Source organism: Alligator mississippiensis, chromosome 2 (assembly GCF_030867095.1).
Source record: "Alligator mississippiensis isolate rAllMis1 chromosome 2, rAllMis1, whole genome shotgun sequence".
NCBI lineage: Eukaryota > Metazoa > Chordata > Crocodylia > Alligatoridae > Alligator > Alligator mississippiensis.
The window spans coordinates 21902461-21974549 of NC_081825.1; the positions used below are offsets into that span (position 1 = coordinate 21902461).

General features: G+C 43.3%; 1 protein-coding gene and 1 long non-coding RNA gene across 3 annotated transcripts; one reads left to right on the forward strand and one right to left on the reverse strand.

Annotated features, from left to right (window-relative positions):
* Window positions 1-590: 590 nt before the first annotated feature.
* On the reverse strand, window positions 591-18859 carry LRPAP1 (LDL receptor related protein associated protein 1). The gene is made up of 9 exons (XM_019479152.2): window positions 18678-18859; window positions 11863-12007; window positions 10473-10597; window positions 8677-8797; window positions 6638-6796; window positions 6322-6441; window positions 5009-5091; window positions 2423-2599; window positions 591-1357 (listed from the first exon to the last, which is right to left on the reverse strand). Exons 1-9 carry the CDS (start codon window positions 18822-18824, stop codon window positions 1292-1294), a joined length of 1143 nt encoding a protein of 380 aa, XP_019334697.1. The 5' UTR covers window positions 18825-18859; the 3' UTR covers window positions 591-1291.
* An 8813-nt stretch (window positions 18860-27672) lies between these two features.
* On the forward strand, window positions 27673-38212 carry LOC109281062 (uncharacterized). 2 transcript variants are annotated; one of them, XR_002087589.2, is made up of 3 exons: window positions 27673-27742; window positions 27834-28033; window positions 37777-38212. It is a non-coding gene; the product is annotated as an uncharacterized LOC109281062 (long non-coding RNA). The 2 variants fall into 2 exon arrangements; XR_002087588.2 differs by having other exon boundaries at window positions 27673-28033.
* The last annotated feature ends 33877 nt before the right edge of the window (window positions 38213-72089 follow it).

Below are 72089 nucleotides of genomic sequence, written 5' to 3' on the forward strand. Positions count from 1 at the left end.
CTTGCATTACATGATCTCTAATGATTTCTTCCAGTCTCTCCTCAGAGCCCCTCAGATGGTACTGAATGACTACTTACTCAGTATTTCCATCATCATCCCAAGCATCTCTCTGTGCCTACCTCGTTGCACACAATTCAAATCCTGCACTGAAAACAGAGTTAACAATTGCCCAAGAAATCAAGTCCAAGCCCTGAAGTGTTCAAGTGCTGAACTTCTCAACAAAATGGCAGCAAGTGTTTACAGTTCTTGAAGCAGTTTTAGCTGGAAAAACAATCAAGCTGTGTCAGCACTAGGATAGAAAATGCCACCAGAAATGGTTTCAGTTTAGCAAGTTCAAAATCAGGGTCTCAATAGGGTCCCTTATAGGAGTCACTGGGTAATACACATTTAGATACCTTGCTACTGAAAATCTCTTGAACTTTCAAAATTAAAAACACATTCTTGTATGCAAAAGCAACCAGTGCCATAAACATTATGAACAGCATGCTCAACACCAATGCCAGCATCTAGCACAGAGAAGAACGATGCAGCAGGAGAGCTGGAATTATTTTTAGGCAAAAGGAGAGGAGGGAAAAACAACACTCAGAAAGGTTGTTTGGTTTTGTTTAATGATTAAGTGTAACGAAAGGTAACAAAGGTGAATGTGAGGATTGTACAAATTCTCAGTAGTTTCTGAAGGGTGTTAGTTTGGAACTATGTGGGGAGAAGCGACCACAAAACCTGTTCTTTAACTTCCTCAATATATGATTATCTGCAACAAATACCTGATTTAATGCCCACTGAATTTTAGTGGGCAGGGGGTTGGTCTGTAAACACAGATTTTTCTAGCTCCACCTTTAGTCTGTGCAGCATGAGAGACAAACTCATGTTTTAAACCCAGGACTAGTTCACTGATTTGTTGTGGTTTTCATTGATTGGGATGGACTTACTGATACAAAAATAGTTTCCCTGATAGAAAAAATACCCAACATCTTATACATGTGAACAACTGCTTATTTCAAAAACCGACATTGGATTTAGATACAATATTTACATGATCATCAAAGATGCACAAACTAAATATGTATTTCTAACTGGGTGGTTTCATTTGACTAATCACAAAGATACCAGATCAATGACCAAAATGACTGAAGAAAGGTTCCCTACAAAGACCAACCCTGGTGAATCCTTACTCTTTATCTGCTTCTGTGGATATTTCAGAAGGTCATCTTGATAAGTCCTTTCCATGAAGAACGATGTACTGGAAGTTAGTACACTATGTGGAATGTATTATATAACGTGGAAGGGATACTCAAAGTTCATTGTGTTGCAGACCTCTAGAAATTCTACCAGATAAATCTTGTAGGTGCTTCTTTACCTTAGGGAGTAAATATATATATGTATTTTATTCAATGCAGAAGAAATGTCAAAAGACTGATGCTGCATATTCTATTTTGCCATCAGTGCTCAAAAGCTATAAAATCTTACTCCTCACACTACACATTTTTTCTAATGACTTCTTAATATAAACATATGTAAGCAACCAAGGAGCTGCTGAGCACCTGACTAACTAGGCTGGAATGTCAGGCTCCTTTCTGTGCTCTGTGTTTGGCTTACTGAATTATTGCTATTTTGAAATGTTATATGCAAAATGGAAATGCTCCAACAGAAATGGGAAGGGCTGTCCCAACTCAGAATAGTTTGGGGGTGATTAGAGCACACTCCATGAAGGTGGAGGATATGGGTTTGAATCACTTCATTTAGAGGAGGGAACTGAACATGAAGTCTGGGGAGTACTTTCACTCCAGGCTCAGAGTAAAAGATGTCAGTACTGACACTAGCATTATGGCCATCACTTTAAAAGAAAGCAGCAACCGGCCCTGTGGTTTGTAACGAGCCCAAACCAGTAGATTTGCTCTGAAAATGCCTACTAGATAAGGCCCCTCAAAGGTGATAGGTAGAGGGGCACCTAGTTTATTAACCTGATTAGGCTTAGGCATGTACCTGAAATAGGCTATTTCAACCTGTAACGACTTAGGCAGTTCTGGACATACATAAAGGCAGCACTTTAGATGCCTAAGGCACTTTGATGTCAAAATGTGAGGTGTCTTTGGGATTTGGTCATCTTCAGGGTTAGGCAGTAGCTGAGCAGGGCTTTTCAGGACTTAGGTGCCTAAATTCCACCCAAGTCCCTTCCCTATGTGCTTCTGTTAAAAAGGGACAATACCATCTCCACTTCCCACCAACTCAGCATGTACTTTCTATTGGACTGGGGCCATCTCTCACCAGTGCCATCAGTTTGCTACATACTGGAACATAAATAATAAATATGAATTAATAAATTAACACCAGAGATGATACCTGATAGGAAATCCAAATTCCTTCTATGCCAAAGTTAAACCTACAATGGAGATGGATAAACACACAGCTTATTTATACAGACCTTGTATCCCAATTCTTTAGTCTTTTCTTCTAGCATGGTATATTTCTCTCTGTTTCTGTTCAGATGATCTTTATCTCCCGTTCCCTCTATGTGCTTTAGTTTCTGATGGGAAATCTCTAGCTGTTTCTGGTAGTGCTGATGTTTTTCAATTTTTGCTTCAAAGTGTTTCAGCTCCTCCTAGAAAAATGAATACAGAGTTCAGTTAAATGGCATTTTCTTTCCAAGATATTCTTTTCTCCCCTCTGAAGCACACTCCTAATGCTACTTTAATGAACCGGACACTGAAAATCTTTCCAGTTGTCTGCCTCTTAAGAACGCTGCGGCAATGGAGCAGCACAACCACCTAGGAAGTCAGCTTTGGAGGAAGGCACCCAAACATCGATCTACTGCACAAACTTCAAAAGGAAGCTATTACTGCCTGTAAGGCACTATGGCAGGACAGCAGTGAGCGAGTGCTGTTGAGAAGCCTATAACCAAATACAACAAATTGGGTGCAATTTTTCAAACTCAAGCTCTTAACTCCTAGAATTAGCTTTTCTTTGTGATCAGATAGGTCATGATTTGCCTTCTTGACTTGCTCTAACTGTGATGGACGTAGACTAGAACTGAGCAATTAAAGAAAAATCAAAACCCTGAAACAAAGCAAAACAAAACAAAAAGGAATACAAAAGCACCGTCTTAAATTTAAAATACCCCTAAAGAACGTGGCCCATGTGACAGCACTGTTCAGGGTCATCCCTACTGTTGTGCTAATGATAGCAATAATTCTCTGGGATTTAACACATGAAGAACAGGATGGAGACCCAATCATTTCACAGACCACTCAGTATCTGTCACTGGTTTGATTAGGTTTCAAGCTGAAGGAGTTCTCAGAGGTGATGATCAGGAAACAAAGCAATAAAAACATCTGCCATCCTAATGAATCTTATTAAGCTTTGAAAGCAGAGATCTTGCCTCTCTCAATGTTACTATTGCAAAGGGAGATGATTAGCCTGTCAGAACATCCTAGCCTGTTTTATACATTACACACCACACAATATTTTAGCTTTGGGTTTTACTGTATGCCACATGGTATTTTAGCTTTGGGTTGATGAACCATTCAAGCTGCTTTCCTCAGATGATGTGCCAACAGAGCATCTTTCAGACTTTTCATTATGAAACCTATGTAGGGTTTGCATTATAGGCATTAAGAAAGAGAGGCAGTTTTAGCTGCTGAGTATTCAAACACAGCTTAAAAGGAACTTCAGCAAGTCTGATCCTTTAGTTTTCCTTTCCTAATTTAGAAGTCTAAAATATCCCAGGATTCACTGTGCTGCTGACATGCATAGCAAGAGAGCTTTACACAGGTATGTGTTGTTTGCCCAATAGGAGATCTCTGCCTGAATATATTCAGGGGGATATTTAAGGGTCAAAATGATTATTTTTAGATCCTATCAGTGGAAAACTGAAGTTTGCCTTATTCTAGAGAAAGAATGCGAGCCTGATTTGTCTTTCATGCTATTGTATAGACCCAATTCAAGGCCATCACAGCCAACGGTAACCTTTTCACTGATTTCAGAGGGCTTTGGAAGAGATGCTACATTAGAAGCATGCATGCTGAAATCAATGAAGCTGAAACCTGTTTAATTGAGAGGAAATACGTTTCATGCGACAAAGGAAAGGAAGGACAGTCCTGTGAGCTCAAGTGGGACTCTGGAGATCTGAAATCTATCCTGGGCTCTGCCAGACTTCACAGAGGAGAGGTTACCCTCTGTACTGACACTTACATGTGAAGTGGGTCCAATACTTTCATATGTTCCAAGGGGATGCTACCAGAACACAGGTTAAAGTTAATGAGCAGGCTTTTGAAGCAACTATAGATTTTATATAGTTCTCTATAGTTCAGAGCCTGCTCACAAAGTATATATAACATTATGTAGTTCAGAGCCTACTCATGAACTTTAACCTAACCCCATCCTAACACCCTTTCAAGGGGATGAAATATGAACTCTCTCTAGATGTAGATACACAGAATGAGCATGTGAGGGAACACAGCACGTGCAACAGCAAGAGTGCAAGTTCAAAATTTCATTGCTTCAAAAGCCAGTGGTGGCAAACACGATCACCACAGTAATCTCTACATTCAGATTAAGAGGGTCTCTATGCATGTATACTGTTCCTTGGTATGAAATTGGCAAAGCTCACCCCTTGCACAAGGGGAAAATGAAACCCCAGTGGGGAAGTCAATTAGCTGGCATTGCTTGGTTTTGTCATCCTTTAATAAATTCCTGAAGCATTAACTACAATTCGATATTAGAAAGCCAAAAATGGGGGATCTGCTTGCAGTGAGATTCCAGTCTTAAGCATAGTTGAGTATATGAGTAAACTTTACTCATGGGAGTAGTATCACTGAAGACAATGATGCTATTTGATTACTGAAGCCATCACTGTGGCTACGTGTATGTATGCAGGACCAAGACTCACATTTGTCTTGTTTGGGGTGATCACATAACAGCAGCAGAGAAATTATTATATCCAGAGCGTAACAGATGCAGGGAGAAGGTTCTCCCTCCAAGGTATAAGTAAAGCCATTAAACGTTATCTTACCCGAAAGGATTCAAGCTCTTTCTCAGTGAAGTTGGCGGATTTGGCCATGTCCCATAAGTCTATCACTCTGGGTTCTTCAAATTCTAGAGAGACACATACCACAATCCTTTTTATATCTACACAGAAAATAACAGATGCCACTGTATGTGAACACTGTCTCCATGAGAAGCGCACACCTGAAGTAGTATTGCATTACAGGGCTGCCTACGCAAATTCAAATGATCTGGGACAATTTTTTCAGGTTTGCTCTCCTGATAAAAAATCTCAACTGGAAGTGCACGAATAGACATTTGAGCACTGAGTCCCTGAAGACCAGAAAGTTTGGAGTGCTGACATTGTGTGTGCACAGGGGGACCCTGGCTACATCTCAGCATGTTCTGCAGGCACCTTCAGTCTGGGTGAAGACAGATGGCAGCAGTGCAGAAGGTAACTGACTGGCTGATCCAGACTGCTCTGGGTCAGCCTGTGTCTCCCTGTAGCACACCACTGATTCTGAAGGAGGCATATTCTGCTGCCTGCTCTGCTGTAGTAGCAGTCAAGTCCAAGTGACAGGCTGTTTCCTGGGTAGTGGCAACAAAGCACCCTTGGATGCTGGAGGACTGTGTTGTGGCTTCTCTGAGAAGAGAACATACAGATATCTGCTTTCTCAGAAGAAACTATCCTGGGAATGATTTAACTATGGCTGTTCCCAGGTTATTTTTCTCCCAGAGCAGCTATTTTAATTTTGGGAGAAAACTCCTGGACATCTGCACACTTGGGAGTTTTTCTGGGGGGAATGACTCTCCCAGAAGACACTGAATGTCTGTATATGGCCTACATCTACTTTGGTATTGGTATTTTTTATTTAAATATGTAATACTGTACATGCTGGACTTTTAAATGCAGAGACCCAGTCAGCTCTCTTGCCTTCTGTGCCTTTGTGTACAGATGAAATCCTGGTTGAAAGAGGGAAATGTCCCCTCTATGGGATCATTAATCCTGCTCCTTGCATTAGTTCTCTCGTGGGGATCAGTATCTGAGGCTGAGGCAGGGCTGGAATCCACCTGTATTTCATGGTAGCAACTCTGAAGGTTTGAGAGATTTTAGCTGTTTGGATAATGCCAATGCTGGCAGCACGAAACATGGACCAAGTATTTGGGTTTACTAACCATACTGCAGTAAGGGCTACATGCTTTGGTCAGAATCAGAGTCCCACTTCCCTGTCCGTGACTCCATGGTTTGCAAGGACAGCAGTCCCTGGTACCTCTGGCCCTACAGTTTCTACAGGAGACGTAGTGCAGAGAGGTTATAAGCAGCCAAAAGGGAGTCTATACCTAGAGGCTCTGCGCAGCCACGGTCCAGGCAGTTTGGCTCATTCTCAGCTTGCCCTTCTCTTCCCTGGTACAAGCCAGTGGAAAATCGAAGAGAATGGCTACCTATCTTTACTGTGGAACCTGGGTAGAGAGAAGAAATAGAGTATTTGGGCCCTAAGGCTGGCACCTGAATAGAGTTGGCTGGCAGTGTCCCTCATTGTCCCAAAACTGTTTATCATGACCTTGTAGAGTGCTCATTTGACCAGATCCGGCTATATTCTAACTGACTTTCTATAAAATTGACCCTAAATAAATGGGAAAACAGAGTGACCCATACCACTGGTTGTGTCGTACCCCTGGTGGCTGACTTTACGTAAACGCTCAAACCCTTGACTGATGCTCCGTAGTTTGTCTTTGAGTTCTCTGTGCTTGCTGTGCAACAGCTCTTCTTTCACCACATTCTCGTCAGAGGGGTTGATTACGTTTTTGTGGATTTCTATTTCAGAAAGACACATGATAATTAATGATGGGCCAGATCCTGAGAAGTCAGAAACCCCAGCAAACCCCAGCAACTTGAATGCAGGTAATAAGTACTCGGCCCTTCTCAGTGATTAATTGCACAGTAAATAAGCATCAGTACTATACATTAAGAAGTAAGCACTTTTTTCTTTTTAAATTGATGTTATTAATGCCAGTGATTTAGTGCAGAAATACATCATATCTTAAAGCAAAAACTGTAATAAGATCCAGAATAATATTATCCCTTTTTGTAGGAAAATCTCAGCACACCAGCAGTGTTATATTCCAGGGGAACACTTCTATGTCCCTCTTTTGACCTTATGAACAGAACCCTTCTATACCATGCTGCTGGAGTGGCCTGAAAGGGCAGTTAAGAGTAAGGCTCAAGTTAAGGAACCACCTTGGGCTACTCTGACCTGTGTCAGGTGCTGAAGTGACCAAGTAGTGGGACCTGCTCGGCAAGTGCGTTGCTGGGGCACCCCAGTGGCTGAGTGTGTACTCCATCCTCATCCCATGAGCCACTGGGGACCTCAGTTGGCGGCTCCTCCATGGAGCTGTCACCACGGGTGTGTATGTGGCAAGCTTCACGGACATCCTGCCCCTTCTGCAGGCAGAGGGAGACCCTGGCACACATGACCCGAGTGCGCCCGGCTGCAGCCCCTCCACCTCCAGAACCTCCTCTTGAGGTTCTGGTTGAATTTCACCCCCCACCTTTTTGTTTTTGGTCACCCCATCCATGGCCCCACCAAGTCCTGGGACCTCCTGGTCAACCTCCTCCTGGCCCTGGCCAAGTGGGCTCTGTACTTGACCAGGAAGGAGGCTCTGGCCGAGAAGGTGCCCAGAGACTGCAGGGCTGCTTTCCTCTCACTTGTCCAAGCACGTTTCCAGGCAGAACACCAGTGGGAGGTGTACATTGGCTCCTTGGATGCCTTTGAGAGCCAGTGGGCACTGGCTGGGGTGCTCTGCTTGGTGTCCCCCCACGGTGCACTTGTTTTGTCCCTATAACCTCACGAGCATGCCCTGTTTTTTCATTATTAGTCCCACAAAATCAGTTGGTATCTGAGGTTCCTACCTCAGCGGCCCAGAAGTGGCAGCCACATTGTCCTTAGTGGGCTAGGCCCATGGCCTCAGATACCAAATAGGCCTATCCTGTTTTTGCTTTAAATGTCCCAAGGAATTAGCTGTATTATTCATTCATTCCACACTGTAGAGGCCACTAGTTAGTTGGGTGGGCCTTGGGCCCACGGCATTGGGTAACACATATAGACAGGTACTGAAGTGATCTCTAGCAGCCTTAGTGAAAAGTGACACAATGGTGCCACTTTTGCCTCAGCCCCACTTAGCTGGGATGAAGCAGCAGGATGAATTCAGAAATGAGGCAACTTGACCATTCCTGAGGCAACTTGACCCTCTTATTGCTTTAAGACATCTTTTCTTGCCAGCTGAAACCCAAGAACCATATTTTGCCAGGTGAAACCCAAGAACCTGTCAGCCCAGTGTCTGAGAGGATATATATTCTATTCTACTGAATCAGAGTCCCACTTCCAAGGCCTAAGGGTTAGAAGAGTGGCCCAGAACTTGATGTTTGCCACTGTGACCCAGTATCCTCCTTGCTCACTATAATGCTCATGAAAGTCAGCAACAGAGAAACCAACTGTTCAATTAGCTGGGAAGGTTACTGGAAGAAGACACAGAATGATACCCTGCAGGTATCTATGAATGTCAGCAGCTGCAAAGAGTCCTACTATTAATACAGGAATCAGTCTTAAGGATTTTAAAGATCTTTAGAAACAACTGAGGCAACTGGCAGATAGAGGGCTGCAGTGATTTGGAAACATAAGGCAAACATTCAGACACCTTCTGTTCTGCTCACAGTCTCTAGCAAGAGATTATAGTCATGAATCTTTTCTTTGTGATGCTTAAATTCTCGCCACAGCTTATCCAGCTCATCCTCAGAGAACTTCCCAGAGGTCTTAGCCTATGAGAAATACAAATGAGATAGGAGTTAGAAACCTCTTCCATTTTCCAGGCTCAGCGTACAATAAATTCAGTTACCAAAAATATATTTTTAAGTATTTAGGGTAAGTCTCTCTTTAGAATCCCATGAGGCACATCTTTACTTGTATCAGGTAGGATGGGGTCAAACTGTGGCCTCACTGAATTCAAGGGAGCGTTCTAATTGAGTTTAATGGGGCCAGGTTCTCACTTACCAAATAGCTGGAGATACAAGGAAAAAGAATTCTGGTCATGCATATACGGTAGGAAGCTGTCAGGTAGAAGCATAAGAGACACAAACTGTATACTCAAGTTAGGGGTCTATTTATACTTGAAATTTAACCGGACACAAAGATAAGCTTTATTGGAGAACTCTCATTCTATTGGTGGGTAAATACAGCAGTGCGTGTCCTGGACTTGCTCTGCAGCAAACTGCTCACTGTACTAGTTATTAGCAATTAGAGGGATAGGATTGGGAGCTGGAGTGCTGCCCCAGTATTCTGGAGATGGTGCTGCTTGCTGTGATGCTTTCCTTCCCACTGCCTAAAAATGATATTTGCACATACTAACCAGCTAATTGCTGTTAAGAAATGTTTCTAAATGGTTGTTTTTCACTTTTCCCCAAAGAGGGTAAAGTACAGCACTTGTCAGGGACACTGTCAAGCTAAAATATTATATAAACAGGATAAATTTCTCTCTCTATTTTACATCACACTAGGTTGTTAAAATAAAGAATATTAAGAGCAGTCTGCTTTAATTATTTCCCTTTCCCTGCCAACCTGTTTGTTGCTAAATGCTGACATCCTGTTTTAGTTTTGTCAGAACTGGACAGCAAACATTCTGGTTTTCAGCAAAAACTCTGAAATGTTTCACTTGCAAATACTACAAGATGAAGCTGTTGGTTAAAAACCCTAATTGTATGAGACATGCATCATTAGGTCTCCTTTCCTCACTAAGTTACACAGCAGTCTCTCAATTATTCATACAGGGTGAAATCCTGACCCCATTGAAATTAAGGGCAAAAATCCAGTTGACATCAGTTTGACTGATATGCTCCTAACAGATACAACGTCCCATATTCTCAAGGAGGATTGCTGTCAATAAAATACTAAAACCTCTTCCGGGTTGCTCAGCTCCTAGACAGATGAACACACACCCCAGTGAAATTTACTTTAGTTTTGTACACCTCAGTAAATTATGCAAGGCTTAGGAATGGAAAAGATGACCAGCTATCCAGGGCGAGGCTTGTTTTGGGTTATATCTTTTATTGGACCAACTGCATGGTTGGAATAGATTTAAGCTTTCAAATGAAATGCATTCTTCATCAGGTCACAGTTATCCAGAGTAATTCACACTGTAGGTAGCTATTACCATGTCTCACCATTAGGTGGTGGGGAGTAGGTATTAGCCTGCTTGCATTTACTAAACAACTAAACAGACAAAACCTAAATCAATTATACTAGCTGAGATTTACACTGGCATCTTTCAAGGGTAATTCTGTATCAGGGTTTAGGAATTTGTATCATCTGCCTGCTACTTTTCTTAGTCTGATTACAACCACATGATTACAACTGTTTTGTAACCCCAGGCTTCAGCAAACACACACATCTGAATGAAGATTTGCTTCCTATATTGCATAACTAAGAAATTAAACTCACCTTACTCCATAATTTCTCCAGTCTTGGATCATCTAGCACATCACTTTCTGATGTATCTTTGATGTAGTTGGAATCTGCTAGTTGAGCATCCTTCTTTCCATTCATTCCATATTTAGCCATAATTACTATACGGGGAAACAAAAGATCAAGAAATCTTAAACCCAAGAGCTAATCATGCTTATCTTAAAAAAAAAATCTGTATCTTTTCCTGGAACCTCTTTTCTCCTGTATATCTGCTCAGTGTGGAGCCATCTCTCTTAACTGGTATCTGGACCACATGGAAAGGTTAAAGAGCCTGCTACTATCTTGACTCAGGAGTTCAGGCTTTTAGATCAAGAAGTAGTTCTCAACCTTTTCAGCCTCAAGGCACCCCCTTCATACTTTGTTGGAATTTAGCAGCACCCCAGCTGAAAACTACTGAGCTAGAATTAGCTCATGCCAGGTGAGGGTGGAGGAAGCAGGTCCTTACACCACTCTGACCTGCTTTTTTCCACCCTCCGCCCTCTCCCAGCCCCTGGTCTGTATCTGAGGGAGTAGACACTACTCCTTTGGTAACTTGAACATTGACAACTTGAGCCACATATACCTGCCAGCCCTGGGAGTATGAGGGGTAGGGGAACCTGTGGCTCCAGGGCTGCCCAAGTGCTCTTCTGTGTGCCTGCAACGTCAAATTGCCAGGAATATACTATCGTAAGGGGAGCTGCCAGGGGATGGGGAGTGGTCACAGATATGGCCTGTCTATGGGACACTGGGGGGGGGGGGGGTGGAGAAAAAGTGGGGCTGGCACCAAGAGACAGGAGGAGCAATCATTTGCCTCCTGGCACAGGGCCTGGGCATTGTGGCACCCTTAGAAGGATATTGGGGTATGGCAGCTAAGAATCATTGCTGTAGGGACTCATGCATAGATACAGAGATCCCAACTTTGATAGCTCTGTTGATGAATTACCCATTTATAGTAAGGCTTGAAAGCCCCAGTTGTTTTTCCCAGGATAGTTAAAGTGACACACAAAACAAGCTACCTCAAGCCAAGAGCACAGAAGATGTGTGTTAAACGGTGCCACTTTCTTTCATGTCTCTGTTCTCTCATCCTTTGTTCATACATTAGAGTTGCACTATCATCAGAGTAAGGACTTCTGTCCTCAGAAATGCCTGCACCGTACCCATTTCCCTAGTTTCATCCAGTTTGTTAAAAGGGCAATATCAACGTCATTCTGCACACACTGAGATGAGATACACTAATCTCAGTACAAGTTGGCTGTGCTCAGTGCCTATGAAAAAATCAGCCCCCATTTAATGCTTAAATACAGATGCCTGAATGCAAGTGTCTGGACTAAAATTTTAACCTGTTCAACCATGGGCACTCAGGTTGTTAAAGTACATTATTTCTTACCATGTAAGTTGCGTCTAAGTTTGGCTTCTTTTTCTCCATCTTCATCTAGCCCTTCAGCCTTCAGTTTTTTCCAGCCTAGCTCGTCCTTTTCTTGTATTTTTAGATCACTGTGTAGCTCTGCCAGTTTTACAGCAGATAGCTGGAGCTAACAAGAACAGAGAAAAGCTTTGTATCACACGTGCACACACACAGACACTCTCATACACGGGGGCAAAGTTACCTCCAAAGCCAGACTGACATAAAAGACATTTGATAATCAACTGAAAGGCGACAGTGTCAATCAGAAATCAAGGACCCTACTGTGTTAAATGCGATTCAAACCAGACTGTTTACACAAAGTCATTTCAATTAGCCTTTCGTATTTATATCCTAACAGAAGCTCCTCTGCCACTTCATTAACAGCTAAATTGACCAGGTGAGTTATAAAAATATATATTTTAGCCTGTCTTCTTAGGAAGGCTGAATAGGAAGTGTGCTTTTTTACAGCTGTCATTATGGGAGAGACAGAAAAGTGGTGAGGAGATGTATTTAATGGGGTACTGCCATGTTAAATATCCTTTGGCATTACTAATACTGTATAATATAAAATCATCTTTTCACCCCCTTTTTGTGTTCCTTTTCATTTAGACCACTAAAATTAGACATTTTTTTTATTCTAATGTACTAGATTTCACTGCACAGTGCAAACCACAAAGTGCATCTTATTTTAGAACCAAATACTAAAACACAACATGGAAATGTTCCTGTTCTTAATGGAAAATAAAGATGAGATATCAAGGCTGGAACCAATAAGAGATTAAAAATGCAAGGTTTCTAAAGGAATGATGGATCAGTCTGCAGACACTGTGGTATACATTTAAGGAAGGAAGGAAGTACAGAGATGAGTTTTCTGCATGTGACTGAATCAGTATTGCTATCATGAGAACAACAATTTTCTAATTTCCTCATTTCATTCATTTTGATTACTTGATTTAAACACTACATAAATATTAGTTTTTATATTTCTGTAATAGTTTTGGGTCATTTCTTGTTTTTTGTCCAAGAACATGAGATTGGGTGGGAGAGAGGTTTGAGAAAAAAAGCTCAGAAGGAAACCACTTCAGAACTTTGGCTTTTGAAGTCTCATATCAGTTTGCAAAAATCATTTCACTTCCAATAACCTATTCCTCCAAGTTTCAGAAAGTCTGGATCCAGGTCTGAATTTGGTTGTGTGCTCCCACTGATCATCAGTTAGCTTATGCCCTGCAAGTTGTGTGCTGGCATAATCAAACTAAAAGCTATCATGTGATATTAAAGAAGGGGAATAGATGTATAGAATCTACACTGAGAATCCAGCTTTTTCCACAGACAATAAGAAACTACTTTAAAAAAAAATCAGTACGTGGTATGTTTTGAGGAGCATTCTCCTCAGTTTCATTAAGGAAGAGTTGGAACTTGCAATATAATTTTAACAAGCCAAAACTAATGCCTCTGATCAGACAGACCATTAATTTTTGGACACGTTTGTCTAGTCCCCAACTACAGACAATACCTGAGAGCTTCCCTTCAGAGTGTAAGGTTACTTAAAAGGTAACTACAAAAAGTAGCTTACTGTTCTATGTTAATTTCCTATAATGCAATGGGCTGATTCAGCAAAGCCCTTAAGCATGATTTTCAACAGAAGCACAGGTTTTGCCACTGAATTTAAGGGGACAGAATTCAACAGGATTACTTGTCAGCTTATTTTGCAAAATCAAGACCTCAATTTGCCAATATAATTTGCAAAGCTTTGGCTTAATCTACGTTCTAGAGTTTTGCTGCAGAAGTCAAGTCCACGCTCAAAGCTCCTCTGGGGTGGCAGAACCATTAAATTACCTGCACCAAGAGGTGTAAGGCTTCTGCTGCTTGCCCAGCAACTAGCTGAAGGCAAATGTAGGCACTGCTGTGCCTTCTGTCACCTACCACAGTGCCATCAGCAGCCAGGGCCTTCTGTATTCTCTGGTGGCACAGGTGCTGTGATGAAGCCATGCAGAGCCACCAGAAGCACGTGGATATGTACGTGGTCTGATGGCTGCAGGTGGTCATCTGCTGCTAGACCTTCTGCCAGCACTCAGGGAACTATAAACAAGGCCCTAGAATAGTTACAATCACAGTTAAGATTTAAGGGTCTGAACCTGTGTGATTCACAGAAGTTTAGGGCTGGAAGGGACCTCGTGATACTGGGCTATCTGGTCCTGATCCAGTATTGAACTGTGCAAGTCATCCTACTGACCTCTATGCCACTTATTTCATGGGACTTTTCATGTGCTTACAGTTAAGCTCTGCTTAAGAATCGAGTCAGCCAAGATTTTAAGAATCAGCACATCAGCCCGTAGCCAGCAAAATATTTATTTAAGCCCCTTGGTGCACTGCTATTTTAGAGCTCACTGCTCAGTACCTTGCAGAATTGAGCCAGACCAGCTCAGTCATGACCTCAATTTCATATGTAGGCTTTACCAGACTGCACAAAAAAAACACTATATGGTAATATGGATGACTGAGTTTCTCCAAGACTTCACTTCTGTTAATGTTCAACCTTAGAGAGGTATAAATTTAATTTATTCATGCTGAACCAACAGGACAGAAAAATACCAATAAGTGAACTAACAAACTGATTCCCACAGATTTTCAAAATGAGATAATACAGCATTTTAACTATATGCCTTTCTTGTTAGACTCACATTTTCTAGTTTCATAAATTCATAGACGTTTGGGTTGGAAGGGACCTCAGTAGATAACTGCATTGTGCAAATACCGTATGGCACATAGGCACTGTATATAGCACAGGCCAGATAAACGTGTTTTAAACATGTTAAGCTTAGGAGAGGGTAGGGATAGCTTTTGTTTCAAAAAAACTTACCTTTTTCACTTACAGAATTCCCATCTCCCCCAGTTTTAAATTTTTATGCAGACTTTTCTTCCTAAGATTTAGCCTGCTCAGGAAAAAAAGTTTCAGTATCCAGTTTTGGTAAAAGTTTTGGAATGAGAAGTTTTCATTTCTCATATTGCTGTATAACTTTAATTGGTTAATTTGGTCACAACACTGTTTGGTTAGGTAAACTAAAATGCCTTTTTGAAATTCTTTTAATTTCAAAAGAGAAAAAGAAATCAATTCCAAAAGTAATTCTGTGGGAAATTCAACAGATAATACTTGGAACATTAAAAATATAACAGGAGTGCAAATTGTTGGACAAATTCAGTGGAATTCTCCTGCATCTCCCATTCTTTTAGCACAGCCATTGGGGCAACACAGAACCGACATGTAAAACAGATTTACCATATGCTTCCTCCTTGAAAGAAAACAGTAAAGCTACTACTTACAGTATTCGCTCTCTCTGAAGTTCATTACAGACAAGCCCAATAATTACACCAGCTATAACATCACAAGGAGTACATGTAACTTTGGCTAGCTGAGCCAACAGATTACTAGATTTAGCAATACAAAACCTTTCAGAAGTAGCTTATAATTAAACAGTGTAGTGACAAATTATTTGTTCCTTACACTGACCAAATGTTAAAGTTTAATATCACTGATTGACATTGTTGGAAACTGCAATCAAAGACCCTGTGAAGCATTACCAGGTTTCATAGACATTAGGACCTCGGAAGATCATCGAGTCCAGCCCCCTGCCTGCAGGGCAGGAAGTCAGCTGGGGTCATAGGTCCCAGCAAGATAAACATCCAATTTACTCCTGAAGGTGTTCAATGTAGGTGCTTGAACCACCTCCGATGGCAGGCTATTCCAGACCTTGGGGGCTCAGACAGTAAAGAAATTCTTCCTTATGTCCAGCCTGAAATGGTCTTGCAGTAGTTTATAACTGTTCAACCTCGTCATCCCTTGGGGCGCTCTGGTGAACAAACGTTCCCCCAGATACTGGTGGTCACCCCTGATAAACTTATAGGTGGCCATCAGATCACCCCTGAGCCTGCGCTTTTCCAGGCTAAAGAGCCCCATAGCTCTCAGCCTGTCGTCGTAAGGTCTGTTTTCCTGATCTCTGATCATGCGCATGGCTCTCCTCTGGACTCTCTCAAGCTTCTCCACATCCTTTTTTGGAGAAACTTGAGAGAGTCCAGGTCAAATCAAAGATTGCTAGTCTCTGTTATAACTAGTATCAACAGAAACAGAAGTGAGACTGTTTTGAGCAAAGGAGCGAATCTCGTCTTCTTCTTGCAATGTTCTCAAATCATCATAGACTTTGGAATTTATTCTTCCTAGGGGGTTTTCACTCAAGACAGAAACCTCTGCCAGCAGGTTGTATTAGAAGTACAAGGGCTGCATGAGTAAAAGCATAAGAGGTTCTTTAAGAACTAAAAGCCCAATTGTTCACCCACAGAAATCAGTTGGAAATCTGTCACTGATTTTAATGGTTCTAGACTTAGGCCCTGAATAAGGTGAGCCATTGCATTCCCTTTGCTAAGTATGTACAGAAAACAGACTAGGAACAGCAGGGGTAAGCTATGCACAAAAAAAAAAAAAAAATCAAACCTTATTTTTGGGAAATAGGCTAGGATTGTATGTTACCACTGAATAACACAGCATTGCTCAGCTAAGTTACAAAACAACATGACTGTATGTTGAAATATGGCATTTCAACATCCATCCCTCCTGCCTTGATGCAGCATGATTAAGATCTTTACTTTCAGCTGCTGCTGCTAAATGACAGTGAAGGTCAAAAGATAGTGTCACCAAAGCTCACAATACAGAGCTTGGTGTGCTACCCCATTAATATGTATAGTAAATGCAGCAGTGAAGCTGGTTTGGGATTGTATTGCCAATTTTAAACTTTTCCCTAGATATGCTGGAAAGATCACTGAGGTTTACAAAAGATCAGGGAATTCTGGGTTAATTTGAACCTGAGAATGAAATTGAGTCAGTGAGAAAGCTACCTGTGCGTAGGCCAACTAAATAAATTGATAAAAAGAACGTATTTTCTCTCTTGAGGCCCACCTATACAGCTAGCATTTACTACAGCTTGGTTCGTTACGTGAATAGATTCACCAACACTCACTTTAACAGTGCAGGTCCAATCTTTTTTGGCAGGTATGCCACAAAATATTCCTGCTCTCTCCCCAAGTACCAGTCTGATTTCCTTCCTGTGCCGAATCTACTGCTCTTTCTGCTGTGTGCCTCCTGTCTGATCTCCTGATCCGCTTTCTGCCCCGTACGCCACACCTGATCCCCTGCTCTACCTTCTGCCTACCCCATCTGTTGCTGTGCTGCCTGCCCACTCCCTCATGTGCTGCATGCCACACACAGACAGGCCATTTGTAGCACTTGGCCCCATGGTTTAGCAAAACAGGATCTTTGCACACGCAAAGTAGAGACACATTTATGTATGGATGTGAGACGGTTTCACTTGGTACGCTAGAAGGGATGCACAGTGAAATTAAGGGCGCAGTATGACAGTTAACCAAGTTCATGGCCATCTTGGATCTAAGCCCGGTCAGGAATCACAAACAAGGTTTTCTTCCACCTGTCTTGCCTAAGGGACTTGATGTGGTAAGTAATTGGAGAATATATTGGGTTCTGCATGAAGCCTGACAGAGGAAGCAGGGCCTTCTACCTTTTGTCCAACACTTTTGTGACTAGAGAACTCGGGATGCAGGAAACCCGGGTTTGATCGCTCCCTTTGCCCGAGACGTCTAACCCACATCACACACTCCTCCCCAGGCAGTGCTCCAACTACTAGGCTGTAGGTATGGGGGGAGGGGGGTACCACTCTTTTGATACGAGTCAACCAGAGTGATAGAGAACCAACGTGAATATGTCCTGGAAAGGCTGCGACACTTGCTCCAGTCCTTGCTGCAATGATTGTTTAATGTAAAATACTGAAGCAGTCCTGGGAGCACGTAGCTACCGGATCCCTTCCAAACCTTTCATTCCTCAGGTGTTAACAACCTTCTCTTCTTTACAACCATCTTGATGCTCCACTAATCAAGCTGGCCGCTGTTTGGCAATCCTGTTGTGTTAGCTGCTCCCGGCCACGAAGCTCCTCTTTCACAGCCCTGCTGACTGCTTTTAACTCATTCCAGTGATTTGTTTTTGCATCCATCTTAAGCAGGATAACTCAGCCCTAGGTCCCGAGCATGCTGGCAAAGCTTGTTGTTAATTTTTAGCTTGAAAAGACATGTCATTTGACATGCGGTGACGCCGGTCCTCACTTACACCCCCTTTTCAAAACCCTACATCCCTACATGGACATGCCTGCTAGGAGCGCCACGGGGAGAGCCCACCCCGGGACCTGGCAACTCAGGGTAAGGACCGCTGGTGTCCCGTGCCACTGGGTGCGTGAATACTGCGTGAATGCTGCGTGCCCCGAGGCTGGTGGGGTGCGGCGAGCTCCCACAAGCGGTGGCGGTGGGGAGCGGTGAGCTCCTGCTGGCAGCCGCAGCGCTCTTGGCGGGCGGTGGCAAGCGCCAACCAGTGGTTGCCGACCACCTGCAGACACAGACACCGCCAGCAGCGTCAGTGGTGATCGCGGACCGCCCGCGGACGCCACCAGCGGTGTTGGCGGCGAGTGTCAGCAGCGCCTTTTCGCAGGGGGTGCGCCGCCACGCTCAGGGGCGCCGGACAACGGCTCTCGCCCTCTGCAGACCGGAGGCCCCCTCTGCCCGGGAAGCGCCAGCTCTCGGCCTTCCCTCGGGTTTCTGCCTGCAGGAACACCAGAGCCGTGCTCCCGGGGTGCCGCTCGCACCGCCCACTCCTCCAGGCGGCCCTGGTCCCCCGCGAAGCACGTCGCTCGCGGCACCCCGGGAAGGGCGCCGGGGGCGGCCCGGCCCGGCCCGGCGGCACTCACCCGCTGCGCCTTCTCCCAGATCTGGTTGAGCTTCACCACGCGGAACTGCGCGGGCGCGCGGGGCGCCTCGTTGGCCTCGCGGGAGTATTTGCCGCCCTGGCCGGAGCCCGCGACCGCCAGCACCAGCAGCAGCGCCGCGGCCCCCATCGCTGCTCCGCTCCGCTCCGCTCCGCCCCGGCCTGCCTGCGCCGGCGCCGCTCGTCGGGGGCCGGGCAGCGAGGCCGCTGCGCCGGGGCGGGGCGGGGCGGGGCCGGGCTCCGCCTGCCCGCGCCTCCGCGCTCCCGCCGGTCCCGCCGCCTGTACCGCGGCGCGGCCATCGCCACCGCCTGCCTGATTCCCACCCCCGCACCATGGAGCAAGTGCTCGCAGTGGAGCACGGGGTCCAGGTTGCAGAGGAAAAAGCAATCCGGGCTCATGGTAGAGGTGACCTCTTTTATTAGACCAGCAAGATTTTACACCCCCCCCCCCATACTTGCGAGGAAAGCCCGTCCCCCTGGGTAGAAATGCAAGTTCACAGATCACAGAGGAGTCGATAGCTGGAAAGCTCCTCTGGGCGGACAGGTTTCTTAGCTGGTCAGGTATCCTTTCCAATGGCGACGTGTAGGGGGTGCATGTGCACCCCCCGGCCAAAAGGCACCTGTGAGCGGTCGCCCACCGGGCTGCCACCGGTATGTGCAGGTGGTCCATGATCACCGCTGTCCCCCACCATCGCTGTCGGCGGTGTCTACAGGTGGTCGCCAACCACTGGGCGCCACTCCTCCCCCCCACTGCCCACAGCGCTGCGGCTGCCACAATGCTCCCACCACCAACAGCACCACCGCCCATGGGAGCTCACTGTGCCCCCCAGCCTCCAGGGGCACGCGGCGTTCGTGATCCTTTTCATCGATTGACTCCTCTGTGATCTATGAAACATGAACTTCCATTTCTACCCAGGAGAACATTTCCAATCTTTTCTGCTGTGCCTGATTCGTGAAGGGGGTTTGTGCCTGAACGCTTGGAAGTAAAGAATGTTTTTTTGCAAAATCTTGCTGGTCTAATAGAAGATATCACCTCTGCTAGGGGTGGCCAACCTGCGGCTCCAGAGCCACGTGCGACTCTTCAGAAGTGAATATGCATCTCCTTGAATCTTCCGTTTGGAAGCTGGGCACCGTGGGCTTGTGCAAAAAGATTCAAGGAGATGCATGTTCACTTCTGAAGAGCTGCATGTGGCTCCGGAGACACAGGTTGGCCAGCCCTCTACCATGAGCCCTGGTTGCAAAATGCAGGATCATTTCTGAGGCAGTGAATTGATGCAGTGCATGCAAAACCCAAATCACTTTTTGACAGTGTTACCTGACTTCTGAGGTTTGTTTGTTTTTTTAAAAGAAAAATGTTCCTGTTTCATGTCAAATCCGCCAAATCAATTCCAAATCCGTGAGTCAGTCAAGAACCTAATGTGGCTCTGCTACTGGTGCACATCCTGTGCTCCTGCTTGAGCCGGGCCTGCCCGAGCCATGTCTGAGTGGGTCTGGCTGTCGCCAGGGGAGTTCAGGCTGGGATTTGAGGTTCCCACCCTGGCAGGGCTTGGGTGGGATCAGAGGAAAGCAGAGCTTGGGCTAGGCAAGTCCAGCTCCCAGCTCCAGGCAGCTTCATTCCCCATAATCCTGTGACAGCAGCTGCCCCCAGGAAGGTTTCCCTCCCTACAACAAGCTCTCTTCTGCCCTGCCAGCACCCCAGTTTGTCTTTAACCCACTCCATGCCCTGACTAACCCCCACATCCCAGTGACATGGCTGCTGGGAGAGAGGAAATGCTGGAGGCTGCAAGGGAGAGAGGAACAGTGGAAGAAACCCTGCTCATACCCCATTCGCTCTCCCTTTCAGCATCTGCTGTCTGGCACCATGACAGGCCTATTTGCTCTGCCAAAAAAACTGGGCTGACACCCACAAGAAAACAATATAAGCTTCCCTTAATCAGGAAGGCTGCTCATGATGTAACAACTAAATATGGGGAGGGGAGGAAAAAAATGGAAGGGAGTAAAGTCACAGGTTAATAACAAGGGATCAGGAAGAAGATGCGGAGCAGAGCACAATGACGGTGCCCACTGCCCCTGGAATGATTTGAGCGAGCCTGTGGATGCCCGCCAGTGAAACTCTGCTCAGAGATGTGAGCAAAGGAGTGAGAGGAAGACAGTCCCACATCTGCCTAGGTTTCTGGAACAAGGCTAGAGCCTTGTTCCTGGTCTGCTACATGGCCAACTTGGCTCTGTGTGACAGACAAAACAGGGCAAGATGGACATATGGTCGGACCCAATAAGTGGCAGTTCTTACATTCTGTATCTGAATATATCTTGCCAACTTACAACTCCCTACTACGTGCTGGGTCCTGTATTCTCTTGATAGCAATGCATTGCCATACTTGCTTTCCCCCGACTTTACCTCAGGCTAATATAGGCGATATGACCAGCTGCATGCCTTACATTGCACCAGTACGCTCTGTGTTCTATGCAGCCACCATGTGTGGGTTCCTGTATCCCCTTTAATCTCAACAAACCTATGTAACTAATTACAATCTTTTAACATTTACTAAAATGCCAGTGGCATGTGCAACAGATCAAGGGCCTCAGTCGGTTGTAAGTCTCGTCACAGGGGCATGAGCCCTATTGTATAGGGGAGAAGGGTCTGACCACCTCACCTCCTAATCCAGCAAGATTTTTTTCCTTAAATCCATAGCCAACTTGATGCTATCACATATTTCAGCAGTTCTCAACCTTTTAGATTCGAGGCACCCCTCTTTTGACTTCAGGTCCCCTCCATAACTTCTGTCATTGAGCACCACCCCATTTCAAAAATGAATTTATTTATTACAATGCTTACCTTCTTATGGAGGCGTGGGAAGAGGGGACAGGGCAGTGGCCAGGCAAGGATGAGGGTGAGCCTGCACTTATCTCTTCTCACCTGCTTATCCCTTCCCATCTCAAATCACTCTTCTAAAATGTTCAAAATTAACAAGCATGTTAAGGAAGTATGGGTTAGATGAATGGACTGTAAGGTGGATAGAAAGAGGGCTGGGTCATTGGGCTCAACAGGTAGTGATCAATGGCCAGATGTTGAGTTGGCAGCAGGTACCAAGTGGAGTGCCCTAGGGGTCAGTCCTGGGGCCAGTTTTGTTCAATATCTTCATTAATGACCTGGAAGATGGCATAGAGTGCACCCTTAGCAAGTCTGCAGATAACACCAAGCTGGGTGTGGGGGGAGTAGTAGATACGCTGGAAGGTAGGGCTAGGAGTCAGAATGACTTATACAAGTGGAGGTTTGAGCCAAAATAAATCTCATGAGGTTCAATAAGAACAAGTGCAAAGTCCTGCACTTAGGATGGAAGAATCCCCCTGCACTGGTACAGGCTGGGGGCTGACTGGCTAAGCAGCAGTTCTGCAGAAAAGGAGCAGGGGGTTACAGTGGACAATAAGCGGAATATGACCAAACAGTGTGTCCTTGTTGCCAAGAGGCTAACAGCATGCTGGGCTGCATTAGTAGGGGAACTGCCAGCAGATCGAGGGAAGTAATTATCCCCTCTATTCTGCAGGGGTGGGGCCATGTCTGTAGTACTGTGTCTAGTTTTGGATCCCCCACTACAGAAAGGATGTGGACAAGTTGGAGAGAGTCCAGTGGCGGGCAACAAAAATAGTTAAGGGGCTGGGGCACATGACTTATGAGAAGATGCTGATGGAACTGGGCTTATTTAGTCTGCAGAAGAGACGACTGAAGGGTGATTTGATAGCAGACTTCACCTACCTGAAGGGTGGTTCCAAAAAGGATGGACGTAGACAGTTCTCAGTGGTGGCAGCTGACAGAACAAGGAGGAATGGCCTCAAGTTGCAGCAAGGGAAGTTTATGTTGGATATTAGGAAAAACTTTCTCACTAAGAAGGTGATGAAGTGCTGGAACGGGTTAAATAGAGATGTTGTGGAGTCTCCATCACTGGAGGTTTTTAAGGCCCAGCTCGACAAAGCCTTGGCTGGGATGATCTAGTTGGGGATGGTCCTGCTTTGAGCAGGGGGGTGGACTAGATGACCTCCTGAGGTCCCTTCCAACCCTCATTTTCTATGATTCTAAAATTCTGTAATCTCAGGGTACCCCGGGATGCCTGGCACTCTGGTTGAGAATCACTGGTGTATTGATTAGTGTAGATTTATGAGGAAACAAAGGGCTTGAGGAGTGCTGATAGGATGTGGAAGGGGAACGGGTCCTTCCTTTTACCCCTGCAGATTCCTGAAACAGAAGAGGGTTCAATGTCCTCTTCTGAAAATGTCACTTAGATATAGGATTGCACTTAAGTGCTATCTCCCCAGACAGCATGCAGAGGTATCAGAGCGTCTGATTCTGGTTAGAGAAGGATTGAAAGCTGTCAGTAACAGCAATATGCTGCTATGTTGGGCAAACTACCTGTTGGCAAGGAAGTACTGAATATTGTATCATTTTACAGGCCCTAATAATTGATTATCCATATAGTTATTATTTACAGTTCCCCAGAATAAACTGAAAATCCCAAAGGGTTGAGTATATAGCAGCTCTTCAAATTCCTAGGCTTATTTAGATATTTGTCTTGAATTCTTTTATTATGAACTTTGGTGGTGTCACTTCCTTGAGCTACCACAGTGGTGTGACCAAGGACAATGAGAAGTAATTCTGGCACTGGACTGAGACACAGGCTCCTAGGTTCATTCCATAATTTTTCCCAGATCCTTGAACAAGTTATTCAATCTCTGCCATACTGTCCAACCCAACCATTAAAAAATAAAAGCAAGTATCATAAATAAAAACAAATTGCCCAATAACTATGAAATATTAGAAAACAGATTTGGGGCCTTTTTACTTAATTTTTGTTTTTTGAGCATTTCAGGGTGTATGTTGTCAGTCCCATTAGGAAAAGAAACTGATTTCCCACCTAGTTTCCTTAGTGAAAGCAGAGGTTATTAATCACCTCACTCCAGGAACTGGTACTTTAAACAAAAACCCCCACCATATATAAAATCACAAGCACTGGAAACAGTCTCTGAGTCTTCCTTTCCCCTTTCTGCAAAGTAGAGGTAATGATACATAACATACCAAGATGTTTTGAAGATAAATTTATTGATGTTTGAATCATTAATCATAAAATATAATTAGGTGGCCATATTTAGAACTTACAGAAACAGTGGCAGGCAGGAAAACTGTTACCATTTAGCAAATCATACGGTGCTCTCTAGTTAGTGTGAAAACAGGACAGCAGCTGTTACCTGGCATGCACACTATACTGAAAGGAATTGCCATTGTTTTCTGTACCTTTGAGCATGATGCCTATCTCCTAGCTGCTATTGGGGCAGCTGTCTTTTTTCAGTTTAGATGCAAACTGTTACTAAATCACTCTTCACGCTGTCCTCTTCTGGATTATCTAGTGTTACATTACCTTAATTTCCACGCTATGTACATAGAAATTAGACTTCCTTACTGATGTCCCCAATGAGTTCTACAGAGGATCCTGTTTTTTACCCATATCTCATCCATATTCCTCCCCCACTTCCCTCCCTTTATCACTGTATACTTGAATTATAGTGGAAAAGCTTTAGTAAATAAATGGGACATATAGTATCTGTCCAGCTGCCGCTCGTAGCTTCTTCCACTATCATGTTCTCTCAAACTAAAACCCATTCTTTACTGCTTTAGATCAGTGCAAAGGGAGTGTGGAGCCTGATATGCATCTAATAAATACTAAATACATAAACAAACAAACAAACGATTATCATTTAATACTACTAGGTAGCGTTCTATGTGTTCTGGCCACATTCTGCTCTCAATGACACCAATGAAAAGCCACTTACCCCACTGACATAATAACAGGTACTAACTTGGTAATAACAGGTCCCTAACTTAACGCCCCGTAATTAGTGCTACTGTGCATTAGTGCAAACGCACGCTTTTTTGTGACACTTAATGCTCATTAGACTAAGTCTACTGTGCATTAGTGCATTAGCATGGTTTTTGCCAGTTGTGCTAATGTGTAGTAGAATTAATCCAATGGGCATTAAGCGTCTCATGTAGACACACCCTCTGTGGTATTACCACAACCTAAATTGGTCCAATCACACAAACTTTGCATGGGTATAAATGAGGCTGTGCAAGGCAGTTTTAAAAAGAGACCCATTATCTCCAGGTCTCATGCACTTTCGGCCTGACTCATCCATCTCTTTGCGCTACTGGTGGAATCACTTGGGCTGCACCATTTATATCTAGTGCAAGTAAAAGAAGTAGGAGACCTTTGTCTAGGGTTTTATTGCCTGCATTGTTCCACTGACTCAGTCAGTTATAGCTCCCTGTAAAAAAAATAAGGATAGGAAAGAATGACTACAAACACAGGTCCAGAAGTCCATATCTTCATCTTTGTGCAAGGAAAAAAATATCAGAGTAACTTGAAGTCAGAGAAAGCAAAGAAGTTTCCTGGTTAGAAAAAAAGCTTGACGAAAGTCTAACAGCCACTTATGGATCAATGGAAGATTTCTGCTTCAATGCAAGGGCTAGATTGGCTACTGGTTGATTTCTGTTTTAGTAAAACTGGCTCATCCATGACTTCTTCAAATACTTTTTGCATGTCTCTCATTTTTCACAGGAGCCGGAAAACTGTTTCTTTATGAATTTCCACAAAAGGCCCTAAAGCATTTTAACCCCCACACTTTACACTTATAATGCACTTATAATACAGTCTGCAAGACCCGTGTTGATTATATTTATCTGTATAAAAACTAGGCAAAGTGTAAATATTTATACTTTGAATTTCTATCAGTTCCTTTACCATTTGGCAAAACATTATTAAACGCTCTGTCTGCTTTTATTTGAAGACACAGTAAAAGTGTGCTGTGTGAAAGTAGAGTTTAGAATGTGCAAGTCATGTTGCTGAACATTGCTTAGAAGGAATGGCAGCACATACACACAGCTGATTTCCTTCATAACCTGGTGCAGAGATAGCTTTCACACCCCTGAACATATCAGAAGAGTAGCAAAAACACCAGAGACATAGGGCAAAATCCAGACTGGACCCTGAAGCTTGTTCAATTAGTTGTTGCAGTGCCTAAAAACAGGCACCTGGCCCCAGGGTGGTGAGTCAAAAGAAATAGGGTTGGGAGAGCTCAGTGTCTCCAAAGGACAGTTCAGAAAACTTATCCTCATGAATAAGGAGCTGCTTGGAGTTATGTAATAGGAAACACTAAGCAAAGGGATGCATTTGAACTCCCAGCACTCTCTAGAGCTCAGGTGCCTCTCTCCATCTGGGGCCTAGAGCACTGAGTGCTCCTCTGTACTGAGGGTAAGTACCTAACTGATAGGTGATGGTGGTCCTGTATAATAATTTAGCAGCTACGGCACTTTCCATCCCAGGAACTGGTAGACCTGGCTCCTTAACCTCAGGGGGATTCAACACCACATCTTTCATCTCTCAAGCTACCAGGCTAATCTTGGTGATGGCATCCTCCACTTCTCCCGTGGAAACATGCCAATCATGGTGCTAGCAGGAGAGGCAGTAAAAGGAAGCCTGAGTCTGTAGCCTAGCGGTTAGGGACCTCACCTGTGAAATGGGAGACCTGAATTCCAGCCCTTGCTCCTAGATATTTTGATCCAGTTCAAATTAGATACTAGTTAGATGCTAACAGACATAAATCTGAGCACCAGGACCAGTAAACACATACTAGCAAAGCTGATCAATTCCTCAGGCTACTATGATGACACTTGTCTCAGTTTGGGACTTTCTGGGAAGAAGTACAGGGGGCTTGTTTTAACCTGCAATCTGGAAAAGTTTAACCAAAGAAGTTCTTTCAGCATGGCCTAGGTGGCCTGACGTTGACCACAATGTGGATTAACTTAATGTCTGGAAATTCATTTCCACAGTCCGAAACCCTCTGTTAAGAATCTCTTATCTCTGACTCTCATGCTTTGTTGAGGGCACAGAGATCTTCCTTATAGGAGAGAAGAGCATGGATTGTCCGGACAGTTCATAAATGATGCAAAAGCCTTTTTGTCACTGGGACCTGATCCATTAATGGCTTGGAAACATAAGTTGCCTTTTCTTATGTTGTGCTCTCAGGGCAGTATATAAACTTCTCTATTCACTCCAGTATTTGGGCATGACTGATATGGTATGTTAGTTGCATTGTGAAGTGTACATATATCAACATTCAGAACACTTGAGGTGGACAGGGTGCCTTGTCTCTTTAAACAGTCTGTGTTTAAAATGTGTATTTTTAAACACAGACTGTTTCATATTCTTGCTTTTAATTCTGTCCTCTTTCTGTTGTTCATGATGCTCACTTAGAAACGTTAAAAAAATTATTTTCAAAGGAACTTGAAATTAGCATGGCTTTTTGTTTAAATCGGAGAACCATTATATCAGAACCATGTCATTGATTCAGAGAGGCTGATTCTTGTATTATGTGGGTCAAGAGCTGCTCAAACCAAGAAGCCTATCAGGATGCTAGTATGACTAGAGCATGCTGATTTCTGTAGGCAATGGTACTCAAGGGAGTGATGTGGCTAGCTAGCATCGTATCCAGCTGCCTCTGCCTCTCCACTCTGAATAACCAGGGACCCAATTACACCTGGGCAGACTAATTCTGGAACACACTTCATTCCTCTACTGCTATTGCAAGACACCTCAACAGCTTTGCCATCGTGACCCTTGTTGCATAGTGTACACTGGTTTAACTCATGAATTGCTCTTGATATCCACACACATAGATGACAGAAGAATCATAGTGCCCACAGTTCCCATTGCTGAGAAATTCTTCAGACGTGCTATCACACTGCAAGCATCAGATCCTGATTTTGTTTACAACTGAGTACCAAGTAGGTGTAACATCACTGACTTGGAGCCACATGTGAATCATTCAACCTTAAATCCTCCCTGTGTTGTAGACTGCATGAATTTTGTTGCCATGGAGTTTTGAGTTGTTGTAGCAACAGGAATGAGAATGAGGGAGGTTTCCAAGGAGAAAAAAACAATCCTAAATTATCTTGCCTCTTAGCATCACATTGTCAGCAGCCACTATCCACAAGCAGCTTGTGTATGTTGCCTGTTGCTGTCTCTGCCTGTTTAATTACTCACTTGATGTCTTTCGAACAAAGGCATATCTTTACCTGAATTGTTACTTTCAGAGTGGGAAGTTAAGAAGACACAGGAGAAAGGAGGACTTATGGGGGTGCAGTATACAAGATGTGGAGGCAGCAATTTCCAGATGATTGTGGAAGGACAAGAGATTGAGAAGAATGACAGTGCTTTATGCCCACCATCAAAGCCTGCGAGACAAGAAAGGAAGACATGAAAAAGCAAAGTTGGGCAGCAGCTGATCAAGAAGGTATGCAGGGGAAGTTGTATCCCCAACCTGTCCCTGAACACCCTGAGAACACAAACCTGACATCTTCTAAATAGATATTTTCTAATTGTATCTGTACCTAGAGTGGTAGTTGTTTCCTTCCTCCTCAGCCCCAAAAGGACTCTCTCTGGACAAGGCAGTTTTTTTCAGCTGTGTCAGTTCAGTCCAGTTTGTTTAACACAATTGAAAAGCCATGTCAAGACACAGGTTAACATATTTGAAACCATACTACCTGTTGGTGTTTTAGTGGCTGCATTTTATATGATGCCTTCCCCCTGCCACCATGGGCTTTTGAGAAAAAAAAAACATGCTGATGGCTTCAGGTGTGTTAGCCTGCACCTTGACAGGACGTGTCAATTAACTGAATTGAACTTACATGTTTGGAAACAATAAATGATTTGCCTGTCAAGATAAGGCCAAAGCATCCAAACTATGATAGCTTATTATAAAATAATACGATAATAATAAAATAACATTTAAAGATGAGAAAACTGAGGCCCAGAAAGATGAATGATTTACTTGAAACAACACAGGAAATCTCTGACATGTTCAGCTGTTAGACTGTCTTCTCTTTCTTAAAAAACAAGGTGAACGTATGGTAGTGAGTTTTCCTATGTGCAGTCATCAAGAAGAGGAACAAGAACGGTGCAACTCTTGGGGAGAAGCGTTCTATAGAATATAACAGAAAATGGGAACTTTGGGGACTATGCTTTAAAACTTAATTCAACATTTTCACCCTGTTTTTTAAACATTGCTAAAAACAGCAGCAATTTCCATTAGCTTGTGTAGGTTTCCAGACCAGAGTCCCTATTTAATGTAGAAACCATTTGGTTTAATTGCTATCTAATTTTATAGGACATTTTCATAAGGAGACATGAAAAATCACCAAGAAGTTCAAATTTCACAGGAGCAGCAGCATCTGAGATAGCATGAAATCCTCAACACATTCCTAGAAGGATTTCCTGCAGTCTGTCAGGTGTCGGTATGAGTTGAACTATTGGTAAATCAGAATTTTTTGATGGCAGCTACTGGATGCATCTTTCCCCTGTACACACTGGTTTATTATCTTTTCAAATCAACCTTCTGAAGACAAGAGCTATAGCTAGTGATGTCTGGAGGCACTTCTGTTGCTGTCTGCCTCCTCAACAAATATCAAAATGAGCCATTGTGCTCTACAGAAGTTTGTGTATAGGGCCCTAAGGGCACAGGGCTCAGTTTCAAACTCAATGCAAAGAACAGTGTGTGGAGGCAAATGCATCTCTCTGCCTGATATTATCCCAGGGTTGGCTGGGGGCCAAAACCACCTCTAGCACAAGTAGCAGTAGCTAACTGGATATCTGATCTTACAAAGGGAATCACATGGGTAGACCTTTATCTGGTACATAATCTCATTGGCTTCAGGGGGGTTTTAAGCAAGCATCAATGTCTATCTGCATGAAGCTCTATTTAAGTTGGGCTCTGACAGTGTTCATAGCTACTTTTCCCCTTTACAGAGACTGCTCTGAAAGCTGGTTAAACACTCTTGAACTAATTCCTGGAATCAACAATGCAGGCAAACTCTAAGCCAGGATGGCTTCAGTCCTGCTTGGTTGTATTTGTTCAGCCAGGTGACACAAAGCTTTATATGCCTCTACCTCTGGTGTTTGCGTGTCAGTAAAGCTTTGTAAGCATGTAGGAATACATCATTTGTTTTAATGGGAAGGAAAGCATCATAGTGGACTTTAATGCTTTTTATTGATTGAAAAGTGCCATTTTAAATTATGTAACCTGAAGTCATGTAATACTTATTCAGGCTTAATTCAGGTTTTCCAGTCCATAACATTAAGAAAACTGAAGTCTCAGAGTTACTGGGCTTCTTAGCGTGTCACCAAGTGTACCTCTTCGGGCAGCTGGTCTTTACCCTGCCTGTGATGGGATTCTGTAATTTTCTCGTTCTTTGTCCAGGACCCAACCTACAGCTGTTATATATCACCAATGAGTACTTCATCAGATCCAAATGGGGTTGAAGTGTGACTGAGTTTCTCTTCATGGACTCGTGATAGCCCGTGTTCATGGTGACACAGCTAGAATCCTCATAACAAAGGATTTGTTTTTTATTTCTGCAAATGGTACAAACCATTTAGCACAAAAAATGAAAACAATAAAAGGCTTGCAGGCCTGGCTATTAAATCTTTGCAAGTTTTCCTCAACCCAGTTAACTCTTGCTCACAGCATCTGTGTCTCCTTGTTGCTCTGGAAAGCAGTTAGACTGTCAGCTTTTCACTCACCCACCCTCAGCAGTTTCTCTTAGCTCACTCCATTTCTGTCCTTTTCTCAGGTCTTAGATGTTTTACATCTCCCTAGATCCCAAAGCTTGGGAAGAGACTTTCATTTAAAGCATGGTGGGATCTGATCTGCGATCCCAACAATCATGCCATGCCACCTGCCATGCCACACGTACATGGCAGGACGCACAATTTTGGGAGCAGGGATTAGATCCCAATTGTCCCTTATTTTCCAGTGCAGGAGGAGCCTGGGATCATTATTCCAGACTCCCCTGCACAAGTAAGTTAAAAGCCAGGTACCTAATGATCAGCTGATTGTCAGCTGGTGCTGGGGACTGAACAGGGATCTGGGCCCACTGATTGTTAAGACCCTGGCTCTGGTCACAGAGTATCAGACGCTTTCAGTGGGGGGAGTTGAAGGACTTTCCCCACTGGGGACATTAAACTCCGTACCTGTGAGGTTTTTACACATTATGGCACAGGGAAACCCCAGGATCATAGTGGGTTGTGATAAGTAACAATTGTGTATGCAGCCCAGCAGGGCTGTGCACCAGTTTTTACAGGTCCTGGCACATGGAGACCTGGGATTGGGGAACTGCTTCCCGATCCTGTGGCCTGATGAGTAAAATGACATGTGCCCTGATGAATAAAAACTGTGTGTGCAGTCCAGCTGGACTTCACAGTTGTTTTTACAAGTCCTGATGGGATGGGACCCCAGGATCAAGGAACCTCACCCCGATTCCAGGGTTCCTATCCACTGAGCCCTTTGAAAACTGCATATGCAGCTGGGTTGCATACATGGTTTTCTGATATCCCTGGTGCATGGGGACCCTGGGATTGGGGAGATATTTCCTGATCCTGGGGTACTGGCATGCAAGGACCCTTAAAAACTTTATGTTTAGCCTAGCTGCACACACACTTTTTAAAGGTCTGGGGTACAGGGAGCCCTAATGTCAGGCTCATGGTGCTCTTCCATCTGTTAGTTGGGGGTCCACGTGAAGGAACTGGTTCAGCTGAGTGTCAGGATCTGTTGTGGGCTAGCCCCACCCTGGCACATATTCAACAAGTCACAAAGATGTTACACATTATAAGTGGAATAATGTTGTGGCTTATTTACTATATTAACATACCATAAACAGACTTGAACTTGTGGCTGAGTTGCTTTTTAAGGGGCAATTAACATGTTAATCATATCTTAAATGTAACGTGCTAGGGGCCTATAGAGCCAGCTATTGTTATCAGAACTCCCTTGAACCCAAGTACCTCAGGATTTCTTAGGTGTATTTTTGTTTTACTGTTCCTTCTTGGTTTTCAGACAACTCCCCTATAGCCTCCTTTGATTTAACTCCATGCATTGAATCTGGCAGCAATAGAAATTTGAACTGGAAAAACAATACATATTATACTCATGAAAGAGCAGATATTTTGCCAATCTGTCACACAAAGTACTTAGCTAGGCCTTGAATATGAATTTCTCAGGCATCAAGTAGGATTAGCAGGCTTGGATTTTAAGTTTAATTTTGAAATTCCATAACACGGTGAGTGGGAAAAGATCCCCAGATCATCTATGTATTTTTTTAAATGAAAGAAAAAATTCTAGTGTTAGCATAATACTCTGGTAATCCATGTGTCATTTCTACTTTAGTGGCTAGTTTACTAAGATAGGAGTAGAATAACACATAAGCAAGCTTTCAGGTATCATAGTACCCTCCTCAGGCCTCACTTATTGGAGTTACTTCTGTATTACAGGTGGTAGAAGACTGAACTTTTTAGTACTCAGTTTAAACCCAGCTGGAGGTGATGTGGGCACTTACAGAAGGATAACCCATTGCACTGATTAGATATTAGATCTAGCTAAATTAATTACATCTTGTTTTTATGAAAAACATGTATAAGTCTGCATAGACTTTTCCTGTTTACTCTAGTTTTCTGCCAACAGCTCCAGGTGAGCTACCTAATTGCTGCATCTCATCTTGCATAAAACACCCCTTTCTATAAAATTCCCACTGGGCACATCTATACGTATTAATGCGCCTTTTCTAATGTGTGTGCGGGCCGGGAGCGGTCCGAGGCTTTCGGGGGTGCGCGGCGGGCTGTGGCCAGCAGCCCTGGCACGTGGGTCGGGGAATTCAGCACGGCGGACTAGAATGAGGCATGGACGCGTAGCGGTTGATTAAAGATTATTTTACTTACACCGTAGATGGTCGCGGTGCAGGCAGGAGAAACTTCGCTTAAGTTGCAGTTACAAACGAAAAGAAAACTCTCATGAACAAGACCCGTAGAAAACTCGAGCCTCTTAAACCCGGAAAGAGCTCTGGATACACACACACGAAGTTTGCTAGGCTCCGTGGACTGAGCGCGCAGGGAAGGGTACGTCGAGGGATCAGGCGGCGACGGGGAGAGGCTAGAGGTTGATCAGGCCCCTGTATCCTTCTTAAGGCACACGCTGGTTTTGTTAAGCTCCACAGCGCGCTTAGAGTTCTTCACGAGATGGATATGAAGTTCTCCCCCAACTTGGGCGGAAACCACTCAAGCCTCTTATACGGCTAGCAAGCCAATCGCTAGCCGCCATGTAGGAATAATTTAGAAACAGCCAATAGTGGGAAACAAATTTGCATGCGAATGGCGGGAACTCCTTTGCACCGGGGTTTTCTCTATGCAACTGAGAATTGCACCGTGCAAAGAAGGCTCCCCGTGGTGGGAAATAATTCTGCAGTGCCGAAGCACACACAAAATCATACCCTTTGGGTCATGACAATGTGCATTAAATTTAATACCTCCAATGTCAGGTACTAAAATAAAGTGCATTAGGCTGCGCTAATGCGCATTAGAACATTTGTACACTTTTTTGTGGTGCCTAATGCACAGTAAACTATTTTACTGTGCATTAGCTTAGTGTCACGGTTTTTTATGTGATGCTTTAATGTGCAGTAATATAGTCTACTGGTCATTAAAGTTCATGTGTAGATGCACCCACTCTGTTTTATAAAGGTTCATCCTTTCTCCTTTTCATGTCATAACTGCATGAATAATAAAGATTCTTTGGGTGAAATCCTGGCCTCACTGAAGTCAATGGAAATTTTATCATTGCCCTAAGTGATGCCAATATTTCAGTAGTTTAAAATGAGAGATCAGAGATATGAAAGTGATAATCCTTCTGAACACATAATGATCTAACAGTATGTAGGCCCTGATCCAGCTCATACATATGCATGTACTTCATTTTATGCACATGAGCAATCTTAGTTGTTTTAAGATGCACCGGGCTTTTATGAGACTACTCACATTTTTAACATTAAGCACCAGGTTAAGTCCTTGTGGTATCACCTTTAAAGTAATCCAGAAACTGCATATAGGTATCTAACCTACTAGTGAAATACAGCTACCTCTAGACTGAAATATTAAAATATTTAAAAGTAAGAGTCAGTGACAATTCAGGACACGAAGAAGGTAGTCTTTTAAGTAAAAATGCAGTGTCTGTTAATAAAGCAGACTGTACTTACATAGCCACGACACCAAGATTTATAAAACGCTAAGAAAAGAGGTTCTGAGCTGCATACCTCTTCTCTCATACAACTGTTGAAGATAATTGCTTGAAACTCAGTTCATCCAAAAAAGATCCTTATGGGGAACTTCAGCAGCAAAATGGAGAGCAAATTTGACAGACTTGTTCCACTCCTGGATTTCTGTGCATCAAGTTTCTGTCAGAATAACTGTGTTCATTTTATCACAAATTTAGTTAAGAACTTCTTAAACACATCAGAGCACTTTAACATGGTCTCTTGCTCATAAAAACAATGTATGGCAATGCTCTGATGATTTCTGGATTGAAGGTGTTGCCATGAGACATGGGAGAGCCCTGAAGGATTTAACAAATTGACCTAAATGTTCAAGTGTGGTGATGCTACCTTCTGGAATCATCTCTTTCTGCCACTTCGTCATAAAAACGATCTTGCCACAATTGTCATCTTCTCCCTGGCTCTTACCAAGTCACTCCCTCTTTGAATCTCTTCACTAGTTTTCCTCACTGTCTATATCTGCTTCTCACTGCTGTCGATTTTTAAGGTCTGGCATAACTCACACCATCACTTTATTTTCTGCTCTCTCTCACTTTTGCTGTTGAGGCTTCTTTCAAACTCCTCTTCCTGAACACCCTATTTGCAACTTGCTGCCACATGATCCTTATACTTGGGACTTTCTCTATCCCTTTCTCTCATCTAGCCTTCCTTTGGGGAATTCAGACTAAGTTGATTGGATTAAGCCACATGGGCATTTATGTCTTTATGGAGGAGATAGACTATTTTCTGTGCAAGGGTTAGGATGAAGGGCAGTGGTCTTAAACTGCAATGGGAAATCTAGGTTGAATGTAAGGAAAAACTTTCTATGAGTGTGGTTAAGCATTGAAACAGGCTACCCAGAGAGGCCGTGGAAACTCCATCCTTAGACTTTTATAGAACATGTTAGACACTTGACTGGGGATGGTTCATCAGAGACAATCCTGCCTTGAGCAGGGGATTGAACGAGATGGCCTCCTGGGCCACGTTCACATGAGCGTGAATGTTTGTTTCCTTGGGGACAAGAAGCAGTGGCACACCTTCAGCCACTGCTACTTGTCCCTGGGGAATGCCTGTGCCACTCTGGTGCATGGCAGGTTACCCTGGGTTGGGTAGGGAAGGCTCGGGCCAACACTGTGCTGGCCCCAGCAGCCTTGCCTGGGGTCCTGGGGGGCCTTCTGAGGCTGCAGCACCTGGCCAGCAGCTGGAGCATGGCTCCAGCTAGCCAGGCTCTGGTTTTGGGCTGTGCACACTGTCCTCACATGTTCCACCCTGCTTGTTTTTTCGTGCAGGGTTTTTTTGACCCCATGATCTCTGGGGGTCAAAACCCTCCCACCCTGTGCTGCTACCTTGCAGTGTGGAGAACACCTGAATGTGCAGTATGAGGCGCTGCAGACATGTTTTAAGATCCTTTGACTCACTGTTGATTCACCTTTGACTGTAGTATCATCTTTTATGTCCGTATGTCCTTTATGTCATCATTTTCATAGATTCAGAGGTTGTTAGGGGCTGGAAGGGACTTTGCAGATCATCGGGTCCAGCCCCCCTGCTCTAGGCAGAAAGACAACTGGGGGCAAGTGACCCCAGCGAGGTGACTGTCCAGTCTTCTCTTGAAAACCTCCAGGTAGGTGACTGCACCACCACTGGAGGGAGTTTATGCCAGAGTCTGTACACCCTGACTGTGAAGGAGTTTTTCCTGGTATTAAGCCTGAAGCAGCCTTCCAGGAGTTTGTATTCATTGGTCCTGGTCTTCCCCAGGGGTGCCCTAGTGAACAGTTGCTCACTGAGCTCCTGATACACTCCTCTGATATAGCGGCAAGCTGCTATCAAGTCCCCTCTCAACCTTCTCTTCTTTAGGCTAAAGAGACCCAGGTCCCTCAGCTTTTCCTCATATGGCTTGCCTTGCAAATCCCTAATCATACAAGTGACTCTTTTCTGGACTCTATCAAGTTTTTCTACATCCTTATTGAAGTGCAGTGCCCAGAACTGGATGCAGTACTCCAACTGTGGTCTCACCAGCGCTGAGTACAGTGGGAGTATCACTTCCTTAGTTTTATATGAGATGCATCAGTTGATGCATGCCGATGCATCTCATGTGCAACTAAGGGAGTGATAATGCAGGATGTCAATGATACAGCCCATAGGCTAGATCCAGCCTGTGGAGCTATGTCATCTGACCCTACGTCTTGAGTTGACCCACACACCACAGACAGCAGGAGCTGTACTGGCCCCTCATACAGGGCCCAGGCCATGCACTGCATGTGGCATCCAATGCTGAACACAGCACCTTTAAGGGGCCAGTCAGGAATTCCTCCTCCCTGCATGCTGGATCTACCTGCTCCATCCAGTCCAGGGCTGACACCACATGCAGCATAGGTCCTGGAGTGGACACCTCAAGCAGTGCAATCCCAGGTTGCCCAGAGCAGGCACTGGATCTGGCATGTGGGGTGGGGGGTCTGGAAGAATGATACAGAGCCCACCCCACAGGCTGCATCAAACTGATGGACCCTCTCCACTCCTCCTGCATGCTGGATCCAGCGCCCACAGCACCCATTCCATCCAGCACTGCACTACACATGGGGCTTGCTCTGGGACCTGTGTTGCACATAGTAACTGCCCTGGATCACTTGCATCCCAGGCTCACCAGAGAAAGTGTCACATACAGGACAATCCAGGACCAGCCAGAGTGGGCACTGGATTCAGTATGTGGGGTTGGAGGTGGTCCGTGGGCCTGATTTGGCACACAGGGCTGGCTCTGCACCGTTATTTTGGCCTGTAGACCTGTCCTGCACCACTTATCTGGTTTGCAGGATCAGATTACTTAAACAGCCCTGATTGACTGGCATGATTTATCAGAACTGTAGAAGAGGAGCAAGAATATGTTGCTTGTTACTATTATATGAGGAATACAATTGTCACTGAACAACTTTCAAAATGGTGTAAGAACTGGCCTTGTGTTGGAGAGCTATATAAACTCCACTGTGGAGTGAGAAAAAATCCTTATATCCAGATGTCTGTACATAAAGTGGAGCTGTTGAAAGGTAAGCATGAGGAATTCCATGAAAACCTCAAGATATAGAAATAAATAGACTATCTAATCCCAGCCAAAAAAAATGCTGTTCCCAGGGATGATTCATATTTAGATTTATCCAGTGTGGAAGTCATTTGCCACTAGCTGACTTGCTGGTCTTTCTTATTTCTAAAGGATATGTACTGGGAAGTTCCAAACAAGGGAAAGAAAGACCTCATTTCAAGTAAAAGTCCTCCATATTTACTTTATTCCAAGCTCTAGTGCTGGGTGTTATAATCTGTTTTGTTATTCACACCAGTTATTAAAAAGGGAGCTTTATGGTGAAGAAGGCTTAACTAGCAATAGGTGAAAAATGACCTTAAGACATCCAATTCCAAAATAAGACTACAGCTGGAGACCAGCCAATTCCAAGAGTGCTTATTGTCATTTTATTTTATGGTACTCAACAGTATGTCAAGTGCCTAACAGTGCAGACAAAAAGACAGCTCTTTGGCCCAGACAGTTCAAAACTAACCACAGACATGATGTGAAGAAGGGATGTGGGACTGAGAACTAGAAGGACAGGAACAAGATATAAATCTAGCAACTGCATTGTGCTTTTTGTTTTTGACCTAATGTAACTGGTGGAGAGAGAAGGAGGGAAAATCTGTGCTATACCAGTAGGGGTAGGAGTGCCCTCCTAGTCCCTTTCCTGTCCTGCTACTGGTCCCAGTGCTTGCAGGGAAAGTCCTTGTTGAGCCTTGGGGTGGATGCTTGGATGAGTATGACAGTCATAATTATTTATTTGGGAAAAGAAAAGGTTTTAAATTAAAAGAATGGTTCTGCATGGCATTAAATGTGGCATGCTCCTCGTTCTTCCCTATTTATCTTTCCTAGGCAGTATTCAGGAAGAAAACAGTTCTGAAAAGGGAGAAAAGTAAAGCAGACATTGAAAGGCACCCTCCACAGGGGTGTGATCAGCAATATCAAGCATGGCTATTCATTGCCACAATGGTGGGAAGATGATGCTCAAAAGCAAACTGAGGGTGTCTGTGGGGTTCCAGAAATGGAACTGTAATGCCCATGTGGTTTTGCCTGTACCAGAGGACATGTTTCTAGAAGACATGGTGACTGAAAATCCCTGCTACAAAAGCAATTCCCAGCCAAAGCCTGAGAAGTATTGGAAGAATGCTGCTGCTTTAATACCTCTGTGCAAAGGGCATTGATGACCAGCCAAAGAGTAACAAGGCTGACTTTTCTAGTGTCATCTCTCATGACCTACATTTTTATAAATGTTTATTTCACCGTATTAATAAATGCTCAGTGAAATATCTTTGTGATGCACCCTTCAAGAGTTTTCTATCATTACAGGTTAATTATTGCTCTGCTTATGGGTACTTAAGGGCAGCCACTGCAACAGACAAAGAGAAAAGCAGTTTTCACTTTAGCTCTGTTTATAAGCTTTTTTCTACCCTTCATCCTTAGGGCTGCAATTCTATATGCTTGGTCTGTAAAGAGAAGTGAATTTTTCTTGGAGGAAAATACGAGCAAAATCCTTTAAGCCATATACAAGAGAATGAAAGGTAATTTTCTTCCCTACTGTAAATAAAGAAAAAGATCTTTTTCACATTAATCAAGAATTGCATGTAAAGTTTTACATGACTCAAGTCCAATGGACACATGCAAAAACTGGTGTTGCAAGACACATCTATTGTATATGTAATCAAATGCATGTGGAATAAGAACGTGTTAATGTTTAAGAGGTGACCAAAAACAAAGATAAGTTGAATAAACTCGAGAGAGAGAAAAATAACATGGGAAGCTGTGGTTGTGATTGTGGAAGCACTGGTGAAGAGATGCCATGGGCCTGATCCAGCAAAGTTCTCAGTCCTTGGTGGTAAATCTTAACTCAGATGTCATCATCTGTAGCATTCACATGCATAAACTTAAGTACCTCTGACCATTTTCCTGGATTGTGGTTGGTGATTGTTAACTGTGAAGAGGATCAGCTGTATCACTGAATTCAGAAATGCTTCAGCCCTCTAATAGGCAGCATCTTCTGCTGGAACTCTCCATATACCCCAGCCCACACTTCAGCCTCTCAGGGCAGACACGCTGTTACTTTCCCTTCTCCGATGTGAACACCCCCCTGCAGATGGCCACTTTGTGCACATGAGATGTGTTTCTTCTCCAGGTTTTTGGTATTGTTGAGTTTGTTGCCATGATGGTCCAGGAGATATGCGAGAGGCAAGGCTTCTTGTGGATGATATCTTTTATTGGACTAACTGTATGGTTGCTATCAATGTTTGATTTTCAGTATATGATTTGTTTTTTTATCTATAAATTGTTAAAATGATATCTTCTGAAATATTTTGTGTGTGTGGCCTTTGGCAGCTTGTCAAAACTTGTCGAGTGGCCCACCAGCTGAAATAATTGCCCATCCCCGGTATAGACATAGGCAAGATTTTGCATATCATAGTACCCTTGCTCAAGGTCTGAGGAAGACTAAGATTTATTGATTAAGATTGACTGATCAGTATTAAACAGCAAGAAAAAGTTGCAGTCAATATTCACTTCAAAGGACATATTCATAGGAGCAAGGCCTGAGGAAGGATACTATGATACCTGAAAACTTGTCCATGCCTATTCCAACCATACAGTTTGTCCAATAGAAGATAGTAAGCACAAGAATTCTTGCCTCTCACACTTCTTCTCTAAGGTAAGAAGCACTCGTGGAAGATCATTCTTCTGCAAGTAAAGGGGAGAGCCATTAGGCTCAGTCTCCAGACGGAGGATACTGATCCAGGATAAGCTCCCTCTGCTAGGTCTGTTCCCAAGTCTGGATGATCCAGCTTACTCACAGTTCTGCATAAGGAAAAGAGAGGATTCAGTGTCAGCAAAGGGGAGATATCCAGAGAAAAGGCTGATATGACTGGAGAGGATGGAGTATACAAAGGGTGTACGCCGTACAGACATCAAGGCACCAGAATGCTACAGAACATGGTTACGTACATATAAATACTGAGGTATAAGTACACTTTATTTATAAAGCCATCCCTGCCTCAGAAGAGGGAGCAGTCTTTCTGGATGCATGGTTCAGTGAGCTTCCTTTAGCCTTCAGCTATAGAAACTGCTTTCTCCTGGTAAGGCAGCAATGATTAATCATTCTGTTTGACTCCCAGAATTTATCTTTCCAGCATGGTCAAAATTCTTGGCCTAATGAAGCATACAGCCCTCACTTTACCATCGGATTTCTGCCTATAACATTAGGTGGATATTGCTCCTGTTGAAGTGAGCATTAAGATTTATTGATCAATACTGAACAACAAGGCAAAGTTGCACTCAATACTTCAAAGAACAATACACTTTATCTTCACTGCAGATCTTTGTAAGATGACAATATACAGCGTTCATTCCTATGTACATCCCAGTGCATTAACAAATTACAGTAGCTTATAGAAAATCATTTGTAAAGCAAATTTCCTCCTAACTCTTCCTCCTCTTTGGTTTATGAATGGTGTGTAAACAACTTTTAATTTTTTTCAACATTTTTATTTAAATTTACTCACAGGCCAATTTCTGCTATAAATTCTGGTTTGGTGGATTTAGTTAGTGAACAAGTTATCTAACCTGATCTGGGTGCTTTCCTTTTAAATGAGCACACAGACCCTGAAGTACCTAAGCACATTCATAACTTTAAATCTGAGAGCAAGTGATCAGCGCTATGTATGTGTTTCTGGTGGTGATCCTATGCATAAAGATGAAATTCTGCTCCCACTGAAATCAGTGTGAGTTTTGCCATTGACTTCAGTAGGGCCAGGATTTCATCCTAACTTCTTTGCTGTGCAGACCATGGTACTGTTTCTATCCCAGGGCTCCAAGGAGCATTTAGAATCAGATATAAATAAGATTTGCAAGTTTAAAATTCACTTTCTCCCTATTATTATAATAGTCACTTTAATCTGCTGCTACTATGAATATCTCCTCACAGTATAAGCCTGCCCCTTAAAAAGACCACCTATGACCAGAAGAAGGCACAGGACCCAGATATGTCTGTGCATTTAACATTTTTGCAATCACAAAGGAAAATAATTCTCATTGCAAGATAAGGGATGCTCTCTTTTTAGTATTTCCAATGTCAACAGTTGAACAAAAATGCTGCATCACATCAGCTAAATGTTAACCGTTAAAACAGATCAGGTTAAGAAAATCACACTAAATGTCCAATGAAATTAATCTGCACAAAAGCTATCATTTAATTTTCAGCTGAAATTATGTCTTGGGAAGTCTTGAAGTTGAAGGAAAGAATTGTGACAACCTTCGTCTTCATAAGATTGTCATATGTATAAAAGATATTGTAGCATCTGCTCTCTTTGCTTGAATTACTGTGATATGTGGATCCAACACACATGCCCAAATATTCAAGCAGTTCAGTACCTCTCTAAAAATATTATTAGAGTATTAGACCCTCATTCTTTACTTTGTTAAATGCCAGTATGTGGAAAGGGGAAAACCTTGGGATATGACTTCAGTGAAAGCATACTGTAATCATCCTTGAGCTACCTTGGGTACAGGTGACAGTCTTGTATGGTAGCATAGAATCCATAGCAGAGCCATTTATCTTGCTTCTCTGGTTAGTTTTGTAGCCTGTGCACAGCACGGTACTGACCTAATTGCTACAACTACTCAAATTCATTAGTTTAAGGCTAGCTGGGTTATATCTACACTACACTGCTGTTAATGTGAGCAGAACCTATGGCTGCTCACTAATAAATTCATTTGGCACAGGGTTCACTTATGGTATGTCTATACTGCTTTTGAGGGCATCACTCAGAAGCCTAACCTGCTGACTAGCTCCTGCACCACACATGCCAAACCTAGGAATAGGGCTCACCTTAAAGGCACCCCCCTGCACCCCAGCCAATCCTCCCCAACAGTCCAAGGCACAGTTTGACTGCCTCATTTCCAATGCTGGCATGTACAAACTGAGACGGGTGAGTACAGCTGTGCTTCTTGGAGGTGTTCTCAAAGACCCTGTAGAAGCTGCATGTGCTTGAGATCCAAACCACATTGAAGTAAATGGGAATCTACAGTTGTTAATGTGCTTGAAGAGGCCAATGACATCCCCATTAAAGCAACAGGAACTTTGTCATTATTTTAAATGGGAACAGAGAGTCGGTTGAAACTTAGATTAATAGCAAGCTAAGAAAGATAGTGGGATAGTAACAGCGTGCACTGATAATAATGATATCACAAAAGCTTTTTAAAATAAAAGTTGAAGCTGAGTTCAGATCAGGTCCCTGTATCTGAACAACACATCTGCTTGGGAGAGGGAAAAGCAGGCGAAATGCCATGTTTTGGCACCGTCTAGAACTGACCATCTCTCTCATAAAAATCTAAACTAAACCTCAACTTCGGAGTGGTTTGAATCCTCAGCTCTGGATCCCTCTTTAAAAGAGGCTCAGCATAGTCGCTCTCAAGTCATGCTCTGAAAACAAGCAAACAAACAAATAAATAATGAAACACTATCAAAAGCTATCACTCATTTTTTGGAATGCAATGTCTTTGGCCACAGGAGGGCAATACTGTTCTACAATAATTTCCACGTGCTTTATTCCCTAAAAGCTGGTTTACACGCCTGTATATTATAAGGGGCATATTTTGAACTGGTGACATCAGATTAATTTTGCTGCTGATTCACTAGTCCATAATGCTAGTCCATAACAGGAGTGCATAATGAATTAGATGGTCTGTGGCTAACAATTATCTTTGGAACTCTCAAATTTTACCTGCTTTACCTGTGGTAGGTTAGATTGCTATGCCGTGTAGTTGTGTGATAAATTTGATTATGTAATCTTAGGGATAGGCTAGATAAGGATTTGTATGGGATGGTTTGCATAGGGATGATCCCGCCTCTGGTTGGACTAGATCAGGGGTGTCAAAGATATGGCCCATGGGACAGATTCAGTATGCAGAGATTTATCATTTGACCTGTGAGCTGTCCATGGGTCTCAGATGGACCTGTGCACTGCTGTGGCATCTGCCAGATCAGTCTTATACACTGCCCAATCTGGTGTGTGTTGTGGGCAGCACTTGGGGCTGGTCTGGGGTGCACAATGCTCTCCGGGCTGATCCCAGGAGCAAGCTGCCAGCTTGTTTCAGACCAGTCAGGGCTGCAAGCTGCCAGCTGTGCTCAGGGCCGGTTTGGGACACATGGTACCAACTGCACTCTGGGCTGGTCCTGGACACATGGTGTCATTACTCTCTGGGCCTGTCAGGGTACAGGCTCCCCACAGCACTTCACAGAACTGGCACAATGTGCTGGATCTAACACAGCTAACTACATCTCAATACAATACCTGGGAGAGCTGAAAATTGACATCCAGTAAAGCCAGCACACCTAAATTAGGCAAGAGGAAAACAGGTGTCTACTCTCTCTGGAATTTAGCTGTCTTCTGTGCTGTCAGGAAGCATCTTCCTCCACTTAATATTTACTGTTTGGCACTCTTTCTTGACAGTAGGCAGACAAGTTTCTTTGGGTGAATCTGATATCTTTTATTAGACCAACTTAAATAGTTGGAAAACATTTTTTAAAAACCCTTTGTCAGGCTGAGGAAGTCTCTGCAGTTGGTGTGTTCTGTTCCTGGATGGAATGAAAAGTGAAAAGGCCAGAGGCTGGGCTGCATGCGAAACAGGCAGTCAATGAAGATGTAAACTGAGGAGTCAGTGGGTGAGAGATTGGGGGCGGGGGTGGAGAGAAAAGGGGATGAATGTAGCAGTTAAATAGTGGAGAGGTACCTGGGGAGTCAGCGGTCAGGCAGGTTATAATGTGGCATAAATTCAATGTCTATATTTAATCCATGATTTTTTGTATCCAGGAAATTGATGAAGTGAAGTTCATAGGCTCATCTCTGAGAAGTGTTTTGTAAGGTCCCTTTGAGGATTAGAACTGAGAGATCAGACAGGGAGTGATTGTCTTGTGAAAAATGTGCCCCCACCGGTAACTGGGTGTTCTTGTCTTTAATAGATTTCATTCATTCTGTGTGCATTCATTCTGGTGTGCAGTTGTTGTTTGGTCTCTCCTTTCTTGACAGTAGTCACCCGTGATCTTCCTTCCAAAGAAAAGGGTTGGGGGTCCAGCTTTTCTTTTAAAGGATGGCTGGGAGAAGAGATGGTGATGTTGCCACCCTACTTTTATCCAATAAGTCTTATTAGAACACTGGCAGACAAGGTTCTTTGGGTGAATTTGATATCTTTTATTAGACCAACCCAAATAGCTGGAGAATGGTTATTAAGCAAGCTTTCGGGTTCAAAAACCCTTCGTCAGGCTAAGGAAGTTTCAGCAGTTGGTGTGTGCTCTTCCTGGATGGATGAATGAAACACTTGCTCAGGACATGGGAGAGGCAGATATGGACATACAGACTGCTTACCATGGGCAGAGAAGTGCAGAGCTTTACTGTGTATCAGCTGCTCTGGGATAACTGCCTATGTGCATGCTCTTACCCTACTGTAAATTGAAGCCAAAGCAGGGTGGCTTAACTCAGTGAAAAACAGCAACCAAATGAAAGGGGGGTAAGCCTTCACTTACTGTAAGGGTAAGAGTGTTCAGTCAGAAAGCTACTGTGGATACAGCAAATAATCCTGAGAAGGCAGTAAGATGAACTAGATGGACTAAAGGAGGCTTTTCTTCAGTTTCTTCAGTTCAGTTGTTTCTTCACTTGGTCTGATGATTTTTTTTCTCTCCGTTGCAAATATCTTATAGTGATTTGACTTCAAATCCATACCATGCCATATTTCTGGAAGTTGATTGAAGGGAAATACTGGCAAAATTATCCATCCTCCTGCATTGTTCTTTCCTTTTATGGAAACGAAACTGTTTTTCTGGCCAAGGCTGAAAATATTTGCAGTCACTTTTTCATAGATCCAGAAGCCACAAGGGCCCTTTACAATCATCAAGTCTGATCTTCTGTGTAACACAGGACACAAATATTAACTTAGTTATTCCTGCAATAAATCCATCTCTTGCACTGACCAAAGGCACATCTTTTAGCAAGATAACAGCTTTTGATTGCAACACTTCAAGTGCCAGACAATCCACCATATATCTAGGTTAATCACCCCAGTGGCCAGTTACCCTCACTTTTATGACTTGAATCATATTTTTATCCTGAATTATCTAGCTTTAGCTCTTTGCCATGGGACCTTGATATATTATCCACCTTCTTAGCTTGTTAAAATGGAGGGCTTGAAAGCGACATAAAGTCTTCCTTCATCTTGCTGCATGTCGAATATCTCTTACTTTGAGGACGCTAGAAACCTAGCTGAATTAGGTTGCTTGCAGACGTTAACTCCTTCCCACCCCCTACAAAAAACCAAACAAAACCAAAGCCAAAAACAAAAAAAAACTTACTGAAAGAAGCAGCACATTTCTTCAACCTGGCACTGCAGCATCTGTATAGATCAGGCACTTCAGTGGGGCTTTTTGGGGCTTTTAGCTAAAGCTGATTCAATCAGCTATTAGATAAAAGTACCAAGAAAGCTCTACTAAAGCACCCAATCTCAGACGAGCCTTGTGCAACTAAAGTGCTGCCTCTTCTGGGCATGTGCAGGACTCAGCACAGGAATGCACTGAGTTTAAATTAATGAACCATTTTTTAAAATGTCTGCAAGCAGTTGCAGTGTCAGGCTTTGCTAGTTTTGACTTAAGCAATGAATTAGGAGTCTGGAAATCTAACCATGCTTCAGAGTATACTTCACAGAAGATTTTGTTTCCTTTTTTCTTTTCCTTTTTTCTTCCCTGACCATCCTTTTTTTTTAGTTTGTGGATGGGCAGGTCAGAAAGTGAGTGCACTCTCTACTCCAGCTCCTCATTTCCTTTGTTTCATTATTTCCTTCATCTTATTCATAGATTCATAGATGTTAGGGTCGGAAGGGACCTCAATAGATCATCGAGTCCGACCCCCTGCATAAGCAGGAAACAGTGCTGGGTCTAGATGACCCCAGCTAGATGCTCATCTAACCTCCTCTTGAAGACCCCCAGGGTAGGGGAGAGCACCACCTCCCTTGGGAGCCCGTTCCAGACCTTTGGCCACTTGAACTGTGAAGAAGTTCTTCCTAATGTCCAGTTTAAATCTGCTCTCTGCTAGCTTGTGGCCATTGTTTCTTGTAACCCCCAGGGGCGCCTTGGTAAATAAATCCTCACCAATTCCCTTCTGTGCCCCCGTGATGAACTTATAGGCAGCCACAAGGTCACCTCTCAACCTTCTCTTGCGGAGGCTGAAAAGGTCCAGTTTCTCTAGTCTCTCCTTGTAGGGCTTGGTCTGTAGGCCCTTAACCATATGAGTGGCCCTTCTCTGGACCCTCTCCAGGTTATCTTCTGTCTATATATCTTCTGGTTCTATCTGGTATGGCTAGAAAAAACAATAACATAGAGAACACTCCTGTTGTAGAATAATCCATTTTAATAGGAACGATTATACAAATGAGGAGGGTGCACTACTTTTCACCCCATCTCCTCCTGTTATTTCTAGGTAGGAGAATGTTTTGGTTTATTCTCCTTTGTAGGAGTGTAAGAGCATTCAAGATATCTAAAGGCCTGGCAATCACTCTTTTAATATCTCTCTCTTCTTCCTTATGGCATCAGATATCAACTTCCAAATCTATGAGCTGCTGTCTGGTATAATCACTCAATATGTGGATTCCATCTGCCCCATCTGGGCGTTTGTAAAGATTGTAGCTCTCAATTTTTACTAATGTGTCTTATAAAACCAGACCAACAAATACAGCTCTGGCTCTGATGGAGAGAGCCTCAGGCTGCTTTTCCCTTAGGGTGATATCTCTTTGTGAAAGATTTTCATGTATTTCAAGGCTTTATTGGCACATTCATTGTTCACTTGCTTCAACCACATTTTGTAATGAGAATCCCCTATTAGCCACAGCGCTGCTCCTAAAATCTAGGAAGATGACTGCTATTTGTTGCTTTTGACTCAGCACAAAACCCACCGCGACACTAAATCCAGAGAAAATATTATTGCCTCACACTGGGGCAAAGGAGTTGAAGAGGTTTACTGTGCCAGAGAAAAGTGGGCATTAAAAAGCCAGTCATTCAACATAATGCCATAGCTGAGGAGAACTGTGAGAATGTAAATAATGTGGCCTAGGGATGGGTATTTGACTGGCAAAATAAAGTTCAGTCAATTAACTGGTCAAACGTTGGTCAAAAATTGTAAAAAATGCCCAACAGGTCCAAATAAAACACAAAAAAGCACACATTTTCCATTATGAAACGTCAAAAACAATTTTAAAAATCATTTTTCTGTCAAGAAAACTACAAAAAGGAGGTTTTTTGGTAAAATTGCTATAATCTTTGATCAGTCAAAAATATGCAGTCAATACATTACAATATACAATTGACTGGTCAACTGACAATTAATGACCAGTGAATTGACTAGCTTGCCAACCCTGATGTGGCCATCAAGATACAGACCCTAATCCACTGGAGGTCCCTTATTTTTTATTCTGCTTTGCAATTTGCATTGTGAGACCCTGATATGTTACACCTGTGTATCTTCTTACTGCCTCAAGAAGGCTGATGATTGAATCCCAGGAGTAGCTGCATTATAGCACAGTTACACAGATAGATAGCCAATATGTAACCATGAATTTAGCAGGCAACGTTCTTTGGGTAGATGTGATATCTTTTATTAGACCAACTGAGTAGAGCTGCCTGGCTATGTCCATAGACCAAAATGGCTACAACCAAAAACCCAGTAACTATGAATTCAGTTTTCTCCTCTACTCATAACCAGAACTACAGAGGTCGGAAGCCCTGGCCATCACAACCTGACAAGAGAAACATTTCCTGAGGTTCAGGAAAAACTTTTTCATGGCATGTTATATTTTGCTCTTGCATACTCTTCCTGGGACAGCCTCCTAACAAGACATTAAATCTAAATAGGAAAAGGAAGAGGACATAAATTCAGATAATGTGATAGGACTCAGAAGATCTGTCTTCTGTTCCCAGCTCTGGCACTGCGTGACTGCTGACCTTGAGTAAATCTGACATCGCTTACCTGTGCCACACTGTTCCTCAGTTTTATTTAGACTTGAAGCTCTTGGAGGCAGGAGCTCTCTCTTAATAAGCATTTTTTACTGTGCCCAGCACAATGAAGCCTCCATTTCAACTGTGGCTTCTAGGCCTGGATGCCTTATAAATAGTAATAACATTTGTGTTATTCTAACTACAGTGGTACACAACTCTGTGGACTCTTTGTGCTGCTTTATTGTACATGGATTAGCATTGAACAATGCAGATTGAGATGTGCATACCTAGAAATAAATGGGCCATGTGGTGGTTCTGTAGTTCCTGGTAAATGGGGCAGTAGCATCCTCTCATTGCAGAATGGGTTGTTTCTTCAAAAAAATTAGCTTAGGTTGCAAAGCTATTACGTAGCTTTCCAAGAGGTCAAGCTGTTCTTTTAAGTACACTTTAATTGTAAATAGGCACCAGCAGTCTTGGATTATTCATCTCTAATGAAACAGTCTATTGATATGCACCAAGTGCCTCTGATTAAAATCAGAAAGCTAAGAATGTTCAGCCAATTATGCAATTTGTGAGACACTGGACCAATTAGTTTGCGACCACAAAGAAGACAGTACAAAGAAAGATATCCTATCACTTTCACTGTAAATACAGAGGAAACTGCAAGGCACAAAAAGATGTTGAGCTAATAAAGCAAATTAATTGGCTGAACTGTCTTGTTGTGCTCTGCATTTTTTCTAGGAGCACTGTTTACAATAGGAGTGATATTGTAGGCATGTATAAAACTAGGGAGGAGCACATTTCTCCATGAGCAATAAAAACAACGATTGACTGTCCTAGGAATGCTGTAAACATCTGATAAAACAATACCATTTTTAGAAACCTTTAAAAATGAAGAAACCCAGAGAAGAATGGCAGGTTCTTTAAATAGGATTTTTAGCGGAATTCACATTGTGTTTATGCCCTGACTATGACTGAGAGCAAATGGTGAAGGAAAGTTATTTATGGTCTGTATGAGTGCCTATTCTTATTTTCCTTGACTTCTTGGCTGCATTTAACCACAGCATATCAAGTGGTGTGTCTTTGTCTATGAGGAATAAGACATACACTTTCTATCTGAAGTGACTTGCTTTTTGAAGTTAATGGAAAGAAAAAGAATGAAAAAGGTAAATTCCCCAGGACAGAATACAGTGAATGTATGTATATTACTTATTGAACAGGCCTCTACAGCTCTGAGAATGAGGACTGCAGTCTCTGTAGAGAGCAAGAGGGTTTAGTAATAGAAAGATGCTATAAACAGCAGAAAATAAGTTCTTTCAACAGCAAGCCATGTGCATCACAGTAAACATCTTGGGGAGTAGTGTATGTACCCTTAAAAAGCCATCAAACTCATGCTATACCTAAGATATATAGATGACATCATCATTTGGACCGGAAACCTGCAGTCTCTGATTGATTTCTATCACAAATTTAACAATCATCACCCCTCCAACAGACTCTGTCTTGACTAATCCAGCACCAACATCTTTTTAGACACCATGATCAATATCCAGAAAGGTTAAATACAAACCATCATATACAAGAAACCCACGGACCAACATACATATCTGCACAGAACCAACCATCACCCTAAATGCACCAAAAAGGCTGTAATTTATAGCCATGCTCTCCAATACTACAGAATATCCATTGAGGATACTACCCACAATCGTCACCTCACAAATCTCAAAAGGGCTTTTACACAACAAGGACACACCTCCAGCGATAGATCTCACTTTTGAAAAAGCCACCCAGATACCACATGAAGAACTGCTACAGTACAAAAAGAAAATCCCCATGAATTGCACACCATTAGCTATGACATACCATCCTTCCCTGGAACACATACGGTAAATCCTCAAACGACTGCAACCCATATTAAAAGAAGACACAATTCTTGAAGAGATTTTTCCAGAACCACCCATCCGAGCCTTTAAACAAGCACCAAACCTCGCCAACCTCATCATCAGAAGTAAATTTCCTATGACCCAAACCACAACAAATGGATCTAGACCTTGCCAGGACAAGAAATGTAAAACTTGCCAACACAGCTCCACCAGTCCTACGATAACTACATCCCACAACAGAACCATTACCTTGATGGATCTTACACCTATACCTCCAGAAATATAATATATGTCATTCAGTGTACTAAATGCCCTTATGGAAAATATGTAGGACAAACCAAACAACAACTGCATACTCGAATGAAGGCACACCAAAATCCATCAAAGACAAAAATATTCAATTACCCGTGGGTCCCCACTTCTCACAAGACAACCACTCCCTTACTGATGTCTCAGATCTGATCCTCAAAGGGAACTTACAAAACACCTTTCGTAGACGAACCGACAAACTTCACTTCATAAATCTACTGGATACAAACAATCACAGACCTAATAGAGACATTGGATTTATGACACATTATAACCTGCCTGAAATCTAGTTAATCAGGTAACCTGCCTGAAGCTGACCTCTTACATTCCTTCACACATCTCCATCCCTTCCCCTCCTCCCCTCCTATCTCTACCCACTGTCTTCCAAACTTCCACTCATTCACATTTTCACAGACTTCTTGTTACAGGTTAGCTTCTTTTCTATCTTGGAGAACTCATAAGAGCAGCAGAGTCTCCCTATGCCTGTTGAAGGGTGTTTGTGTCCAAAAGCTTGCAAAGAACTTTTTCCCAACTATTTCAGTTGGTCTAATAACATAGATCACATCTACCCAAAGAACCTTCCTGCCTATGTCCTTAGATCAACATAACTAAAACCAACCATCCTGTACCCTTAAAAGATTTTGTTTGGTTATACTGATACTTGCATTACTGCAATGATATAAATAAAAGACCAGACACCACAAATACTGCTGAATACATGGATGAAGTACCTAAGTTGGTAAAGGTTATTAGTAATTTCTGAACACATGACTGGACCTAATCCTCTCATTAGAATAATCCCCCAGTTAGAAAAACTACTGAATATTCAGTTGCTTACTGTAATGCTAAGTGTACTCATAGCCCATCTTAAAATGGAGTCATTCATTAAGGAAGACAATTACAACTACAAACAAACATCTCTCCAAGAAGCTTAAGTTTCAGTTTTGTCTCCCTGGTTGTATCAGAGAGATCACCTTTTGCAGAACAGTGGGTGTGTCTACACATGTGCTTTAATGTGTATTAGCTTATTTTAATGCACATTAAAGTGTCACAAAAAATGTTCTTTAGCTAATGAGCATTAAAATAGCCTAATGCACATTTTTCTAGTACCTCACAATGGAGGGAGTAGCTTTAATGCGCATTACCTAAAGCACATTAATGAATGTAGATGTGCTCAGTATGGAGCACAGAAGCCAGGTAACAGCTGAATAATATAACACAAGTAAATCTATGCATATGAATTTATTCATGTAAAGTAAGTGGAAGTTTGGAAGTCTGGTTTCACCTAGAGCTTTCTTTTTTCAACCAAGACATTTTATTGTTAGGAAGGCCAAAACAGAGACAGAACTAGGGCTAGCAACCAGGATCAAAGATAACAAGCAGTCCTTTTTTAAATACATAGGGAGGAAAAAGAAGGCATAAGGTAACTTGGGGCCCCTGCATAACACACTTGGCAATCTGATGGTTGGACCAGATGACAAAGCTGACCTCTTTAACAAATTCTTTTCCTCCATTTTTCTGAGCAGGGACTGGGACATCTCCCCCACCAGGATTCCGGATGGACTCAGGAGAGGCACCTCCAGGCCTAGGGTCAGAGAGGACCTAGTTAGGGAATTTCTGGTGGGGCTGGACGTGTTTAAATCAGCAGGTCCAAATGATCTCCACCCCAGGGTGCTGAGGGAATTGGCAGGGGTCATTGCGGGGCTCCTGGCACGGCTTTACGAGCACTCATGGTGCTCTGGCCAGGTTCCTGAGGACTGGAAAAAGGCCGATGTGGTCCCCATTTTCAAAAAAGGGAGGAAGGAGGACCCAGGAAACTATAGGCCCATTAGTCTTACCTTGATCCTGGGGAAGCTCTTTGAGAAAATTATCCAGGAGCACATCTGCGAGGGACTAGCAGGGGAGATTATGCTTAGGGGCAACTAACATGGGTTCATTAGGGGCAAGTCCTGTCAGACCAACCTGGTTGCCTTTTATGACCAGGTCACAAAATCCTTAGACTCAGGTGTTGCGGCAGACATAGTTTTTCTGGATTTTAGGAAGGCCTTTGACACTATCTCTCACCCCATTCTCATTAAAAAGCTAGGCAACTGTGGCATTGATGCCTACACAGTCAGATGGGTCACAAATTGGCTGGAGGGTCACACCCAGAGACTGGTGGTGGACGGGTCATTTTTGACCTGGAGGGATGTGGGCAGCTGGGTCCCCCGGGGCTTGGTCCTCGGGCCTGCACTGTTCAACATCTTCATCAGAGACTTGGAGGAGGGGGTGAAAAGCACCTTGTTCAAATTTGGGGATGACATTAAGATGTGGGGAGAGGAGGGCATGCTAGAAGGGAGGGACATGCTCCAACTAGATCTGGACAGGTTACAGGGGTGGGCAGATGTATATAGGATGGGATTCAAAACTGACAAGTGCAAGGTACTGCACCTAGGGAGGAAGAACCAGCAGCACACCTATAGGCTGGGGAACTCCTTCTTGTCAGTGCAGAGGCAGAAAAGGGTCTTGGAGTCATTACTGATTCCAAGATGAAAATGGGCCACCAATATTTGGATGTGGTCAGTAAGGCTAACCGCACCATGTCATGCATCCACAGATGCATCACGAGCAGGTCCAAGGAGGTGATCCTCCCGCTCATGTGACATTGGTCAGGCTGCAGTTGGAGTACTGCGTCCAGTTCTGGGCGCTGCACTTCAGGAGGGATGAGGCCAGCATCGAGAGGGTCCAGAGGAGGGCCACTCACATGGTCGGGGTCAGCAGGGCAGGCCCTACCAAGAGAAGCTACGGGACCTGAACCTGTTCAGCCTCCACAAGAGAAGGCTGAGAGGGGATCTAGTGGCCATCTATAAACTTACCAGGGGGGACCTGCAGGGAACGGGAGAGTCCCTGTTCTCCCGAGCACTACCAGGAGTAACAAGGAATAACGGCTACAAGTTGACTGAGAGTAGGTTCAGGCTAGACATCAGGAAGCACTACTTCACAGTCAGGGCAGCTAGGATCTGGAACCAACTTCCAAGGGAAGTGGTACTCACTCCTACCCTTCTTCCAAGGAGGTCTTCAAAGGAGGCTAGATAATCACTTAGCTGGGGTCGTGTGACCCCAGCATCCTTTCCTGCCCATGGCAGGGGGTTGGACTTGATGATCTGCTCAGGTCCCTTCTGACCCTACCAACTATGAAATTATGAAACTATGAAACTATTGGGAAAAAGATTAAACTTGATTTAGCTTTGAGGGATACACGATAATGGCAGATTTGGCAGCTGTTGCAATGTCTTCTCTCTTGTGGAACACTGCAGACAGTTTGATATCAACAAATGGAGTTGGGAAAACGGCATTAGTCTTGGTAGTGATTCAGCAGGAAAAGACATTGCACAGACTTGACCAGATTTAAGCCCCATTTTAAAGCTTTTGCAGTTCAGGACTCAAAGCCATTTGCTTAGTCAGTGTCACAAAACTGCACTTAATAGCTCCTTAACGTTGAAAAACCAGGGTGATTTAATCATACACTCAGGGATTTTATTCAAATGTGTGAGGGAATTAAAGTGCAGCTGCTTTGCCATGGTCTTAATGTTAATCCCAAGGGTGATTGCTACTGGGGCTCCAAGTAAATGGTACTCAATTATTGAAGCCATGGAAGTTTTGTTGGCAGGTTGGTGCCTATTCACTTCATTTGTGCAGAGCAAGGAAGCAATTGGAACACGGAAAAAAAACTGGTGAATCCCTCGGGGAACATATCAAGTTAGAATGAAAGAGAAGCCTACTTCTTTTGCCAGCCAAAATCTCTGATGGAACATTCAATTCCAGTAATTAATGCAGTCATGCAACTGGCATCTCCTATGCACCTCATGTATTCGTACTGGAGGGGCAAAAGTGGCAGCACATTGGGAAAGTTCACTTGGGGCCTGCACTTCCAGCATAGACATTAATGGAAGCCACTGGAGAGCAGTTCTGTGGTTTTGCTGCAGCTACCTGCTCTATACTAGAAGGTTCAAATGGCAGCATGTCATAAAATACAGAATGTAACTAACACCTGAAGGGCAATTATAGAGAGGACAGAGATGGGCTTTTCTGTGGCCATAGGGAACAGGGCCAGTGCAATGGGGCCGTTGCCATGATCCTAGTAAACTTTAGCATCTTGCTACAAAGCATTGCTCAAAATACCGTAATTACAGATGTAAAGAGAAACTATAAAATATTTAATTTCAATCTATTTCTTATTGTGCAGCATCTGGTCCAAGTGTTTAGCTTTGCTCAGCATGAATGCTAATTTACAAAGCCTTGAAGTTAGTTTTGCGGACATATGACTGCCAGCTGGTGCTTATTTAGGCTTTTTTTCTCGGTACCGTAATATTTTGCGAATCAAATATCTGTTTTTGAAGCATCTAAAACAAGTTAAATATTGTGCTGATTCTGTGTGTTAGGCACTGTGTTTATAAAGTGGCCATTTAAATACCCAGTTAACTGGAAACACTTAATTGAGTTTTCTTAAGTTTTGTTACTGAGCATTTCAGCTATCATTAGTAAAGCACTGGAAACTATCCCACTAATAACAGTGAAGTATTCATCATTACTCAAAATAGCTTTATTTCCAAAGGAGAGATCATATGGTTCTCCTTTAGCTGCAGATTCTTCCAAATCTGAGTTGCTCCATTTGTGGAGAAGAAGAGGAGGAGGAGAAGCAACAAATATCTTTGGTTTCAGATTTTTGAAAGCATCTGCACCTCCTGTGAGGTTGTAAAACTACCTCTCCTGGGAATAGCTCCTTGGCATTTAAATATGCATTTTAACATCTCTAATGTATTTTACATTAATAACTTCATTAATTAAAAGCTACCCATTTATTGTAAATCTCTCTTCACTGCTGCCTCTAAAGCAAATGATTTCAGTGAATGAATTTCTCTGTTTACTCATTTGACATTATGGAAACTTAATTAAAATTTAAAATAGGGCTGTAATGTGTTGCTCAGGTTACAGTTTTACTTTTCAGCTTGAACATGTTAAAGGTACAAAAGAAATTCACATAATAAACATAGCTTTCATATTCACGGAATGGTGATTATGCATAGCTCAATATTACAACTTAGTTTTATAGGTACTTATATAGCCCATATTACCAGATTATGTGAGCAAAATCTTTAATATACATAGCCTCACAGCATTCATGTGAGACAGTGTAGTACTATTTTCTCCACTTTATGACACAGGAACCCAAACCACCCAGACCCAGATAGTTAAAGGGATTTAAGCACCTACATCCTGTTTCCTATTGATTTCAATGGGACCTGAACTAGAGAGAACTATGACTCTAGCTACTAAACAATACATCCTTAAGTGGATTTGCACATTAAAACACCAGACACTGAAACACCTCATTTTTAGGCTCTTAGCTCCAAGTTAAGTCTTAGGTTTTCTATTCAGGTGTGAATATTAGCTGTGAAAGGATGGGATCCAAAACAGCCAGCATGTAAAGCAGGAGCTACCTAAGCTAACTGGTAGGAGATACTAAGAGGACAGGCATCATTAAAGTCCTGCCTGTCAAAGAAAGTTAGGTGTCTAGGTCTTGGATGAAGCGAGCCATTTCCATCCACTAGTGATGCATAGCTAAGAATAATTTCCTGAAATGAGATGACTAATGGCATGTCTTTATGGGCTCCGCACTTGTTTCCAGGGAGAGCACCCACATCCTCTAGATCTGTGTGCCTTTAGAGGAAGGGCACTCCTGCAATATCCTCACAGCCTCAGCTCTGGGTTTGGAGTGTCTGGAGTGGGAATAGAAGATCAGAGGTTATTTTTGGTGGCAGCCTTGAGAGCCTCATGGAGCCAATGTAGACATTGCCCTCCGGTCATCTGCAGATAGCAGGGACAGTGGCACCAGCAGGTAGTGGGGGTGGGGGAGGGGGGGAGGAGAGGGGGCATCCTGCTGTGCATTGAAGGGCAGGAAAGGAGAGAAGACTGTTAGCTGATTGAGGGATTTAAAAAAAGACCCCAGCTGCTGTTCCCGTGGTGTGATCTGCCAGCCCGTGGAGAGGCTGGGAGTAGGGGTGCAAGGCTGTTGCTGCTCCCACACTCCCCTTTACAAAATCCTGGATCCACCCCTGAATATTCATTAAGAAAATGAATCTGTCTGTAGTCTAGTGGTTAGGGCATGCTCATGGAGGAGGGGAAAACCTAGATTTGAGTTGTTACCTGAATGAATACTTAGGCATCCATTTTTTGCAGGATGAAGCCCAGGTCTCCCTTTTCTCAGGGGAGTGCCCTAACCACAATGTTAAAGAGAATTAGGTGCAAACAAGAGAAAACACGTCTCTATAATTGAACATGTCCAGCACTCCCATGTAAGAAAGGAAGCTTGGGTTTTAGCTCCTGCTGCTAATTAAACATTCAATAACACTTGGTTAAAAAGACAGAAATAACTGGGAGCAGGGCCCAGGGCCCAGATTTCTCTTTTCCATCCATTTGGACATCTGAGACCAAACTGTATCTGTCTCTAATAAACTTTAGGGATGTAACCCTAACTGACCTGCTCAGGGTCTCATAGGGAGCCTGTCAACCCTCAGACTAGCATCGCAATCATAGCATTTTCCCTCATTCTTACTATGACTGTATATTTTTCAGTCTTTTATTCTACCTAGCTTCAAAGAGATCCAGTGATGGGGTTTGTTTCAGGATTCTTTTCCAGTCTATTAATCATGCTTGGAAACATTTCTTGACTTTCATGCTATGCTTTTTATCACTTAATTTCCCTACATTACTCTGAGTTGTACCTCTCAGATCAGCTCAAATAATTATACTCCTTCCTTAGTGTTTACCACCTTGCAGACAGTTATGTCCTCTTCAGTCACCATTTGGTTGAACTAGACATATTGACTGCACTATGTTTTTTAATCCTTTCCTGTAGCCTTTAATCATCATTGTTGCTCTCCTCTGAAATCCCTGCAGGGTTGCAAAGAAAGGAAAGATAAGTTGCAAAAAGGAAAGCACTTTTGAAGACTACATGTTGTTTATCAACCAGAAGAAAGAGGCATGCAAAATGAGAAAAACTATAGAGGGAAACTTTTCAGCATACACAGTACTTTTTGTATATGTTGACATATGCACGTGTGCGCATAAGTATCCCTCTCAGGTACCAAAAGGGTAAACATGGAAATAATTTATGCCAGCTGACAGTGAGATCAGAATATATTCAAGCAAATATACCTCACAGCCAACATGCTGAAAATAATCTGAAAATTAAAAGCTCTGAAATCTTATAGATAAATTTAAAAAATCTGATGTGCTGTTATGACTAAGCATCCTGAAGCTGGTTACAATGAACATTTACTTCTAGCTCACACAATTAGATGAAAAACACAGAGCAGTAAACATAAAGAAATCCATCAGCCTATTGTAGATGGCAAAAATTAGTATATTATTTCAATTATAATTATTGAAATATATATTCAGGAGATGTTTTTACGTCCTCAAATGCAGACCTTGACTGATCTCAGGCATTCATTAATGAAGTTACTTCTCATGTTGTGGCACATGAGGGCAGTGAATTGATATTGATTTTGTTTAATGGTGTTAGGGTTGCATTTGCCCTTTTGCAAAATTACTTTTAGAGTTGATGCACTTGGATCAAGCAGCTTTGTACCAACACTTCGAAAACCTACATGACCATATTAGCAATCTCAGGGGTGGACTCAATTGGGGCACCTTGACCTGCCTGATAGGAGGCCTGCAGCTTTATGTCATCTGAGGACCCTGTGACCATTTTATCGTACATTTTCTGTAGCTACCAGGGTTAGGAAATAAAGTCCTGTGGTACTTGTATGGCCACCCCATCACCTCTAAATAACTTCTCATGTTTAGCATCATTGCAGCACTCTAGGCTAGATCCTTATTATTAGGGCTCTACCCAACTCAAGGAGGTAGTTGGTTGATTTCTCAAGCAGCTTGTGGGGCCAGCTGTCACTTTTGCAGGTTTATCATGCTGGGGAACACCCATGCCTCTGATTGGCTGGGAGGCCCCCGTGGTCCCACCCCCTGCTGCTGATTGGTTAACACAGCTGGTTGGCTGAGAGGGTTGTCTGTCATGTGGTCCCCACCCCTTACCGCTAATTGATAGAGATGGGCAGGGTCTCAGGAGTGGTGAGGGTTTGGGGGGGAAGCAGCCATCTTGCTTGTTCCCCTTGCCCCCAGCAGGCTGTGGAGCCAGGCTGCAGTGCCTGTGAGGACTGGGAAGCCAGCATTTTATTTTTACTAAAGTTTTTTTTCTGTGGATTTTATGGACATTGTCTGATTTTGCAATTTCCACAAAATCCACGAAACTGAGATTTGAGTAGGTCCCTACTTATATAGTGATAGGAGAACCAGGACTTTTTCCACTGCCTTCAAGATGGTTTTGAGACAGCTGCTGAAAACTAAACTTCTCTGGAGACAGATCTCAAAAGTGGCAGCAGAGGACAGCTCCAAAATGCCCTTGCCATCTCAGTGCAGGGGTTGGACTGAATTGTGTAGGAATCAGAGGGTAGGGATTAGTTTTAATGGTAATCTCAAGAGCATGGCAGAAGCAGTATAGGCACACAGAGTCCCACAGAGGGCCTTAAAAGATTTAGGCACCTGAAATGGTACTTAGGCACAATTTAAGTGCCTATAACCAAAATTTGGAAACTCATCCTCTGGCACTTCCAGGCTGCCACAACTGCACTGCTGGTGGTTTCTGAACGAGCTATCTTCAGGCTAACTTTGGCATGTCTACTTGAGCTACTGTTGCAGTGACTATAGTGTGAGCATATCCTTAGGCAACTAGTTTGTCTATGCCAGTGTTTCTCAACCCATGGGTTGTGACCCAAAAGTGGGTCACAAGAATATATAAAAGGGCTGTGAACAAACTTTAGAAATGAATTCTCCTTTAAAGGAGTAAAACATTGGAAACCATCACTTATCCCTTGCAGGCTGGTAGAGTTCCAGCCTGTGAAGGGCTGCTTGGGCCCCCCCTGCCCCACACACCCACACCCTGCCCCTCATACTCAGGGGCTGTAAGGGGGCAATGGGTTAGGAGTGAGGGGCACTGGGTCAGGACTAGAATTGATGTTTATAAATGGGTCCTGGTACAAAAAATGTTGAGACCTATTGGAGGAAGCCTGAGGCTGGGGATTCCAACAGCTAACTCCTAGGTACCAGTTACCTGCTGAGCCTAAGTCTCTTTTTGGATTTAGCCCAGAGGGACTGAGCACATGCTCAAGATCACAAAGAACATAGGTGCTTTTATTTTCACCAGGGTGTGTGGGTGTGTGTGTGTGGGGGGGGGGGGAGGGGGGCTAAGATGATGGACATGTGGAAAGTTTCTTATTTGATTAAAGGCATTCAACACATTTCAGCGTAAGATCATGTATAATGATAATAAATCAATAATATGTTTTACTTTGGAGCACTGAACTATAAATTGAAGAATAAACTGACCCCCAGCCCTACTGGTGCCCCTTACTCCTGAGCTGCTGATGCCCTACCTTCAAAACCGCAGTGTGTGGATAAGGGGGTGTGTGGGCACAGGCAAAGCATGCTGGGGGGGAGGGGGCAGAGGTGACATGGCCGGGGCACATGCCTTGCCAAAATTTCTGTGCCCATAGCGGGGTGTGGGGCTGCAGCTAGGATGGATCAGCCATGGGCAGGAGCTGCCTCCACAGCCCACTGGGTAGGACATTGCGCAGGAAGAAGTGCTGTACTGACATGGCCACCAAGGTAAGGTGCCTTCTGCCTGCCTGGCACCAGTGGGGGCACAACTGCATGCTGCTGCCACTGCCATGCCTCACCTTGGTGGCCATGCTGGTGCAGTGCTCCCTTCTGCACTGGGCCCTCATCCACTGGGCTGCAGAAGCAGTTTCTGCCTGGAGCTGGTCCATCCCTGCTGCAGCCCTGCACCGTATATCCTGCTGTGGGCACAGAAATCTCAGGAGGCATGGATGACTGGTGCCTCCCAAGTCTGAGGGGGCACCAGCGGGGCAAGATCAGTGGACAGAGTCCCCCAGCTAGCCAATGACTGGGGAGGGGGGCCCCCAGTGGCCAGCTGGTGACTGGGGTGGGGAGGTCTGCCAGTGGCAGAACCAATTTCAGGAAGGCACTAGCACTCTTCATGCCCCCCTACCAGCCAGAGTGCTCACTGTTGGGCACCAGAGCTCTCAGGGGGCCTATATGTGTTGCCTATGCCATGGGGCACACGTCCCCCTGCTGCGTTGCCTTGGCCCCCCTGCCCCTCTCTGTCACATTGCCTGTGCTTCCTTGCCCTTCAACATTTTGCCTGTGCCCCCAACCCCCTCAACATGTTACCAGTGTCCCCTACCCACAGATTTACCTGGAGGGAGCTCTGGGAGCTGCTCTGCAACGCTGTTTGGCTAATGTGCATGCGCACATGCATGTGGCATCCCATGCTTGTGATCACCCTTCCTGCTCCCTCTAGCCCCAAGCAGCACCTTGCAGGATGGAACTATGTCAGCCTGCAAGGGGAAACCTGTGGTTTCCCGCATTTTTCTCCTTTAAAGGAGAAAACCCTCTTTTTTCTTGTTAAAGGAGAAAATCCATGTTATTCTGCATTTTCCTTACAGTGAATAGAAAACCTGGATCCCTGGTAATAGCTTAGGATCTCAGTAATCATTCCTAAGCATGTAGCTTACATCCAGTCAGATATCCAGGCTGTAGTCATATTGGTCTAGAGGAAAAAGCAATTAAAACCTTGTGGACAGAGGTGAGATCTTTTATTAGATTTTTGCAAAAGAAAATTCTTTAACTGTCCAGCACACTCAACTGAATCCATCTTTTACAACATAAAATAATATAGAAATATTATTTTCCTCAGGTTTGGGCCCTCACAGACCTCTTCTCAAGGGGTGGGGGGCGGCAGGGCCCTTGGGGCCCCCCATGTACTTGGCAACTGGAAGTCTGTAGCAGAGTACAGACTATAGGGCTGGAAAGGCCCCCTCATAAAATGAGCTTTTCATTTTCTTGGGCATCTCAATAGACTTTTTCTGCTTCTGTTCAGTATTTCCACTAGGCTTTGCAATTGCTGGAATCAAAGGCAGGACTTCCTCAGCAAAAGGGAGAAAATAGTTTGGGAGGATGCAGGCAAGGATTTTCCCTGCTATGGAAAGGAGGGTGACACATTGATAGTTCCCACATACAGATTTCTCTCTTTGCCCCCAGAAATCTCTTTGTTGTTTCAAATGCGTAGAATAAATTGGCAGAATCTCAGTACAAGTTCCTTGCTGCTTGCCTTGTTGATTCCAGCAGGTATGGTAGCTGGTCTAGTAGCCTTGCTGTTCTTGGTTTTCTTGATGGCACGCCAGGCTTCTAGGATAGTGGGGTTGGTAAGGGATCCCTTTGCAGGGTGTGGGGGAATGGATTCGATGGTGGTATCTGCCACAGTGGACTCATGGCTCAGGAGTGCTTCCAAGTTTTCTTTCCATCTAGTTTGGATAGATTCATCATCTTTGAGGAGTGTTGAGCTATCTTGTGATTGCAGGAAAGTAGGACTGTGGGAAGCTGGGCCATAGATGGCCTTTGTTGCCTGGAAAAACCTATGCACGTCATGTTTGTCAGCTTCCTGACAAATAACAATATCCTAAACCTGGATATCTTTGGCTTTTTCTTGCCACCACTGATTTCCTGGATACTCCTTTGAGCTTTGGCTTTGAGAAGCTAATATGTCTCTTTCTTCTGCTGAGTTGAGGTCTCATCTTGCCAAGGATATTAAGCCCTTCTCTTCTGGTCAAGGAGGGCTTGGATCTTGGTGTCAACAATAGACAATGGATTAAGCATAGGCCATATGGATGGTGGTTTCAAACCCCTTCTAGGGTTCCTCAGTGTTGCCTTCATTTGTGGACAGGGCAGAGAGCTTTCCATAGAGATATTGTTGGAAATCCTTATAGACCTTTGGGTCATGAAAAGATTTGGTGATGAGAATCAATCACATTGCTTTTGACTGTTTTGGAGCACGCCAGATATTGTTCATAATGGAACTGAGAGGATGGTGATCTGTCCAGCAGCCAGCAGCTGCTCAGATGGCTCACTTGATATGGACATCCATTCCTTCATGGGCTCTAACAATAACATAGTTGAAGAGGTATGAGTGTTTAGAATGTGGGTGTCTACAGGTGGTCTTGTATTTGTTGCTCTGTCTGAAGGTGGCGTTTGTGATGTCAAGTCAATGCTCTGCACATTTCCTCAGGAAAAGGATGCCATTAGAGTTGGCTTTCTTTACTCTTTACTTCTCAGTGGTGCCACTCCAGAGTTCCAGGTCACATCTGACGCTGGAGTTGAAGTCACCAAGGAGAATGATCTTGTTTTCCATGTATGTATTTGTCGGCACATGGTCAATGTTGGAGTAGAATTGTTCTTCGACATCACGGTCAGCCTCAAGCATTGGGGCATACATACTGATGATGATGGTGTATTGGTTGTTGCTGAGCTTAAGATGAAGGGTCATAAGACACTCATTAATACCCACAGGGAGCTGATTCTAGATGGTGAAGCTGATGCTGTGAATGAATCTGTCCTGGGCTGGTTTCCACTTCCAGAAGAAGATGTAGCCTCTACCCTCTTACGTCAGCTGACCCTCATCCAGTCATCTTGTCTCTCTCAGGGCTGCAATGTCAATGTTGTATCTCACTAGTTTCCTGGAGATTATGGCAGTTCTTTTTAGTTATTGTTTATCTTGGCTATCCATCAAGGTGTGAACATTGTATGTTGTGGAAGTGTGAAAATCATTGTCTTATGATGTTTCTACTTCACAGAGAGTGATCCCATTGGATGCGGTTATCCAGCTAGGAGCAAATAAGGTGCCTAGGTTTAAGGCACTTTTTCTAACCCCTTTCCCATGCAGGGTGAGCAGAGGGGTTCCTGAATAGAATGGCTCAGTCACGATAGCAGCTGCCAAATTGCACTCCTGTCTCAACTCAGATGCAAGATGACCATCAGGCTATCATTGCCTGCATGCAGATTTGTGGCTGGAGACTGCCAGATTTACTAGTCCTGTCTCCATCACCACTAATCCTTTGCCACAGGGCTTTTGGAGATTGGTACAGGAGAGTGTGTGGTTTCCTGTGGTAGAGACCTGTATGTGACTTTGTTTAATGTGAGTGCAGAAACAGCAATCACACAATCTTGACAAGGTGAAGATCTGAGCTGAGTGGTAAGGGAGAACCCTAGATAACAAGAGACCTCCGTCTTGCTGCAGTCTTCTTCTGTCTGTACAGCCATTGGGGTTTGGACCGTGGTTTGTCTGGAACCCCCCTCTCACCTGTTTGCCTTGGGTGACCCTGCCAAGAGTGTGAGAGTCCAGGCAACAGCTCTGAGCATCACTGGAACACACAAGCCTCTCCACTACGACAGTGTCTCAGTCCATGGAGAGGGGAAATCTTTTATATTTAGATTTATGAAGCAGATGCACAATCTCTGTATGTCACTTACATTTTTTTATGTCACATCCAAAGTTACAGCTTGCTTTTGATAATTTGTACTCCAGACTCATGGAGGAAAAGGTGAAGGAACAGCATCTGAAAATTTAGTGCCTTATAGCTGGTACAACAATTTTCCTTCCCCACTTTGGGACTTGAATTTAATTGTAATCAAGGAACACTTCCATCTTGATTGGAGTCTCAGCTTTTACCAATGGTCTGGTGGTTTATGCCTTGCAATTTGCTGCAAGTGCACCACAGAATGACTCATAGAAGGATATAATGAATTTGGTAATGGAGGGGTGATCTAGTTGGTTTAAGTTGTTGCACTTTGTAGCAGTTCCACTGGTCCCAAGGTTTATAACTCCTTTCCAATGTTCAGGTACAATACTGTCTGACAATTATGCATGTAGCTATTGGACATTAGATTTCTTTCCTTTCCACTGAATTACGTTACCACTGCATACCTATATAGCACAATAAAAGATTCATCTTCCATGGACAGGTTGCAACATATTTGGAAAAGGTGTAGTTTAAATAAGTTGTTTTTACAGGTGGAACTGGTAATTGTAGACATATTGGTCATACAGTATGTATTCTGTTCCGGCACAGTTCTATAAACTACGTGATTCCTTTGGCAGTGATATTCTCTACTAATACTAGATTACATTAGTATCTGTCTTGTACTACTACTAATATGGGGATGCTTTATGTTTTATGGGGACAGAACTAGACTTTTAAACACAAGTATTTGGTTTTAGCTTCTAGGCAGCTGGAACTAAGTCAGCTGAGGATTTTGGTTCCTGTGTCAAGTACTGGATATACTTAGACATTTTTGCTAAGTCACAGACAATCTTTTCTAAAAATTAAGATGCTTTCTAGGAGATGTAAGAAACAAGTCCAATAGATAATGTGACAGAAGAAAAAGTGGAAAATGCAAGCAAGTTCATGTAGAGCAAGAACAGTGGCTCTGCAACGATTGAAAAAGTCTAATAACTTAAGTGGGATATTACGAAAGAATACAGAGTCAGCTGCTTCAAATGCAAAGGAAAAGCAGATTTTCCCTTGCACATATTATGAACTGCCCTGGGGAAAAGATTTGCTGTCACATTAATGAAATATACATCAGATCAGAAACAACATGTATAAAAACTTGCTTGCTGAGGATCATAGCTAAAACAGATTTGCAAAGAGCTATTATTGATGATCAATGTTGCTTAGCTATACATAAATAGTTTGGATGGGCCTTAAAGAAAACTGTGCAATAGAAACTTGTCAAAAGATAAATCTGGGAAAGTATTACAAATCAGAAATGTATTACTGATAAAGAACCATGAAAATTAGGTAGATGAACATCCGGGCCAGATGTACTTTGACACTGATGACAGCCCTAGGATTTGGTAGATATATAGAATTGCTTGATAGTTTATATTGTTTCTTTTCTGCTATCACTCTGTATCAATAAATTTGCCTATTATTGGATGGAAAGGTTGTGGTCGGTCTGAGGGTGGGTCCCCCTGATTTTCTCCCCCCCCCCCGTGGGTTCCCTCTGGAACAAGGTATCTAGGTCCTAAATCCAGAGCCAAAAGTATGTTCCAGCCCTCTCTAGAGCTGAGGTGCCAGAATTGGGGCTTCAGAGGAGATACTCCATCCATTCAGGATCCAGAGCCCAGAAATACTTCTGAGCAAAATTCTTTGAAAGAACTGAACAGACTCATGTTTTTAAAGGCATGGCCACAATTGGAGGTTGTTGGTGTTGTGCTCCCCTTTTACAGAGGGGATAGTCCACTGGCTAGAACACTCAGGAAGTGGGAAACTTGGATTTGAGCTCCTCTGAGACCACCCTGAAGGACTACAACCAATAGCTCCCACATCCCAGCACAATGCCCCAGAAACGTAACAGGGCAGCTTGGCATGTGGGGAGCAGTGGCATGGTTGTGCAGCTGTTATGTGGCTGCAGCTGTTATTTTTACACGTTCCCCTCTCCACCCCCAGTCAGCTCCCAGGGCTACTGCCCTGGTTGCCCCACCTTAGCTATGCTACTGGAGTGCCCAAACTGCCAGGCCCGGCTAGTTTGGGAGGAGCATCCTATAATCTTCCATTGAAACGGAATCACTTTGCACCAAGGAATACAAGCGTGGGGCTAGAAGGATGGTAAGCAAGAAAGAACTAAAGTCTCTATGGTTGTGATTAGGACAGTCTCCCTCCCTGGATGGAGGGAGCCTGAGCTCCAAACACTGGATTGTTTATGCATTTGACCCATACAATCAATGAATACAAAAATCAGATAGTTTTGAAAGCAGGGACTGAAACCAAGGCCTCCCTCCTCCTTGCTGAACAGTGCTGCACCTCGAAAAGGCCAGGTGGAGACTGCTCCATATTCAGCCATACCGACACCCTGCTAATTTGGCAACTTTTCTGGGAAGAGAAAGATGTGGGCTTGGATCCCTTTAGGTACATGTATTTGCTACTGAGTGAGGGTTTTTTAGATTGAACAAAAGGCACCAAACATCTGTATATATCCTTTGGCTCTCACCTTAAGTGTTTTGCCATTGACTTCAGTGGAACCAAATGATCATAGAAATATATATTTGTGTAATTCCAACCAAGTGAATTGCTAGATTTACAATGATGTCATTCCATTAGTATTAAATTGATTTCACATGGATGTTAGCAAAGGCTGAACCTGGTCTTTACCCTTTGCCTTTTTCTTATCTTTAAAATTGGAATAGTAATACTTAATTTATGTCAAAAGGGTGTAGAGCACTCATTAGCACTTAGAGAGCACTTATGGAAGTCTCTGTAGAAGGGTAAATAAATAGTATTTTTAGTGCGTGTATTAGACTTACGATGAATATTTAAAACATGGAATTTGTGCATTTTTGATATGTTAGCAGTGTTCTTCATGTCACCATGCAGTTTTGCACAAACAATAGGATGAACTACTGCTGAAATAGTTAAACTGCCAAAAAGGTTACATGTACCTACTTGCATATTAAGAATTAGAGAGGTGCTTAAACATTTTGCTGAGTTTGGTCTGATATAGGGTTTTTTTCATTTACGTTACATCATTCAATTCAACATAGCACAAGTGGGACTGTAACAGGGGGTCTACTCGGGACCAACTTGCCTTTGGCCCGCCCACCTGTTTCTGGACCAACCACTCGCCTTCTCGCCTGCCACACCTTGTTGTTATCTAATTAATAGTCTTAATTAGGCAGGAGGCTGCCCATTCCTGCCCCAATGCCAGGGGGCACTATCTGTGGCTCTGTTCCTTCCCTACACCACAGCCCATGCCCTGCAGATGGCATCCACAGATGTTACTCTCACCGGTCCCACACTGGGCCCCAGAATCCTCCATTTAGGACTCCTCTAAGATCCCTCTATTTAGGCAGCCTACCCTACCCTCATTCAGGGCTGCCTAGCTCCCTGAAACTATTTCCCCTCTTGGGCGTAGTCCCCCCGGGACCTTTGGCCACACAGGCCCTGGCCTTGCCTCCAAGGCCAGTCAGGAACCCCAGACCCTCAGCTCTGGGTGCCCCTTGCGGTGGGCCCCTGGCCCTTTTGACCATTCTGGTCCTGGCCCCAGCACTGACCAGTCAAAGGTACTCTACATCAGGGCTCTGAGCCTCTAGCCCCACCCTCTGTCATGGGTCCACCTTCTGGCCCCTACTAGGGGGTAACCCACCTGGTTGTGGGAGCTGGGGTTATTAAGGCATCCTGACCCACCTTTCACTGGGGTGGTAACTGGCCTGGCATTTCCTGGAGGCTCCCGCACCACTGAGAGCCCCACCAGGCCACCCAATCCCAGCAGAGCAGTTTTAGGTCATGCCCAGGACCAGGAGCCTCCTATCCATGCCCTACAGCTCCTCCCTTACTTCCAGAATGTTCCATGAGGCCTTGCAGCCAGGCAATGTTGCTGTCTGACCTGCCACCAGGGAACTGATCTGTATATATAGGCAGCCAGGGATCTAAAATGGCTGCTGCAATCAAGCACCTGCTGGCTGTTTGGCTCAGGTCTTAAAGTGGCAGGCACCAACAGTGCCCTGCCACAGGGACATATAGGTTGTTGGTTTAGTGTTGAGTCCCTCTCTGCTGTTCAGACTGGTCATGAAAGCTCTATTTTCTGATCAAAGGCCATGTTTTGGCCAATGAAATGGGTGAACATTTTGATATAAACAGATTATGAATACGATGAGAAACCCAATTTACATTGGCTTTCTCATTATAATGAGCAACTTAATTTGCATTTAAACCACCTCTTTTATTTAAGGTTGCAAAGTTTTTTGCAAACATAAACAAATTAGTCCTCACAGGCCAGCTTTGTATAATAATCACCACTTCTCAGAAGCCATTCTGAGGCAAAGGAAATTTTGGTGCCTGATTTCTCATAGAATTAGTGCTGTTCTGACAAGAAGACAACACTTGCTCTGTGTTCCTAAGGTCTTCCCCTTTGTCAGTTTACTGTGAAAGGAATTTTTTCACAGTCTTGAATAACTTTCATCAGTCTCTTAAAAAAGAATTAGGGTGATTAGACCTGTAGGGTTTTCCTGGATTGCTTCAGAATTAGATGGGTCTCCAATTATGTCACATTATTTCCATGTTTTGGTGACTATTAATTGCAGAGATTAAAAGTGTCATCAGTTCCTTCTCACAATCAGTGTGTATGTGCACGCATGTGTGTATGCATGCACACATATGTAACCTTTATCTCTTCACAAAATCAATACATTACAATGTTGTAACTCTTTATTGTCAGGGTAAGGATAACAGGATCAGCTTCTAGGTTATTTCAGGACAATGCTGAAATAAGGAGAGTCTGTAAAACTGATCAAACAATTCTCTTGCTTTGGGAAACTCTTCCTTCTCAGTCCCTTGTGGGTCTTTTGATCGCTTTAGTTTACTCTCAGCTACCAGACAGGCAGTTCTGTGTCCAAAGTGTCAGCAAAAGAAAGTGACTGTTAGTTTAGTCTGGGAGCCTTAGTTTTTAAAAATATTTTCCCCCTAAATCCTGGAAATATGAGGGATATCAGCATGGATTTTGGGAAGTGACAGGTAGCATCTTCAAGGAAAATGGGTCAGATAAAAAAGAAGTCACACAAGTAAACTCTGTGATTGACAGGTACTAAAATGGACAGAATTTGGTAATGGGCCAAAACTCAAAATCTATTCACTTCAGGGGAATTACACCTTGGATTAATTTAGATCTCCTAATCCCAAGCAAAATTCAGATAATATACTGTAGAATGACATTCTCCTAAGGATACTGAAGCCTATAGTAAGTTAAAAGTTAAAATATTCTCCAGCTAGTTCTATATATTTACATCATAATTTGTTTTACCTTTTACATTCCATAGCACTTTCCCATAATGATATTTTAATGGGTTCTGTTCATTACTTTATGATTTTTTGTGAAGATTATCGGCAAGCAAGACAAATACCATAATGGCAACTTTTAAAATGCTATATCAAAGACTTTTTTTAAAAGGAGATTGAAATGAGTTATGTGAACTTTCCTTTCCTCTGATGCTTCTAAAATTTTTGCAAACTTGCAACCATTGTTTTTCTTGTCAGGTTTCTGTCCCTGTCAGACAGCCTGAAAAAAGAAAGTTGTTCTAAAGATTTATAAAGAAATACATGTTGCCTCCACCAGAGTTTTCAGCATCCTGTTCGATAGCTACGAGTCAGTGATCAACCGCAAACATTTAATAGCACATTGTGCAGTTTCCCACAATGTCACCTCTACCTTTTTAGCTGTAAAACTAGTTGTTATAAACCCATCTGCAGGTTACCCCAAGGGACCTGAGTTTCTCCCTCTTGTCCCACCATTTGCCCAAAGGAACAAATCAAGTTTTGCCCTGGGATAACTACTTATCTCTGCAAGCCTGGACTCCATTGCCCTTAGACCAGACCCCACAGCTGCAGCGGGGGAATCTGTGTCAACTCCCTCTTTTGTTGGGGAAGAGTTTTTGGTTCCCCTTTCCATATAATGGGTTAGTTTTCAACATCATTCATCTTGGGGTCACGCAATCAGTAAGGTACCAAAACAACAAAATGATTTATTTTACAGGAGAAGAGAATGATATAAGGAAAACTGACAGTATAGTTTGAGGACAGACCAAAAAGACAAATAAAGTTTCTTACCCTCTTATCTTCAGAAAGTCCTGTTAGTATTTTAAGAGATCATCTTTCCTGTGGATCCTGCCAGCCCTGACCACTGGGGACCTGGACTTTCCCAAATCCTGGGATAATCCAAAGACCAGGAATATCTCATAGGCAGCCCTTAAATACTTCCATGCCAGCCCATCCTGCGCCCCATCACCATTGTCCTAACTGCATACGAGTCTCACAATCCTTTTAGAACTTTCTCTTCTTCCTGGGGCAACTGGAATTCCTCCGGTCCATTACTCTGAGATGCCTTTACTATTGGAAGTTTGATTTTCCCATTACAGGCAGACAATACCTTGGGTGCCCATCTCAACACGAACTCCTTCTGCTATGGTGCGGTTTGTGACACTATTCCCAGGAGAAAACATCTGGGAAAGCTCATGAAAGGTGTTGAAATGATTCCTACTTGTACTGCAGAAGCCTGAGCAGCGATTCTGACAGTTCTAGAGCTGTGGCTTGACTATGCCAGTACTAAACTGTTGACATATATGCACATGAAGAAAAGATGCCATACACAAAGGTTATGCCTGTTTACTAATTTGGCTCTGAATGGTTTAGTGCATAAAATGTAGAACTTATAACATGTTGTCCATTTTATCATTTATCCTATTTTATCTAAGCCAGGCTGCTATTACCTTGGAACATCAGGCCAAATATGAGCTTAGCCAGAGATTTACACTCATGGAAATGTTACCTATTAATTCTTGAGAGGATTTGGAAACCAAACAGTTGAAGTCTGTGGATTACTCCAGTGCAAGCTCCAAAAGGGAGAGGTCACTGCAAAATTTTATTGCCATTTAAACCCATCAATCTAGAAATCAGGCGACATGTAGACTTGAACTCTTCTTAAGATTTTAGACCTACATTCTCTTGTAAGCAGTGGAGTTCATTAAAGACTAAAATAAAAACAAGTGTACTTATGATTTATAAAAGAGAGTTTGACCCTTGTGGGTGTGTGGAGTTTTGAAAGAGAGAAAGATGAAAAATTGCAATTCCTATTATGGTAGATTACAATAGCTGTTTTGCATCTAATTAAAGTTTCTATTGCTTTGAAGCACTAAATGTATTCTAAAGAAAAAGGCTTTAATGTTTAAAATATGTACCCTGTTATACTTACTTTCATTTAATTCAAATAGAAAAAATACAGATCTCCTATATATTTCCATACAAAGCTATGCCAGTGTGAGAGTGTCAGATTTTTAAGATGTGTTTGAACTTGGCACAGCAAAGATCAGAATGATTTTAGGAGTGTTTCAAATAAATATGTATTCTGCAGCAGGAGAGAATGGGAGTCAACATTTTAAAGGTTCAAAGCAACATGTAGAGACATTAGTAAGATAATGCTGTCTCCTAATACAATTTTCATTCATTCCACAGCCTGCAAAGCTAACATATTAGAAGATGACTCTGAGCACTGTCCACCCATATGGATAGTTATTAGCATAATTTTGCTTACCTTTTTTTTTCTAAAACTTTTGAACTTCTGACTCTGCTCTACTGTGTTTTGCTAACTTGAGATGTTGTCAATAAATTGCCAGTAGGCATCATTGTACTGTTGGTGTATTTAATTATCAGATATCCTTTGCTTACAAAAAGGGAAGGCTTAGAAAGGTGCATTTCAGCTGTGTATATAGATTTCTACTGTATCCATTTAAGGAGAAATTTGGTTATTTTATAGTATTAATTAAGGAGGAAACTCCTTGTTGGCACGTTACAACTGCTACATGCTTCATTAAAAGCAAGCAAAATGGTACATTATAATAAACATTATGGACATTTATAGACATGCTCTGGAAAGCAGGGCAGGGGAGGTGTGGGAGGTGCTTTAATGAGTGCAGCTCTGACACCATGCTAATTAGAGTGTCTGGAGCATCAGGTGTATCAGGGTTCCTGTGCTGAAAACTGGTGTTGGGGCACTTTGAACTAAAGCTTTAGTCATTGAATGAACTTTAGCTTAAAGCACCCTGCTGCCATTTTTCAGAGCAGGGATGCTAACGCATATGACATTGGAGTCTGCTGGAGCACAATAATTACCACGCTCCAGCAGACTGAGTTATAAGTCTGCTCTGACACATTATAACTACAGCATGTCAGACTCCCTGCACGTGTATAGGAGCCCTATGGTCCCAGTCATGCACAGCTCTCAACAGGAATGGATCAGGAAAAAGGAAAAGCATGTGCCCAACAACTGTGCAGATGCCAAGAATAATTCCAGTCCTGTAAAGACTTTCTGCACAGACAGAGCTGTGGTGGGAGTACGCGAAGAGGGAAAAGAAACAATTCAGGCTCTTCCTGCATGCAGAAGCATTATTCCTACTGAGTGACTCTGAGCTCCCACTGGCACACTGCACCCAAAGATAGCTGAAGGTTTGACAT

What these genes read in the sequence shown, in the direction of transcription:
- LRPAP1 (XM_019479152.2), bottom strand. Translation starts at nt 18,824, where the DNA reads ATGGGGGCCGCGGCGCTGCTGCTGGTGCTGGCGGTCGCGGGCTCCGGC. An exon ending in TGGAGAAATTATGGAGTAAG is followed by an intron (nt 8,798 to 10,472) that starts GTGAGTTTAATT and finishes TATTTCTCATAG; the next exon opens with GCTAAGACCTCTGGGAAGTT. An exon ending in AAGAGCTTGAATCCTTTCGG is followed by an intron (nt 2,600 to 5,008) that starts GTAAGATAACGT and finishes TCATTTTTCTAG; the next exon opens with GAGGAGCTGAAACACTTTGA.